At 45.0% G+C, this 71,734-nt stretch overlaps 2 protein-coding genes and 1 non-coding gene across 3 annotated transcripts; all 3 read right to left on the bottom strand.

Annotated features, from left to right (window-relative positions):
- Nucleotides 1–15,609: 15,609 nt before the first annotated feature.
- SLC25A5 (solute carrier family 25 member 5) lies at nucleotides 15,610–18,357 on the bottom strand. The gene is made up of 4 exons (XM_052662895.1): nucleotides 18,195–18,357; nucleotides 16,729–17,215; nucleotides 16,410–16,550; nucleotides 15,610–16,012 (listed from the first exon to the last, which is right to left on the bottom strand). The coding sequence occupies exons 1-4, from the start codon at nucleotides 18,303–18,305 to the stop codon at nucleotides 15,855–15,857; spliced, it is 897 nt and encodes a 298-aa protein (XP_052518855.1). The 5' UTR covers nucleotides 18,306–18,357; the 3' UTR covers nucleotides 15,610–15,854.
- Nucleotides 18,358–28,432: 10,075 nt separating this feature from the next.
- Nucleotides 28,433–70,928, bottom strand: SLC25A43 (solute carrier family 25 member 43). Its single transcript, XM_052663290.1, has 5 exons — nucleotides 70,654–70,928; nucleotides 63,261–63,502; nucleotides 58,081–58,253; nucleotides 30,829–30,963; nucleotides 28,433–29,997 (listed from the first exon to the last, which is right to left on the bottom strand). Exons 1-5 carry the CDS (start codon nucleotides 70,926–70,928, stop codon nucleotides 29,797–29,799), a joined length of 1,026 nt encoding a protein of 341 aa, XP_052519250.1. The 3' UTR covers nucleotides 28,433–29,796.
- TRNAE-UUC (transfer RNA glutamic acid (anticodon UUC)) lies at nucleotides 44,130–44,202 on the bottom strand. The gene has a single exon. It is a non-coding gene; the product is annotated as a tRNA-Glu (tRNA).
- Nucleotides 70,929–71,734: the final 806 nt, after the last annotated feature.

The raw sequence follows: 71,734 nt of genomic DNA, 5'->3' as shown, positions 1-71,734 counted from the left end.
TACCCAAGGGTTATATGGGTGCATACCATTTGGGTAGACAGGAAATGAGCCCAGCTCAGCTGGCCCTGAATCAGGGCCTGAAAAAAGATCTCTTTATAAGATCAGAATGAAAGTCTTTAGACCAGGCCCCAGGGACTAAAAAATGCCAAGAGCATCTTTCCAGTTTATTGGCCCTTGCTTGGGGTGGGGAGGGTTCTGCCTGGGGATGAGTATTTTGTAGCTGATAGCTGAAGCTTTTGTGGGAGAGAAGCCAACTTCTAGGTCCCATTGGGTCATCACCTTGGAATTGTAGATGCACATTTAGGATTCAGAACAAAGAAACTTTCTGACTTCCTTATTCTGTATTCTCCGTTTAGTCCTACAGTGGGTATTCCTGCAGACAGACAGTCCCTGGGACTCTTCTCCTTCTTAGCTTGCTGTCCTGGTGGTTAATTCTGTGTAGATTAGGCTGAGGGACAGCTAGTGAAACATTGTTTCTGGATGTGTCTGTTAGAGTGTCTCTGGAAGAGATTAGCATTTGAATCAGTTGTAGAAGTAAAGAAGGCAACCCTCCCCAGTGTAGGCGGGCACTATCCAATCTGTTGAAGGTATCCCACTCTCCCCACCGAAAGGACAAAAGGCAGGAAAAAAAGTCAAATTTGCTCCTTTTGATTCGTCCATCTTCTACTGGGCTCAGACACTGATGCTCCTGGTTCTTGGGCTTTTAGACTTGGACCTAGACTTATGCCATTGGCCACCTGGCTCTCAGGTCTTAAGACTCGAACTGAGTTACATCGCCAGTATGCAAATGGAAGGTCTTGGGACTTCTTGGCCTCCATAATCACATGAAGGTGAAAAAGTGTTAGTTGCTCAGTCGTGTCTAACTCTTCGTGACCTCATGGACTGTAGCCCGCCAGGCTTCTCTCTGTATGGAATTCTCCAGGCAAGAATACTGGAGTGGGTAGCCATTCTTTCCTCCAGGGGATCTTCCCGACCCAGGGATTGAACCTGGGTCTCCTGCATTGCAGGCAGATTCTTTACCATCTGAGTCACCAGGGATCACATGAGCCAATGTCTATTATAATACACACATTCTGATTCTCTGGAGAACCCAGACTAATAGACTTACTCTCATGGATTTGCATTCATCTTCTAACATGCTGAGGCTGGACACCAAGGGACTTTTCTAGCAATAGTCACTGGAGACACTCTTTCCTTCATATCTCTTCCCTGACTTCTTCCTGCTGAGGGAAGGACTCAATTGCCTCCCTGTCTGGCCCGAGGGCCCTGCTGGACGGACCCCAGGGCAGCTGCCCTGTCCTTGATAGCACAGACACAGTGGGCCGATCTGAGACCTCGCCCACCAAGTCTGAGGACGTTCACTCTTTCCCTCCCCACGCTGCTCTCACCACTCCTGCCTCTTCACCTTCAATGACTCAGGGTAAAACCTACCTCCTATGCACCTGCCATGCGTCTTCCAAGTTTCTTCTGTATTCAATATGTAGCCCATTGCTTTATGATTACTATTAACAATAACAAGGTCTTCAGGGGATTTCCCTAGTGGTCCAGTGGTTAAGCATCCATACTTCTACTGCAGGGGACATGGGTTTGATCCCTGGTCAAATAAGATTTCACATGCTGCATGATGCAGTCAAAAAAACCAACCAGACAAAAACAAAAGAAAACAACACAAAAATCCCAAGGACTTCAGCTAACATTCATTGAGAGCTGTTGTTAGACTTTCTTTCATTTACACATTATCTCATTGAAATCCCACAGCCACACTATAAGACAGGTGCAATAACAATTACTCTCCCCATTTTCCAGATGAGGAAACTAAGACTCAGGGAAATTAAATGTCTTGTCCTAGGACGTAGAGCTAATAAGTGGTAGAGCTGGATCTGAACCTAGGTCTCTCTGATCCCAGAGGCATTCTTTAAAGTAATGTGAGTTTACCTGTTCTCTTCCATTAGATTCAGTTCATTAAGGGAGTCTTTTGTTTCTCTGGGATTTTTCCTCCAAACACCCAGTCCTGGGCTCTGCTTGGAGTGGGCTGCCTGATTGATCTCAGTTTGCAGGAGCTCTGCTCTCACCATCACACCCTGCTGGGCATCAGCCTCTGCTTCTATTCAGCTCAGAGAGGGAGATGCAAACAGCAAGGCAGCCAGGAGCTAGAAGCAGGAGGCAGTGTCAAGTGTGAGCAATGACCAATGACCCCCCTGAAGTCAGGCAATGGCTCTGTGGCTTCCTGCTGCTCACCTCGTGACCACATCACACTTGCACACCTCTGGCAGTGCAGCTAATGAAGCAGGGAAAATAAATGACACCAACATCCTGTTCGTGCTTGTGCTTGTTTGGACAGCTGGGGTATCTATGCGGGAAGATCACCTTTTAATATCACTTACATTTCAACGGCAACCAGACTCTGCCAGACATCATCTGCCCCCTTGTGGACTGTGCTTCTCTGATACTTGGGGAGAAGAGGACAGGAAAATAGATGCAGTCTCTAAAATTCCTGGGAAAATACCATTGTCTGAAAATCTTGCAGGGTCTGAGAACTGGTGATTTTCATTGACCAGGGACAACAGAAGCCCTTGTGAGCTTTCTGGGTTCTTCTACTCTGACTGGGGCTCCCGACAGCACCTGGCTCCTCACACTTTGCAGTTAAACCCACTTAGCAGGTCTCTGCATCTTTTTGAGCTCATACCTGTCTCCCGTTTTAGTCTGCAGCCAGCTCTCAGCAGTCTTCTTTCAAAAATAATAAGTCCCCTTCCTGCTCCTTTTCCCATCATCCCTTTCCTTTCGTCTCCACTGCCCCCGCCCTAGCTTGTCCTAATCCCCTGCCAGTTAGAGCAGCCTCCACGCCTGCACCTCCTCCCCTCCTGCCCTGCAACCCTCGCCTCACCCCACTTTGCATAGGAGGTTCACGCTGTCAACAGGGTTCAAGTTCAAAATCCCCAACCTTCCCCTTAGCCGAAATTACTGACTGATGGCCTATTGTATACAAGCTCAGTTCAGTCGCTCAGTCATGTCCGACTCTTTGCAACCCCATGAATCGCAGCATGCCAGGCCTCCCTGTCCATCACCAACTCCCGGAGTTCACTCAGACTCATGTCCATCGAGTCCGTGATGCCATCCAGCCATCTCATCCTCTGTTGTCCCCTTCTCCTCCTGCCCCCAATCAGCATCAGAGTCTTTTCCAATGAGTCAATACTTCACATGAGGTGGCCAAAGTACTAGAGTTTCAGCTTTAGCATCATTCCTTTCAAAGAAATCCCAGGGCTGATCTCCTTCAGAATGGACTGGTTGGATCTCCTTGCAGTCCAAGGGACTCTCAAGAGTCTTCTCCAACACCACAGTTCAAACGCATCAGTTCTTAAAGTGCTCCTCAGAAATCTGTTCCAGCCTCAGGGCTGGGATCACAATGGCTACCAACAGTTTCTGAGGGTTGCCACAGGCAATTTATACACATTCTATCCTTGAATCTCCAGGATTATTATCAGAATGGAAAATGAGTCTCACAGATGTTAGACAAGTCTGTGTTCCTCTAATCTCCATCTGACTTGTGAGGTGTGGGAAGCTTTGGTCTCAACTTGGCCCAATTTATTCATCTCCCTCCCTTTCTCCCCTCCCTTCCACCCCTCCTTCTTTCCTCCCTCCCTTCCCTCCACACTTATCAAGATCTTACTACCCTATGTGCCAAGGACTGTGCTAGTCACTGGGGAGACAATAGTGAGGAAAAAACTACCCCCTGGCACTTGCAGTTTGCAACCATTCAATCCTTCCTGCCTCACCCCTCTACTCAGGCCATTCCTCTGTCTAGATGGTCTTTCTTCCTTGTATTTCTTTACCAAAATCCAATCCAATCCTCAAAGCTGATCTCGAGTCTGAGTCTCGTGCCTGCCGGAGAGCCTTGCCTGACCATCCACCCATAGTGATTGCTGGTGTCATTCAACACTTACCATCTGAACAAGTCACTTGACACATGCAAGACCTTCTTGTATCCTTAACTTCCACATTTATGCATGGATCTTGTAACCCTGACTTTGTTGCAGGGAGCAAGCCAATTCTGACTGCATGTTGAAACTGTTTCTTTGACTTGCTTTTCATTGCTAATCACACAGAATGGTTAGCCTCAGAGAATCCTCCCCCTCTGCCTAACTGTTAAACTAAAGTGCCTTTGTTCAGAACCCTGTGTACCTGGCAGGAAGGAAGAAATTAACACATCCCCTGCCTGAAGCTTGCCATTCTAGGAGATGTTTGCAAAATTAATGGCCTTTTTACTGTGCTTCCTCCCCTACCCTCATCTCTGATCTATCAAATAACCTGGCATCCAGACCCCAATAAGACGGTTATTTTGAGGCGCTAGCCTGCCATCTTCTCAGTCTGCTGGCTCCCCGATTAAAGTATCTTCCTTGCCTCAACACCTCATCTCTTGGATTCATTGGCCTGTTGTGCGGCGGGTTGAGTGAGCTTAGAGTCTATAACAACTTGACTGTTCGTCTCATAATGGGAAACATTTTCACTCCTCAAGAAGCATTTATCCGAGCACCTACTATGTATTTTTAGCAGTGCAGAAAGTGATAAACCTTTGTGGAGCCTCTTTGAATTAACAAAAAGTTTTCATAAATAATTTATCATTTGATTGTCACAAAATGCTACCACTTCCATTTTGTTTTTTGACTTAGAAATGGTAATTTAGATTACTTAATAAATATATTCTCCTCATGAAAGTGGAAATACTATAGGTCTGGCTACCATACTCGTTGACCTCCCCTATGCCTTCCCATTCCAGGTTCTCTTAGAGATACAGATGAAGACACCAAGGCTCAGAGAAGTGACCAAGGTCACAGAGCGAGTGTGTGGCGATTTTCTGACTCTAAATCTCTTGTTTCCGTTTTTCCACGCTGCATCCCATGAAGAAAAGGACCCTGGTTACATATCTGTCTCCCAGGTGCTGTGCACAGGGCTCTTCACTGAAGCTGGGACTCAGCGGATATTTCCATTATCAGTGGGCTTTCCCACACACCGGTTTCCTCTGCACAAGGCACTCACTGCCTCTGGAGGAGGGCTATACCGGCCCCACCCGGTTAGTGAAGGCTAAGGTGTCAATTGAGGACACACAGGCATCCTGCTAGGCGCCCTTTCTGCCACCTCCGTGCTCTGACATCGAGGACCCCGACACTCCCCTGGGGAGTCATTACAGTGGGACTTCATGGAGGTGAGTCAAGTGTTCTCTGGGCACTCGCTCTGTGGCTACCAGTGTGCCAGGGGCCATGTGTGGTGGTGAGGAGGGCTGATATTTCAACCCTTATGATATTGTTGTGGAGCCAAGACTTCCCAGTACCCCAGACACACTTAGCGAGCCAGCCGGCACATATCCGAGTTCTAAATTATGCAAGCGTGGATGATGCTTTAGGGGATCAGGGGAGGAAGGGTATGGCCACAGTGGTCAGAGCAGGATACTTGGAGGAAGTGGGCTGGCCCAAGCTGGGTGGAGAGCAGCTGGCGTGGAGGGCGCCGCAACCCCCCGGAGCCCCACCACCACCACCCAGGCAGCAGTGCCGGGTAGAGCAGAGACGTAGCGCGCCCTCTGCAGGCAGCTGCGAGGAGGCTACTGAGCCCGGAGAGGCGAGTTCGCCATTGGTTGCGGCGGCAGCGGCTGCGCGGCGGGTCTCCCACCCTGTATCTGTCAGCCAGCCTTGCATTTTCAGCAGCTTTCAGTCGCCATCAGGCCCACGGCAGCCTCGTTTTCCCCTCAGGGCGTGCCCAGCCCTCCTCTCTCTTAGTTGCCTGCAGTCGCCTCCGTGGCAGGAGGGGACATCTCCCTCTGCTACTCCCTCCACTCCCCATCCGCCGCAAAGACTACTGTTGCCAACACGCCCCACTACAGTGTTTCCCTTGAAAAATCCGGCACCTAAACGGACGAGGCTGGTGGTCTCCAGAGAACCCCGTGGTCATTTCACATCTAAGCACAAATTCTGTGCCCAGCTCAGTTCCAGGAGCCTCGCAAGTACTAACTCATTTAATCTGCACAATAGTGCTGTTCTTGACCCTAGTTTACCGCTGACCAAGCTAAGGCACTGAGAACTTAGTACCTTGTCCACTTCCTGGCCTCACACCTGGAAAGAGGCAGAGCCCTCCTGTAACCACACCAAGGTGTCTCCTGACGCTGCAGACATCGGGTCCTTCCCCCCCCAGGTGGATGGTTCCCTACACACCGCTCTCCTTCCTCAGGTCTCCCTGGTCATTTTCCAGGAACCACAGCATCTCCTGGCTCTCACTTATGTGGGGGGCGGGGGGTGGGGTGGGGCGGAGCTCTGCTTTCAGGGTTTTTAGCTGCAGGTGCTATTTATAAACATATATGGCTTGCCTCAGTTATCCTCATCTGGAAAATGGTAATCACAGCACCTGCATCAAAAAGCAGCTGAAAGGATTAAATAAGAGAACCCATACACCACTGGAAGAGTGTCTGGCCCACAATGAAAAGTTCAAGAAATGACAATGGGTGAGCAATAAGAGACCGAATCCCTGGGGGCTTCCCACCCACTTTCAAAACAGGGAGCAAACCCACTTGCCTTCAGAGTAGATCAGAGGGTCACCTTCACTCTAGGGTTCTCTTCGGCTTTCTGTGGCCAGGGCTGTCTTGGAAGCAAGGAACATCAGGCCCAGGCACAGGAGTATGTCTGGTCTAATCAGCCCTAATATATCACGTGGGTGTGCAGTCGGTACAGCTCTGATGGCAGCGTCCTCAGGTGCCCCAGTAACATGCCTATTCCTCTCCCCTTGGAGTGGCCTGAGTCATGTTGTGTGGCAGTCAGTGTTCAGCACTGTCACCATCACAACCAGATATCCATCAAGTATTTACTTGATGGAAGGATCTGTGTTTGGGGTTCATGATCGAATAGGCAGTATATATTCCCAGGAAGCTAGGGGCACTTGCTGTGGAGTCATATCTATTTTTCACATAGATTTGGGGACGGGGGGTTTCTAAAGCCCTGGCTCTAGCATGGACCACATAGCAGCAATACAGAAACACGGTGATTCCCCAACCCCCTGCTGTATCCAGAGCCTCCCTCTAAGCCCAGGAGCTGGGCAAACAATAGATGCCAGTCAAGAAGGCCCAGTGCAACATATTACTGCAGAGTTGTTCCCAGGGTGCAAGAGGCTGGATCCAGTCAAAATTTACTCCTGCAGATCAATAGGCAAGGAGCTAAGTTCGCACGTTCATTCATTTCTCCCTCCAATGGACATTTACCACACAAAGTTTTCTGCTCCATGTTAGGAATGTAAAGAGGAACAAGACACAGCCCCTAATGGGGCCAGACACTTAGCCATTATACAATGACACAAACATTAGAGTTCATTCACTTAATTATTTCTTGAGTACCTACTATGTGCCAGGCACTGTTCCAGGCACTGGGGATACAACCATGAATTGAGCATAAATACTTTAGCAGTTCAGAGGAAAGGGCAGCAAGCACTGACTAGTGGAGTCTGGGAAGACTTGTGGAAAAAGAGGTGATCTCAGCTGGATCTTGAAGGACTGTGCCTTGGCAGAGAGGTAAGGAATGGCAGCTTGTTGCGGGGGGGGGGGGGGTGGCGAGTAACTGGACAAAACTGCTCTCCATTTCAGTAAACAAAGAATGTCGCTGCCATCAAGCCATCAGCCACTGCAGTTGCCACCCTCCCACCTTGGTGTGCCCTGAGGGGGAATTCAGAATGGCTAAAAAGAAGGTACCAACCCTAGATGCATATCTGAGGAATAATTTCAATGAGCCCAGATTCTTGCATCTTCTATACACACGAAAGTGCTACAATCATTAACTTGAGATGTCTGGTTTTTTGTAATTAGCAGTAATCTTCTGATGTTTGACTATATATTTTTTTCCCAGCAAAAACTCCATTATATCCTGGCTCCTCCTTTGCCTTTCTGGAACATTTCCTAGGAGCTAGCTATCTGAGAGGCCATCTCCTCGAGTATGGTCCTCAAAAAGGCCCCTGAATAAAACATACCTCACACCTTTTAGGTTGTGGTTTTACTGCAGTCATAGTACAACAAAGCTTAGAAATACGAGCATGAACACTTGGTGAGGGAATGGCAAGTGGTTTGGTTTGGGACTTTGGAGCATGCACGGATGCAGCAGAACAAAAGGCACAAGTTACTGTCTCTCCATAGATGGTTCGTTCAGCTAAAAGAGACCAGCGCCCTGGTGTCAACATTTTTCTGAGACCTGCCCCCAACCCTTGGCAAGAGGTGAGGGGGCGTCAAACCCCACCTGGTCATGTGGTTGTGTTAGTTGGGTTGAGCCTTACCCAATAGTCCAATAACATAATAGCCCCCGCTGCAGGCAAGTAACCTTAGTAGGGGTCTCAGCATTCCTTGCTAAGAGCCTTCTTTTAAAAGGAGGGTCTGTCCTGAAAAAGTTAAGGAAATTTGAATAAATCAAATGTAGCTTTAGGTTAAAGTAATTATTCTTGAACAATAATTCTTAAATTGGCTGGAATAGTAAATAACTCATATTCTAAAATTGAACTCTGTAAACAGTGCTTTGGTTATTACAATTTCTATTTAATATTTGTCAGGTGGTTGTGTGTGGTTGAAACTAGTCAGTTTTCATATTTTAATATATCATGACTCAAAATAAATAGTTGGACAGGCTCACCTTAAAGTTCTCTTTGAAAGTCAAGGACAGCTCAGAGTGCGTTACCTCACCTCTTAAAGCCTCAGTTTCATCAGCTGTAAAATGGAGCTTATAATAATACCTACCTCTCAGGACTATTGAGAGAACAGGAGAGTTAATCCAGGCAAAGTGAATAGCACAACATTGGCATATAGGAGGTCAAAATAATTAGCTATGATCGTGATTCTGTAGTTTAGATAAATCATAGTATTTGGTTGTATTGATTGTTTAATCAGCAGAAGCAGGCTTAACAATCCAATCTGTCTAGCTCTAGAAATTCTGAAAAGAGATTTGGTAGAAGATTTAATAAATGATGTTGCAGCTGATACTGTTAAAACACACACACAAACACATATGTGTGTGTATAACTGAATCACTTTACTGTACATCTGAAACTAATACAACATGGTAAATCAGCTATATTTCAACAAAAAAAATTTTTTAATGAGGACTTTCCTGGTTATCCAGTGGTTAAGAATCCATCTACCAATGCAGGGAACACAGGTTTGATCTGTGGTTGGGGAAGATCCTACATGCTGTGGGGCAACAAAGCCTGTGTGCCCCAACTACTGAAACCAGTGCACCCTAGAACCTGTGCTCCACAACGAGAAAAGCCACCGCAATGAGAAGCCTGCGCACTGCAACCAGAGAGTAGCCCCGGCATGCCGCAACTAGAGAAAGTCCATGCACAGCAATGGAGATCCAGCCAAAAACAAATAAATAAATGAAAATGACATTGTAACCCAAACAAGAAAAGTTGATCTCCAATTCTCCTGGTAGACAGACTGAGGGACTAATCCATGATGAGCTCTGATGTGACCTAAGAGAGACAGGGAAGCATGGAGCTGAAGTGGGATTACAATTTCCGTGGCCAAACTCCCAGCTTTCTATCCTAACTGGCAAGCAGCATGCTTTTACCCAGAAGTCCAAGCCCCCAGCCTCCGACCTTCACTTCTAGGGTCAGCCCACTACAAGGCTCAGTTTTTATAATAAAGGGACTCTTAACTCCCGAACTGAATTGCAAAAGTGAAAGGAGATTTTTTGCTTCCAAAAGTCTCAGTGTTGCCTCTCCCCAGCAGCTTCTTTCCCTAGGGAGTCACATCACAGACTTGGGTAATCAGGCAGGGACCTCGTGGATTCCTTGAAATACTGTAAGAACAAAGGGAACCCTGATGATCACATAGCTCTCCTGGGCCAGCAGGGCAGTAGGGGTCTGGGTGTGAGGCAGGATGGATTTTTTTTGGCCTCTGCTCCCTTGAATAACCAGAATTGTAAAATAAGTGCTCTAACTTAAGAGTTCAGGATTACCACCATCACCACACATTCCTATTTAGTGCATTCCAAGTGTTTTTTTTTTTTTCTTTCTTTGCAACCTTTTCTTTCTTTGTGTGAGAGAGAGATTCACTTTCTATGGGACATGTGGCATTTTCGCGACTGTTTTAGAAATCTGTAGGTCAGGGATAAGTCCATTACATCAGTATCCCATGGATGAAACAAAACTCATTTAAGGCATTCCAATAAAACAGTAACAGTCATTGTTGTTTAGTTGCTAAGTCATGTCCGACTGTTTGTGTCCCCATGGACTGTAGCCCACCAGGCTCCTCTGTCCATGGGATTTCTCAGGGAAGAATACTGGAGTGAGTTGCCATTTCCTTCTCCAGGGGATCTACCCAGAGATCAAACCCATGTCTTCTGCATTGGCAGGCAGATTCTTTACCACTGAGCTACCAGGGAAGCCCAGTAACAGTCAGCAAAATTGTGTAAAGCAGGTGTCCACATTGTTCTAAGCACTTTACACGTATTAACCCTGTTAATTTTCATGAGGTAGTGTTGTTATCTGTGTATGATAGATGGGGAAACTGAGGCAGAAAGCAGTTAGGTACAAATTGGAGAGTTGTCAAGTGAGAAAGTTTGGTCTTTGAAAATGAGACCTCAGCAGAAACTAACACAACATGGTAAAGCAACAATGTGTGTTGTGTGTGTATCAGTTGCTTAGTCGTGTCTGACTCTTTGCGACCCCATGGAGTGTAGCTCTCCAGGCTCCTCTGTCCATGGAATTCTCCAGGCAAGAATACTGGGGTGGGTTGCCATTTCCTTCTCCAGGGGATCTTCCCCACCCAGGGATCGAACCTGGGTCTCCCACATTGAAGGCAGATTTTTTATCATCTGAGCCACCGAGGAAGCCCTCAAAGCAACTATACTTGAATTTTAAAAAAAAGAAAATGAGACCTCCAGTCCAGAAGAGTCTTATGAGCAAGTCCTGGGCGAGAAGATGGGGAACAGTGAGGAGACCAGGTGACAAGGAAGTCCCAGACCTGGGTAATGCCTCTGCCTTCATGTACAGGGTTGCCTCCAAATTCCTTCATCTATTCCAGCTCCACCAGCACGTGTAGATGCAGGTTTTGTGGGGATATCAATTTATATAATTATATTATTTGGGTGCCCCCTTTTAAAAAACACAAACATATCTTTTGAACATTTTACAAAACCCAATGATAAAATGAATACATCGCTGTGGCACCTCTCAGGGCTGGGAAGGGGCCCATGCAATGGGTGGCTTCAAGGCTGAAGCATCGTTAGGTTCTTGGCACGTCTCTCTCCATCAGGAGAGAGTACATTTGCTTCTCACCCAGCAGGGCATTGGAAACTCATTTAGACAGAAGCATTTCCCTTTGCACTCCCAAACACGAAGCCCTAGGAAGCTGATCTGTCAATAGCGGTCTAGCAAAGACTTTGCCCTGGTTATGTCTTTATGGCCACAACCATCTCCATTGTGGGAGTGAAAACATTAGAGACGGTGAAACGTGTCTTGTGATTAGATCCCAGAAGTTCCCTTAAATCTCAACAGTGCTAAATTTCCTCCCCTCATTACAAAAGTCACCCAAGGAAATGAAATCCCAGGATGGGCACCTCTCTTAAACTGACAGTTATGAATTAATACTTTTAGCCTGTAACTCAGTTGTGTCTCTGAAGAGGGTATAGTGAAAATACTGCCCAATCTGTCACTTGAACGTTGTTTATATTTGTTGCCGGGATACCAAAGGCTCTTTTAAGCCTTTGGCTAAGAAGAACACCATGCATCTGAACTTGTTCACCTGCATTTAAACCGAATAAATGACTGAAATGATGGGAAAGCTCCTCCAAAAATTTTGAGTGGAACACAAGGTACTTTTTTTGTGTCCAGAAATTGTAGCATCCAGTATTTGTTGTTCAAATAAATCGCCACTCGCATACCAAAGTGCATATTACAGATAATAAGATGAGGCTTTGAAAAGACGGATATTAACTATTTTGAGGTAAATCAAACCTCCTTTGACCCAAACTCCAAGCTGTAATTTTGTTGCTCAGCTTCTTGGTCTTGAAATTAATGTAAATCTTTACATTTGCAATTTTACTTGCCAACACCAACCCACCCACACAGTCTGCAAATGACTGTTCTGAGTCAGAAACTATTCAACTTACGACTGTGTTAGATAGTTTAAAATGTTCTCGGGGAGGATTAAATCACCTAATCCCAGTCCTTTCACTGATTCTGCTTTATGTAAAAATGATGGAGCCAGAGAACATCTCAACTGGAAGGAACTTTAAAGGAGAAATTAAGGTTCTGATGTGAAAAGTGACTTGCCCCCAGGTCACTCAGCAACCAAAGCTAAAGCCGCAAAGGAAAATACTGGCTTCCTTTTAAGGTTTTAATAAAGGATCACATTTAGAAATCCTTGCTCAGAATCCAGAAACTACCCGTTCCCCACCCTCCTGCCTCCGACAGCATCTGTAAGTCCTGGTCCCCAGAGTCCGACACTGGTCTAAAAGAATCATGCCATTTTGAATCCAAGCCGTCAGAATAGGATTCAGATAAAAAAACAAATCAGCTACTCTCACAACAATATGCATTACAAAATTTTTTGTCTGAATAGACAAGAAGCTGTTCATAATGGTTACTTTTGAAGACAAGAGTTAGGGATGGGACAGAGGAAACGCTTACTGTTCATTTTACATCTTTACTGTTCAACTTTGAGGACCATGTACAGATACTGTGTTAAAAACTGCCAAAACAAATTAGAAATACTATGCTTACAAACCTCCTAGGAAAAAGGAAACGTACCGCAGGAACACAGACCCTTGAAAATCTAGCATCCGGCACGGCAGTACTTAAAAAATTTTTTGTACCTTAGTATCTGTAATGGTAGAGGAGGTTGAAAGGGTTCCCCCTGGGGTCTGAGGGCAGTGCCAGAACTCTTTCTACAGCTTTAAAATACATTCAAATTGTTCAATAGACTCGCTAACATATCCACATCTCTTTTAATACAAAATAATGGCTTAAATGACTTACCGTCCACGACAACTGCCCCTGTGGGAAGACACCCCTGGTTTCTTTATCCGGCGGTAGCGGTCGGAGCACCCGGAGCACTGCCGCTGGTGACTGAGCCGAGTGGCCCCTGGAATGGAGAGCGAGGCTGTGTGCAAGCTGACCTGTATACTGGCTCTCTCACCTGGAATCGGGCTTCACAGATTCTGTTAGGCTTTGAATAGTAACAAAACAATGGCATAAATTAGGGGGTTGCTAAGATTGTGTACTATCAATGTTCACATGAGCATAATGGACATAATGAATTCTATAGCACTATCCTGCACAGCTTGGAGAGATTAAAACCACTTTGTCTTTAAATTAAATTTCAAAAATCATTGAACAAAAATAGAAAGAGGGGGGAAAAAAAACACACCTCATCTATGTCAGCCACCCAATTGTAGGAAGCACCACTTCTTTCTTTCTGATCATTAACGCTTGGTCCTAGGTTTATTTTAATAGCTGCCAGCTCAGTGAGCCCACATCTATTGTAATAACCATAAAGGAGGCTTGGGTTCTCTTGTATTATGGTTTGCAGCCCTAAGTGAAGAGCCTCTTATCCCCTTTCAGGATCAAATTCTCTGAAAAAAGACCCGATCTGAAGTTTATTTTATATAAATCCTACACAAAATAGTATATCTAAGCTGTTGCAGAGAAAAGAGAAGTGAGTTTGAGTTCATTCTTAAGTAGTTCTCTGCTTAGGCAGATCTTCATTCCACAAAATGGATGTCTAATTATGAAAAACTCACATCAGAGAGCTTACTAGATGCCGGGCACTACATTGATTGCTTTACATGCTTTATGTTATTTAACTCTCACTCCCAAGACTCCAAGGAAATAAGGCTAGCACTGTTATATCCCCATTTTACAGATGAAGAAACTGAGACCCAGGATAAGTGACTTGCCCAAGGCCATACAGTTAAGTAAGCAGCAGAGCTGGGATTCAAATCCAGGTACTTCTGATTTTGGAGCCCCTGAAACCTTAACTGTCTCTTAATAATTATCATAGTTACCACTTACAACGTTATGTATGTTCTATGGTAGATGCGGTGGTATTCACTCAGTCATGTACAACTCTTTGTGACCCCTTGGACTGTAGCCCGCCCGGCTCCTCTGTCCATGGAATTCTCCAAGCAAGAATATTGGACTGGGTTGCCATTTCCTTCTCCAGGGAATCTTCCTGACCCAGGGAGCGAAATGGAATCTCCTTTAATCCTTGAAACAACTCTCAAAGGCAGGCATTAGTAGTATCCTCATTTTATAGATGAGGAAAACTGAGACTTGAAATTAACTTCCCCAACAGCACAGTTGTGGCAGAATCCAGGCTTGATACCAGTAGTCTTGTGGGTTTTTTTTTTAGCAACTTTACGAAGATATTTTTTATTGTCAGTATCACTGAAGGTAAGTGATAAATCCACTATATAAAAACAGTGTATATTTAAGGTATATAACTTGGTATGTGTACATTGTATTGACTCAGGTGCTTGGCCAGGTGGCACATAACAAAAAACACTAGGATCCTGTGGGCAATAACGCCTGCCATGCAGACCCTATCTATGAGTGGCAGATAAACATGCTAGTGTGTCGCATTCCTCAGGAACTTTCACCTGTGCAAGTGGATTACCTATCATTTTCTACTTTGAATGTTGTGGTTTGCCAGCCATGGTGCTTCCTACAAACCTCATGTTTTAGGTAAAATCCCTGTATTTCTGAGGCTACAAGAGCTGCAGAAATTGCAAACACACTCTCATGTGGATCCCAAGGAAGGACTTTTCCAAAAGAAACACACATCCTCCATTAACTGGGCTGATTAAAATGCCAGCCAAAATGTAGATGCGGTTTCCTTTTTGTAGTGAGATTTGGGTTCTTGGCAGCTCTCTCCATAATCTTTAACAGTATTGCCATCTCAGCACTGCCTAACTATGCCAGTTCTAATCCTCTGCTTTGAACAGGATTAGATTGACTTGAGACAGGTGAAGATGGAGGGAAGGCAATTGGACAAAAATTGCTGTTACCACCTTATGGGCTTCCCTGGTGGCTGACAGTAAAGAATCCACCTGCAATATAGGCCTGGGTTTGATCCCTGGGTCAGGAAAATCCCCTGAAGGAAATGGCAATCCACTCCAGTACTATTGCCTGGAAAATCCCATGGACAGAGGAGCCTGGCAGGCTACAGTCTATGGGGTCGCAAAGAGTTGGACATGACTGAGCGACTTCACTTTCACAACACTTTTGTTTAACTGAGATGAAACTCATGGAGGAATGAATTTCATCATGAAATGAGATGAAATTCAAGTGTAAAATTCAGCTAGTATTTCATTAATAAGCACAAGATAGGAAAGGTGGTTCCAGAGTGCTTTTCAGAGAAAGCTCATTAGCTGTCACTGTCCACAGGCAATGGACCAACAGTTTTCGGTTGCTCTGGGTCTGGAATGTCGATGGGTCACACAGCCAAGGTATTCTTTGCTAAGTGGATGGCTGAAGATTGGTTTTAGAAGAAAGCTCATCACCTCAGGATATACTGCAGCATTTATTCAAACATAGCCCTTACCAAATTATCTAATGTACTTTTAAATGAAAGTAAACCACAAACAAAACTATTCCAGGTATTTTTATTTCTTCAAATTTGTTATTTGCCAGGAGTGACTGAAATAAAAAACTGGGTCCCATCGTCATCATGGAAATGGCTTTAAGAGAAAACTGGTCAGGTGAATATTATTGCTTCCCATTTTCAACCAGTAAATAGTTGCCATAGATAAATAGACAGCTAACAGTCTGTCAGGAATGCTCAAGATATGTTATATAATACAACATGCCTAGTCACAGGAGAAAAACTAGGAAATAACTTAGGTGAACTTCTTGATTTCATCATACAGGACAAGCACAAAAGCCCCGCCCATGCCTCTGAGAACATTGGACCACGCGCCTTTGAAAAAGGCTTTGGCTCCTTCATCACGAGCAATCTTCCTCCAGCAGTCAAGCGTGCCTGTGTACATGATATCAGCTGCAAAGGACAAAGACAAAGGGTTGGTGACCCGAGGCTGAGGTGAAAAGTCCTTAAGTTTAACCAGACTAACCCAGAGCCCCACCTCTAAGAGCTATTGTCAGTTTTTAAAAATCCAACATTTACACATTAGTGTGGCCAATACTGCAATCTTAATATGGTGACTAAAGGACAACGGGGAGGTGCAGACAACCTGCTGGCCTTAACCTCTAACACCAGGCAAGCCCCCTTGGGCATAGGCACCCAAAGGGCCCGCTGAAAGGAGACTGTGCAGTGGACGCAGACCAATCAACCCCACCTGGGATCTCAACAGACTGCCATTTTCAAAGGCAGGCATGGCTGGTCTGTGCCCATGTGCCATGCCCACATCTGTATTTTTTGCTCCAGTGGAACTTACTTCCTTTGCGCCCTGACTGCATCATCATGCGGCGACGCACAGTGTCGAACGGATAGGAAGTCAACCCAGCAACCGCCGTGACTGACTGTGCGATCATCCAGCTGATGAAGATATGAGTGTTCTTGGGATCTGGAAGCATTCCTGAGAATAGAAGAGAGACACTTTTACCAGTAAGCAGAGTCTTCCTGACTTGTTTTCCATGCCCCCCACCCCCAACATCTCTGTACACAAAGGGCTGTACGGGGTGACACTGGCTGCCTTCAGATAACCCTTTAAAAGTTCTCACATGGACAGTTCTGAAGCCCACGGGCAAACTTACCCTTTGCAGTGTCATATATACCGAAGTAGGCAGCTCGGTAGATGATAATACCCTGCACAGACACGTTAAAGCCTTGGTACAGGCCTCTAATCCCGTCAGATTTGTAGATCTTAACCAGGCAGTCACCGAGGCCTCTGAATTCCCTTTCAGCTCCAGCTTTGCCCACGTCGGCTGCTAGACGGGTACGGGCAAAGTCGAGAGGGTACACGAAACACAGGGACGTGGCCCCGGCGGCACCACCTGATGCCAGATTTCCTGCAAAGTAGCGCCAAAACTGGGTCCTCTTGTCCACACCACCCAGGAAGATCTGCTTGTATTTATCTTTGAAGGCAAAGTTGAGAGCCTGGGTGGGGAAGTATCTGATCACATTGGCCAGGTTACCACGCCAGAAGGACAGGACTCCCTGCTCCTTGGGGATACGAACCACGCAGTCTATGATGCCCTTGTACTGCTTATCTGCAGTGATTTGCTTGCTGGCATGCTGCACCTGACAGACAAGGAGGCCAACAGAAAGAGTGATAATCACAAGAAGGGAAGAGAATATAGCATCTCAACGGACACCCTTAAAGGTTAGCTGGCTCCCAACTGCCCCAAGTCTGGCCTTCTAGATCCCACAGGTGGGACCCTCCTAACCTTCTGCCGCTGTCACAGCTAGAAGCATTAAGCCTCCACCCCTCTGGGTGAGGAGGTGCCACCCTCAAGCGGAGCTGTGACCTTTAGACCTGGGAGAAAGGTCATTATCTCAGACCCTGGTTCAGAGACATTAGGGCGCGTCCCACGTCAGGCGCGGTCACCCTGGTGACCGTGGTCTTCGCCTAAGGTCCCTGGGAACAGCTTCCCTCCCGCTCGGGTCCCCCTCTCTTGGAGGTGACCTGAGGGCCACCACCCGTCAGCCTGTGCGGGCGCGCCCTCTAGAGCCGGAGTAGCAGAGCGCGCCGCCAGGCCGCGGGAACGCGCCAGCGGCCGCGCGGGGGCAGACGCACAAGGGACACGCGCTTCCCGGCGCCGGCTTCCGGCCCGGCCGGTCTGAGCGCGGCTGCCGGCTGCGAGGCCGCTCCACCGACCGCGTGGCCTCCCCCAGGCTGTTATCTCCTTGCCACGACCCTGAGGTCCTCGGTACGGGCAGGTGTCCCTCTTTTCAGCGTCTTCGCCCTTGACACAAGGCCCGGGAGCCAGTCACTCCTGGGCTGCCCCATCCGAGTTCGCTGCCTCTGGGATGCCCAGGCCCTGGTCTTCCTCCGCCCACCCTCCGCCCCCGACCCTTTCCGAGATCCTGAAGTTCAGATCACTAAAACACCTCTCTCAAGTCTGCCTTTTTTGGTCCTACCCCGCGGCCACCCCTGCTCCCACGCTGCCACTTCCCTGGGCAGATCTCGAGGGCTGGTTCCCCCCAGGCCCCGGACCACCGCTTCCCGCGCGGCCCCTCCCCCCACTTCCTGGTCAGGCTCTCGGATTCCGAGACATACCTGCAGCAGCAGCTTCACCCGCTCGATGGGCGCGACCGCGGTCTTGGAGATGGCCGCCGCCACTCCACCTGCCAGGAAGTCCTTGGCGAAGGACACGGCGGCATCTGTCATCTTGGAAGGAAAGAGTAAGCGGACGACTGAAAGATCGACGAGGAACCGGCTTGGACTCCGGGGCTCTGGGGCGGAGCGAAGCAAATGGCTGATTTATATAGGGGGAGCCGGCGCCCGGGCGGCCGGCGTCGGGGGCGGGCCCTGAGCCCCGGCGCGCAGGGCGGCGGGGCCGCTGAGTGGCTGAGCGCGCGGAGGGAGGAGCCGTGGTGTGTGGCAGGGACCGCCCTCCGCGCTGTCCGGGCTCGGCCGCAGCACCTGACCCGGCCCGAGGAGGCGGCAGCCCCAGAGTACCTGACCCGGACGCGGGACCCCAGGGGAGGCTCCGGGGCGCAGAGGGGGAGAGGTCACGGTGTGCTTGGACCAGGGTGAGGCGCGGTATTTAAGGGGACCCTAAAGAACCAACAAAAAACGTACCCCCCTCGCTACCCAAATTTGGTTGTCAAGAGAAATAATATTGAATGCAATATTTTAAAAATTCATATAGATAAACTGTGGCGCGCTGGTCGGTCGCCTGTTTTTGTAAATCAAGTTTACTTGGAGCCCCAGGGCTAGGGTGATGGTGAGGCAAGTGAGGCAGGGCCCTGCCAGTGCAAGAAGGGAGCCTGTCTTTATTCAGAAATTTGAAATGTTCATCAAGGATTTTTGCATTCCTTTGGATTTTTAAAATGGTGCATTAAAAAGAATCATTCATTTTGATTCCTGAGTTGTTTGGTGTCCGCTAACATTTGGCGCCCGGGCAAGTACCTCACTCTCCTCACTCTAAGTCTGGCCCTGGCCTGGAACTTCGCCGGTGTTCTGTTCAGTTCAGTTCAGTCACTCAGTCGTGCCTGACTCTTTGTGACCCCATGAACCGCAGCATGCCAGGCCTCCCTGTCCATCACCAACTCCTGGAGTCCACCCAAACCCATGTCCATCGAGTCGGTGATGCCATCCAACCATCTCATCCTCTATCGTCCCCTTCTCCTCCTGCCCTCGATCTTTCCCAGCATCAGGGTCTTTTCCAATGAGTCAGCTCTTCGCATGAGGTGGCCAAAGTATTGGAGTTTCAGCTTCAACATCAGTCCTTCCAGTGAACACCCAGGACTGATCTCCTTTAGGATGGGCTGGTTGGATCTCCTTGCAATCCAAGGGACTCTCAAGAGTCTTCTCCAACACTACAGTTCAAAAGCATCAATTCTTCAGCACTCAGCTTTCTTTATAGTCCAACTCTCACATCCAAACATGACCACTGGAAAAACCACAGCCTTGACTAGACAGACCTTTGTTGGCAAAGTGATGTCTCTGCTTTTTAATATGCTTTCTAGTTTGGTCATAACTTTCCTTCCAAGGAGTAAGTGTCTTTTAATTTCATGGCTGCAATCACCATCTGCAGTGATTTTGGAGCCCAGAAAAGTAAAGTCAGCCACTGTTTCCACTGTTTCCCCATCTATTTGCCATGAAGTGATGGGACCGCTGGTGAAGCCAGAGGAAACTGGAGGAGCAGCAGAGCTGGGACACTGTCTGCATGCCCCAGACCCTGGTTTGCAAATGCAGTTTATCAAAGATCTTGCAGGGAATTGGCAGAGGAGCATTCAAAAGGACTGGGCTAGAGGGTTGGGAAATTATTTGAGCCAGAAGCCAAAGCATAGAGGGTATATCGTTAAGGTTAAGAGGTTGTGTGAACTGGATTGGTATTTGGGTCTCTGGGCCCAGGTAAAGCACTCTTGCATTGAGTGGATTGCTAATCTCCAGAAAAGTTTAGAGGAATCAACAGAACTAGATTGACACACCCATTGTTGTCAAGAGACAAGGGCTTGTTGACTCCCTTAATCTCTGCACTGGGAAAATGTTTGCCACACATGTCCTTAAAAACCTACTTGTTAGCTTAAATGCCCTTCCTCAGATTCAGAAAAGAAGCTGAAGGTGTCCTCACAAATCCTATGTCTAAGTCATCACAGCCATGTTTACAAAAATAACTGTTGAAAATACTCACTGTAGCTGAGCCCTAGGTACCCAGCACACTGAAAACATAGATGGCATGCCACTCAATTTCTTGCCCTCTCCCGCCTTCTCCAGATCTGCCTGTTAAAGGACCCAACTCTAAGATTCCTCTGGGTATGTCAGGTTCTTTCTCTAAGTATACTTTGCAATTCATTAGTCTTTCCATGAACCCGAGCAATCCAAAGTGATGAGCACACACAGCACATGTTCAGAGAAGAGCAATTTTCACTCCAGCTTTGTTGATCCTGGGGGCTATCTTTGACCAGTGTTCTGGAGAGGCCACTTGTTTCTCATTAGTTGATTATAATAGAAATGCAGCTGGATACAGAAATGACCTTGCTGTGCAGTTTCAATGATAGAGTGTGTTCTCTGAAAGTGATAGCCAATCCTCTACCTCTACTGGTGAGAGAGTGAACAGTGAAAACAAAACATCAACAGCATTTTGTTTACAGGGAGGTGGTTTTTGAATGCATTTCACTATACAATTCAAAACCTTTCTAGTCTGAACTCTTGACATTCTGATGAATGCATTTTTATTCAAATATTAATTACTCTGACCTAGCTCACTATCACCTATGTACCCTTTTCTTTTTTAACTTTTCCTTGGCCACATCTGCTACTTCCATTGAGCATGATATGCCTGCCATATTCAACTCCAAAACTCTTTTATTGTTTCAAGGATCTCCACATTTACTGTTCTGTTATATTTCGCTCTCCACAAAAAGATGATCAAATAATTACATAAAATTTGCCCCTTCTCAGTCTTTGGGTTGGAGAAGGCAATGGCACCCCACTCCAGTACTCTTGCCTGGAAAATCCCATGGGCGGAGGAGCCTGGTGGGCTGCCATTTATGGGGTCGCACAGAGTCGGACACAACTGAAGTGACTTAGCAGCAGCAGAAGCAGCAGCAGTCTTTCGGTGCTTAAGTGTAGTTTTACTGAAGGTGAAATACATTTAAGAGTGACTCCATGCCATGACTTGGTATTTTGCTGAATTCACTGTGAGCTGGAGCTCTCCTGGCTGCCTATGACCAGGTATACTTAAAGGAGTTGGATGTTCTCAAAAGTGTCAAGGTCATGAAAGAAAAAGAGACTGAGGAACTGTCACAGATTAAAGGAGACTAAGGAGAAAGACAGGTTAATACAATGTGTGATCCTGGATTGGATCCTGGACCAGAAAAAGGACATGGTGGTACTATTGGTGAGATTTGGACATATAATCTGTAGATTAGTTAATAATATTCTACCAATACTATTTTTAGTTACAGTGGTTATATAAGATGTTACCATTTGAAGAAGCTGAGTGCAGGATACATGGAAAGTCTTTATACTGGTTTTTTTTTGTGTGTGTGGGCAACATTTTTATTTCTGAAAGTTAAAAAAATTAAAAAGTCAAAAAAAAAGAGGAAAAAGAAAAGAAACCAGGAGCAAGAGTCCAGGCAAACAGGGACTAATGTCAATGATAATGATGATGATGTTGATAATGATATAGACTAGTCAATTCATTAAAAAGAAATGCCTTCATTGAAACATAGTGGGAGCTCTTAGTAACTACTATGTTTCTGGAAGTTGTGTAGAATACACATACAATTAAGGAAGAGAAAACAGAGCTAAGGCAGTGCCTACTGTCTCAGAAAAAACAAGGAAGAAGGTCAGAAATGATACTTAATGCCTCAGTTATCTATGTACTCACACACCCACTGTATGAGTAATAAAGTGAATGTAAAATGTTAATACAAGCAAGAAAATACAATTTTATAGGTATTGTTCAAACTTGGTAGAATGGGACTTCTGACTGGCATCAGTAAAAAGAAGGGTAAAGCTGGTTCAGAGAGATACCATATGGGAGAGCAGAGTAGTGATATATCAAGAAAGTATAGCCAGTAATTCATTGGTAGGAGGGTGAAAAGCATTCCATGAAAATAAAAGGGACAAATGAAAGTGAATGTCATTGTGAAAGCATACAAGAGACTGCCCATATAGATAAAAGCTATGAATATTACTTCATGAAGTCATCATCTTGGGGAGAAATGTTGATCAGAGACAAAAACCATCTGAGTATCTGCTACAAGTTTCATTATTCTGATAGCAACACACTGATAAATACTTGACTCTCTTGCTGATAATTATAGTTCTCAGAAAACTGAAGAAGCAATGAGGTAGATTGCTAAACTAGGCTTACTCCTGACCATAAGTAAGGAAGATCTCATAGTAAAGTGAAAGCGACAAGAATCTTAGGGAAACAGACCAAGACTGACTGATCTGGATCTGTTAAACAAAGGAATGCTGGGCATAGTTAGATAGGTTAACTAACCTGTGTATGTGTGTGTGTGTGAGTGTGAGAGAGAGAGAGAGAGAATGTGTGTGTGTGTGTGTGTGTGTTTTAAAAGTCAAAAGGATGAAAAAAAAGATAAATATGATCTCTTGTTCAAACTCCAATAGAAAGATAGCTCAGGAGAGTGAAAGATTCCAAAGATAAAATTCAGATCCATACAATTTGCAAAAATTCCAATGAGAAATTTAAAAAGGAGAGATATCTAGTAATTAAGCTGTCTTTCCAGATTCTTCTCTGATGAGCTCAAATTTTTAAAGTACATATATAGATGACAGAATGAAGGCTAGACTTCCAAGGACAAAGACTAAAGAGTATCACAGATCTCTAGGAACTGAGTCAGAAGGGCTAAAGTCCAGAATAAACCGAGGCTTATAAAATGGGAAGGACCACAATAAAGGTTTCTAATGTTCTGTTTAGTGCAGGACATTTAAGGATAAGGAGCTAGAGCATGTGTGAAAAAGAACTGAGGGTCTTAGTTGACTGTAAGTTGGCAATGCCAAAAGATGCTAATGAGTCTTGAGATGGGTCAAGATGATGGTCCTAAACAGATCAGGGGACTTTCAGTCCCATTTGGGCCTCTGCTGTTGGCCCATAGAGCTTTGTGCTCACTTCTGGATGCCATTTTAAGAGGACATTAACAAATTGGGACATGTTTAAAAAAGACAGTTAGGAAAGTAAAGTGCCTTCAAATCATGTCATATGAGAAATGGCTGAATGAATAAGAGAGATTTAACTGGGAAAGGGCTTTGGGTGAAGGAGGGCCATCATGACTCTCTTCCTAATTGAAGGACTGTCTGTCAGATGGAAGAGAATTAGACATCCTGTGTAGAATCAATGGCAGCTGGTAGAAGTATCATGAAGGCAGACTTCAACTGAACAAGAAACGACTTTCTAAAACATCAGCTACTTGGGAATTCCCTGGCAGTCCAGTGGTTAGGACTCAGAAGTCTGACTGCCAAGGCTCCAGTTTCAATCCCTGGTCGGGGATATCCTGCAAAGCCTGAGGCCGAAACAAACAAACAAACACAAAAAACCAAACCACCAAGTTCTCATTTGCTGGCCAGTCTTCCTGTCTTTAATGTCTCATTTCTGTTTCAGCTTCTTGAACAATCTTGTTCACGTCCAGTTTTCATCATATCACCTGTGTTGCTCAAGAAACCAGTGACTTTCTTCTGCTTAGTGGATCAATCCTGAACTCTGCAGCGTAGCATTTGAAGCCCCTCCACCTCACCCAAGGGCTTTGTTTTTGGCCCTTTTGAGCAGACTTAGAAAGTGTTTGATATATTCCAGCCCTGGATAACTGCTTCAGATAAAACAAAATATCAGTCTTATTGAGGTATAATCATATGCAATGAAACATATATTTAAAACTTTTAACATACATAAACACCTATGAAATTATCACTGCAGGTAAGATGGTGAACCTGTCCATCACCACAGTTTTTCTAGAACCCTATTGTAATCCCTCCCCAAGCAACCACTAATCTTTCTATCACTATAGATCAGTGTGCATTTCCTAGAATTTCCTATGAATGGAATCATATAGTATGATACCATTCTTTTGGGGATGGGGGCATCTGACTTCTCTCATTTTTTATATATATATACCCTGAGATTCACCCATGTGTTTTGTGTGTTTGTCAATAGTCAATTCCTTTATATTGCTAAGTAGCTTCATTGTATGGCTATATAACATTTTGTTTAGCCATTCATCAGTTGATAGACATTTGGGTCATTTCCACTTTTTGCCTATTATGAATGATACTTCTATAAACATTCCTGTACAAGTTTTTGTGTGGACATATGTTTTCGTTTCTCTGGGGTAGATACCTAGGATTGGAATTTCTAGGTCATATGGTTAACTCCATGTTAAACCAGTTGAGGAATTTCCAGACTGTTTTCAAAATGATTGTACCAATAGCAGAGTATAAGAGTTCCAGCTCCTCCACATCTTGAGGCCTTTCCTTCGCTAACATCTCAATGTCATTTCTTGTTGCTTCCCTCTCCCCCAGAGCTTCCCAGGTGGTGCTAGTGGTAAATAACTTGCCTGCCAATGCAAGAGACTTAAGAGTCATGGGTTCGGTCCCTGGGTCAGGAAGATCCCCTGGAGGAGGGCATGGCAACCCACTCTAGTATTCTTGCCTGGAAAATCCTATAGATAGAGGAGCCTGGTGGGCTATCATCCATGGGGTCGCAAAAAGTGGGACACGACTGGAGTGACTTAGCACACACACCTCCTCCCCCAGGAGTTTCTTTCCATCTCCTCCTTTGGTTGTCTCATTCAGTCTCTTGGCTTTACATGCCATCTATCTGCTGACCACACCCACATTTCTACTTCCAGCCACCACTCCCTCCTGAGCTCCAGACTTGTCCTGTTTGGCCAGGACAGCCCAGGTATGCTTTGTATCCTGACATAATTATCAATAATGTTCTGGTATATTAGTTTTCTATTGCTGCTGTAACAAAGTACTGCAAAGTCAGTGGCTTAAGCAACACAAATTTATTATCTTAACAGTTACAGAGATCAGAAGTCTCATAGAGGTCTTACTTGGCTTAAATCAAGGTATCTGGCAAGATTGCAATGCTTTCTGAAGGCTCTGGGGGAAAGTCCATTTCCTGGCTTATTCAGGTTGTTGGCTGAATTCAATTCCTTGTGGTTGTAGGATGGAAATCCCCGTTTCCTGGCTCTTGGGCATCTTTGTATTCAAAGTCAGCCAAGTCCTTCTTGTTCCCCATTTCTTCTGCCTCATTTTGCAACCTCCAATCTCTCTTCCACCTTCCTCTTCCACTTTACCTGGCCCTACCCAGATGCTAAGTGCTAAGTTGCTTCAGTCATGTTTGACTTTTTGTGACCCCATGGACTGTAGCCCACCAGGCTCCTCTGTCCATGGGATTTTCCAGGCAAGAATACTGGAGTGGGTTGCCATTTCCTTCTCCAGGGGATCATGCGGGTTTTTTTTTTTTTTTTTTTTTTTAACCAGTAGCGCCACCTGGGAAGCCCCGATAAACGATGATAATTTTTCCATCTGAATATCCTTATCCTTAATCATGTAAGTCCCTTTTGCTGTGTAAGGTAAATATTTACAGGTTCTTAGGTATTAGGGTGTGGACACCCTTGATGGGGGGTTCATTATTCTGTCTACCACAACTGATTTGGACAATTACATGAACAGCCTATGGTCCAGCCAACTGCCTACTTGACTTCTCTACTCGGATGTCTCATGGGCATTTCAAATTTAACATGTCCAAAACAGAACTTTTAATTCCTTCTCCACCAAAACTTGGGCCCCCACCAGTCTTCCCCACCTTAGCAAATGGCAACATTATCTACCTTTTTAATAAGTCAAAAGTGAAAAACCTAGGTGTCATCCTTGATTTCTTTCTTTTATTCCCTACATTCAATTGCTCAGCACATCCTGCTGATCCCAAACTGAAAAATCTATCTTGAACCTATTCACTCCTCTCATCCTTATGGCCACCTTTCTAGTCCAAGCCATCGCTTAAATATTTTAAAAAATTTTTAATTTTTTGGCTATGTCACTTGCAGGATCTTAGTTCCTAGACCAGGGATTGAACCTGGGCCCATGGCAGTGAAAGCACCAAGTCTTAACTACTGGACTTCCAGGGAATTCCCCATAAGTCGTCATTTCTTACTTGGACTTTGTAGTAGCCTCTCAACTGGTTTTCCTACTCACAGCCTTGCTTCCTTCCCATCTGTTATCCACATAGCAACCAGAGGGATATTTCAAAAATGAAAATCAGATTATATAGCATCTCTGCATAAAAGCTTTCAATGACTCCCTGCTGCACTTGGAATTAAACTTGTTTTACTCATTTATTTTAGAATTAAACATTTTACTATGGCCCAAGTGGCCACATATGACCTGGACCTCTGTCCAACCACATCTCATCTGTTCTCACTCACCACACTGGCTGTGCTCACTTTTTTGTCGTTCATCCAGCCTTTCCCACTACCAGTACCACTGTTGCACCTTCCGTTCTGCCTGCCAAGAATGCTCTTCTCCCTAGTTCCTTACGTGGTTGACTCATTTTTATTTTTCAGGTCTCACTTCAAATATCACCTCTCATAGTGGCTTTCTCTGGGTGCTTGATCAAAAATACTTCCCTTACCTCCCATGTAATTCTCTAATAAAGCACCCTGTTTATCCCCCTCATAACATTACAATCCATACCTCACTTGTTGATTAGTTTTTTGACTGCCCCCCTCACTAGAACATGGGCAAGGACCTGAGCTGCCTGGTGTACCATGATGCCCAGAGTGCAAGCTGTCATTGAATGAATGCATGAAGCCAGTCTTCACACTCTTTTGCAGATACCTTTTGCTTCCTTCCACCTCTGTGATACCACATACGCTACCTTCAGCCTGCAACATATTCTCCCCTCAACCAACTATTATCCTTTTACTTCCTTCAAAATGTAATGTAAGACTCATTCCTTCCCAGGACTTCCCTGGTGGTCTAGTGGCTAAGACTCTGAGCTCCCAATGCAGGGGGCTCAGGTTTGATCCCTGGTCAGGGAACTAGATCCCACATGCTGCAACTAAGCGTTTGCATGCAGCAACTAAAGATGCCATATGCTGCAACAAAGATCAAAGATCCCACGTACCACAACTAAGACCTGGAGTAGCCAAATAAATAATAACTATTGCAGGAGACTTGGGTTAGATCCCTGGGTCAGGAAGATCCCCTGGAGAAGGAAATGGCAACCCACTCCAGTATTCTTGCCTGGGAAATCACATGGACACAGGAGCCTGGCAGGCTACAGTCCATGGGGTCGCAGAGTCAGACACAACTGAGTGACTAAACCACCACCACCATGTTAAAAAAGACTTCTTTTTTTCAATTATACTTTAAATCACTGATTCACTAAGTGAATCAATTATGGAGCCCCTTGGTAATCTTGTTAATGGTTGCTGCTATATTATCATGCCCTTGCTTGTATTTGCTTTGTAATTATAGTCATTTCATACGTATAGGTATGTTTTGTTCCTGAAGACTAGAAGTTACTCCTGGCTCAGTATTGCATTACATATCTTTATAATCCTCCCAAAGTACTTAGCCCAGTTTGGTGGTGCCCATTGCAAACCATAAAGCAGAAAAGCAGAACACTTCCTTCATACCTCTGGGAAAATATAAGAAGTTGGAAATTTGTTTTAGGAACAGTACTAGAGTTTTAAAAATATTTTTTTTACAGCTTTCAGAATTTTTAAAAAAGTTGTTCACCTCAAGGAAAATCAAGAGTAACTAACATGAACTATTCACTCTGGGTTAAGAATCTGTTAAACTTACCTGTCACCTCTAAACTCACCTGATGCAAAGAACTGATTTCTTGGAAAAGACCTTGATGCTGGGAAAGATTGAAGGCAGAAGAAGGGGATGATGGAGGATGAGATAGTTGGATGGCATCACTGACTCGATGGATATGAGTTTGAGCAAGCTCTGGGAGTTGGTGATGGACAGGGAAGCCTGGAGTGCTGCAGTCCATGGGGTTGCAATTGACTGAGTCAGACACGACTGAGTGACTGAACTGAACTGAAACAGTAACTGATTGGGCTACAGATGAGATTTTCTTGTGTGCATTAACTTCTCTCTTCCATAAAACACAGTCTGCCCCAGTGGCTGAAAAAATGAGTTATTTTGATATATTCCAATAGGACAAGTTTCTGAGAGCTTAAAGATTTTGGCAATAGTTTTCTAACTCAAATTAGTAATAAATGACCAACACATCATTTTTCTTTGGAAAATAAATTTAATAGGGAAAAATACTTCCAACATACTGAAAGTCTCTTTCTGTTTGTGTATAAATTAACAACTTAATACTAGATATTGCTTTTTAATGCATAGATAGGCTATTCAAAAGGTACAATTACATAAACTTGACATAGAATCCCCAAGGTGGAATAAACCCAAAATTTGATTTAAAAAAAATCTAGTAGACATGATTAGCCCAAAGTGCTTTTTTAGTTACATTGTGGGTCTGTGTGCGTGTCAGATGTTCTATTTGATCCTCTCTAGGCAACTGGGAGATGCTGTGAGAATAAGTTGACTAAATAATTTATTTTCTGGGTAGGCTTGCAAAGCAAGTTAAAAAGGCAGAGAATTCAGGCCATTTGGACTATACATGACTAACTGAAAGAAGGTCTTCTGGGACATAACAAAGCAGTCATGCTATAAACTACCTTCTAGAAACACAAGAAGGCTTCAAATTTAAATAAAGAAGGCTGGATCTACTATGATGGTGGTAACTTTTAAATGTTAAATGTTTTTCATTTAGTTTCTGGTAAGGCATAATTTACATCATGGTGTGTGCACTCCAAAGTCAGCCAGGACTGTGAGTTCTAGAATGACTGGATCGGGAAGTCTCAAGTGAATCTGGGTGAAACTAGGCTGCCATGGGTTAGTGTAAGCTGTGAGCCTGTCGTGGAGCTCCAGCATGCTGTCCGCCCAGTCACTTCAACAGCACGTTGCTCTGAGAGGTCATGGCCAGGCCCTTTGGTGTTGTGTACATTGCCTATTTGATGCTTTTGAACCATTTGATGCTTTTGAACTGTGGTGCTGGAGAAGACTCTTGAGAGTACCTTGGACTGCAAGGAGATCAAACCAGTCAATCCTAAAGAGAATGAATCCTGAATATTCATTGGAAGGACGATGTTGAAGCTGAAGCTCCAATACTTTGGCCACCTGGTTTGAAGAACTGAGTCATTGGGAAAGACCCTGATGCTGGGAAAGATTGAAGGCAAGAGGAGAAGGGGACGACAGAGGATGAGATGGTTGGATGGCATCACCGACTTGATGGACATGAGTTTGAGCAAGCTCTGGGAGTTGGTAATGGACAGGGAAGCCTGGCGTGTTGCAGTCCATGGGGTCGCAGAGTTGGACATGACTGAGTGACTGAACTGACTGACTGACATTGCCTATTTATATCCACAGTGTAAACTGTACATTTTATTACTGCTAGGTTTTGTTATAAAATCACGGTGGTGCAGGTGTTCACAGGGCCATTACTCTGGAGCTCAGGTGTGGCTGAATCTTCTCATTTCCAAGAGCAGCAGACAGGAGCACCCTCTTGTTACTCCATGCGTGCACAGTTCTGAGGCTACATTCCTCTCTGATTGCAACACGCCTTCAATCAATGCACCTCTAGTTCCATTCAGTTTTAAAGAGTTGGTTTTTTAGACTTTAGTTGTCCAGTTTTGAAGAACTTATTTAATTCCCGTAACTCCTGGGGCTTCAAACTCTGATCCACCCCTGGGGTCAATTTATAGCTCAGAGGAGACATGATGTAACCATTTTGGTAAAGACAGATTCTCTTGCAGAACTCAAAGGTGCCAAACATAACTGCAAAATATGGAACTATCTGTAGAGAAAGAAAATGAAAATCATGTGAAAATCTTAAAACATCAATGCATCTGCAATCAACTTGGATCAGGGTAAACTGAGATAAAGGCTGTGGACAATACAACATGGTCATTCTTTTTGGAATCAGGGAAGATGGAAAAATGCAAGCCGGCCCAATGTTGGTTGGGGAGAGGAGTGGCAGAGCCACTGAAGGGCCTGCCCTGGGGAAGCCTAGGTGTGGGTTGATATGGATGTAGACAATCTTAACACTGCCTGTCAACATACACTTGCCTTTTTTTGGCCATGCCATGCATGGTTTGTGGGATCTTAGTTCCCTGACCAAGGATTGAACTCAGTAGTGAAAATGCTCAGTCCTAACCACTGGACAGCTGGGCAATTCCTAACATAATCTTGTCTTGATTGGAATCACTTCTGTGCCAACTAGTGCAAGGTTAGTCCACAGTTCTTAACCTTTTTTTTTTTTAAAGTCATGAAGTTCTTTTGGAAAATGATATAAGTTATGGATCCTTTCCCCAGAGAGATGTACATATGCCCAAATGGACACACTTTTTCATACAATTTTAGGATAGGGGGTTACAGTCCTTTTAGGAGTCTATGAACCTCCCTTTTGGGAACCTTGACACTAAATGCTTAGCTCCTCTGGGATGGGGTATCAGATGTCCCAACACTGCACAGGGTCCCCACTCTTCAGGGCCGACAGCCAGCCTGCACTCATAGGCTCTGTGCTAGAGGAGGTGTTTGCAGGCAAACTGCAGAGGGAGTGGGAAAGGTGTAGAACAGGGTGGCAGTGGCCGAGGCGGACAAGCGGGAGACTGACCATTCCTCTCACCTTCAGTAGGTTGGCTGCCAATCCATTCCAGAGCCCTAGGACCCCTTGGGCTTTCACTATCTGCCGGAAGCAGTCCACTGCTCCTGAGAAATGGACATCCACCCCTCCACCATGGGGAAGGTAGGGGCTCTGAGCCTGGTAGGAAAGAGAAGATGGGATGAGGTGATTTAGTCACCAGGAAATAATGGTTTTGTCAAGCAGCCAAGGTCTCAAGATTCAATGTCCTGGCCAAGATGATGATGAAGAATGGCCGCCACAGGACTCTATCTTTCCTGTAGGCTTAGAATGAGTATTAGTGGGCAGGAAAGCCATGACACCCTATTCACATATTTGGGGCTATTGTTCTTGGAAGGAAGCAGCTATTCTGGACAGACTCCACTTCACACTTGCCACTGCCTCTCAATCTATACCCTCTGGACATGACAGACACCTCTCAGGCCTTTAATCTTTTTTTTTTTCATTTTCATTTGTCTTCTTTATTAGCTATAAGGATTTAACACATACTATACTCATAAACAGCTGCAAGCTGCCAAGGATACTGTTTTACATTAAACGGGTTGTAACAGAGACTTTAATCTTTTTTAAGTGCCTTCTGTTTCCTTGTCTTAAATGATCCCTCCTCTGTGAAGCCCTCAAGTGGGGGCTGCTCATTTCCCCACCTCACAGATGTCCCAAAATGGGCAGCAGAGGGAAGGGCATTCTTCCAGCTCCCGCTTTCTGTTCTCAGACCCTGGCCACTCTCATGTCAAAAGCTCTCAGCTGGGGCTGGTGGCACTAAACCACACTCGTTGCTGTTTTCAGTTACTGGCCTCCTGGCCACTCTTCTACACTCACTGAGGCCTGTGACACCTAGTAGCTCCCCCTCTTCCACACTCACCACCATCATAGGGAACTTTAGCATCTATAGTCATCCCATCTTATACCTTATTTCTAGACATAGGCATCAGTGATCCTCACCTTGACACCCCTTTGACCACCCACTTCTTTGGTTACCCGATGGATTTCGTCACCACTCCCAGTACCATTCTGGCTGACCACCAAAATGCCCCATCTCTGAAAGTAATTTTTTGTCCTTTAACAAACTAATTTTTGTGATCAAATGAAAGAACTTTTCAATATACAATCTACAGGCAGAATTGACACCACTCATCCAGTGTGTCAATGCTCAAACTACCGCACAGTTGCACTCATCTCACACGCTAGTAAAGTAATGCTCAAAATTCTCCAAGCCAGGCTTCAGCAAAATGTGAACTGTGAACTCCCTGATGTTCAAGCTGGTTTTAGAAAAGGCAGAGGAACCAGAGATCAAATTGCCAACATCCGCTGGATCATGGAAAAAGCAAGAGAGTTCCAGAAAAACATCTATTTCTGCTTTATTGACTATGCCAAAGCCTTTGACTGTGTGGATCACAATAAACTGGAAAATTCTGAAAGAGATGGGAATACCAGACCCCCTGACTTGCCTTTTGAGAAACCTGTATGCAGGTCAGGAAGCAACAGTTAGAACTGGACATGGAACAACAGACTGGTCCCAAATAGGAAAAGGAGTACATCCAGGCTGTATATTGTCACCCTGCTTATTTAACTTCTATGCAGAGTACATCATGAGAAACGCTGGGCTGGAGGAAGCACAAGCTGGAATTAAGATTGCCGGGAGAAATACCAATAACCTCAGATATGCAGATGACACCACCCTTATGGCAGAAGGTGAAGAGGAACTAAAAAGCCTCTTGATGAAAGTGAAAGAGGAGAGTGAAAAAGTTGGCTTAAAGCTCAACATTCAGAAAACGAAGATCATGGCATCCGGTCCCATCACTTCATGGGAAATAGATGGGGAAACAGTGGAAACAGGGTCAGACTTTAGTTTTTTGGGCTCCAAAATCACTGCAGATGGTGACTGCAGCCATGAAATTAAAAGACGCTTACTCCTTGGAGGAAAAGCTATAACCAACCTAGATAGCATATTCAAAAGCAGAGACATTACTTTGCCCACAAAGGTCCGTCTCGTCAAGGCTATGGTTTTTCCAGTGGTCATGTATGGATGTGAGAGTTGGACTGTGAAGAAAGCTGAGTGCCGAAGAATTGATGCTTTTGGACTGTGGTGTTGGAGAAGACTCTTGAGAGTCCCTTGGACTGCAAGGAGATCCAACCAGTCCATTCTGAAGGAGATCAGCCCTGGGATTTCTTTGGAAGGAATGATGCTAAAGCTGAAACTCCAATACTTTGGCCACCTCATGCGAAGAGTTGACTCATTGGAAAGGACTCTGATGCTTGGAGGGATTGGGGGCAGGAGGAGAAGGAGACGACAGAGGATGAGATGGCTGGATGGCATCACTGATTTGATGGATGTGAGTCTGAGTGAACTCCGGGAGTTGGTGATGGACAGGGAGGCCTGGTGTGCTGCGATTCATGGGGTCGCAAAGAGTCAGACACGACTGAGCGACTGAACTGAACTGAACTGATCCAGTGTGAGAGGGACAGCCCCTTATAGTTGGCTTTCAGAAATGCTGACACATTTACATCAAGCAATGCACCTACTTTGGTTCATTTCTGAGATGTCTAGTTGAGGTCAATATAGCATTTTATTATGATGGAATCAAGCTTTTCCATGTGGGAGAAGCAATAGAGTATATGAGTCAGAGAAACATAAACCCTGGAGTCAAACAGGTTGGGTTCTAGTCCATCACTGCTCCACTTACTGGTTATGTGACCCTGGGTAACTCATCTAATCTTTTCGAGCCTCGGTTTCCTTATTTAGAAAACAGGGATAGTATGTGCTGTGAGAATGAATGAGACGTGCATGCAAAGTACTGGTGTCAGGCACATGGCAAGGATCAATAAATATGAGCTGAAAGTCAAAGTGTTAGTTGCTCAGTCGTGTCGGACTCTCTCCAACCGTATGGACTGTAGCCCGCTGGGCTCCTCTGTCCATGGAATTCTCCAGGCAAAAATACTGGAGTGTGTTGCCATTTCCTTTTCCAGGGGATCTTCCCAACCCAGGGATTGAACATGTGTCTCATGCACTGCAGGCAGATTATTTACCATCTGAACCACTGGGGAAGTCCTGCTGTGACTATTCTGTAGAAAGTATTCTAAATATCAGTCAAACCCCTAACCTGACATATGAGTCCTCTGTCTCCACTTCAGAACTGCTTGGACCAGTGTCCTCATCCATCCAGCTCCCCCGCTCCCTGATGCCTGTTAACCATAATAATTCGGATCACTAACTGATCTAATCACATGCCCTCTCCCTTGTCTCCCATGCCATTAGTTCCCTGTTGGCTTCATGGTCCTCCTTTTCTTGTCTTCCCAGCCCTTCTTTTTGTTCCTCATCTTAAAATCCTTGCCCTTTGTCCTTCAGCTGATCTCCATCCCCCTTCCCCACCAACCTCTTCTCTGCACCAAGCTGCTGAACACGAATCCACAAAGGGACAGGTTGGCGCCACTGAAGCTTTGAGGTCTCTAGCCTCTGCTGGACCATCATACTGCAGGGCGAGCTCTGGAAGCATCATTTCCCATTCCTCCCAGGGGCTCTTCCCAACCTCACCAAACACAATGCCCTGCACACCACACTGTGTCCTCCGTCCCAGACGGAGTTTGTGTTGTGCCGCACAGTTTGTGCGGAGAACAGATCATTTTTCCTTCCCACTGGTGCCCTGGATCTCACACCTTTGAATTCCTCTTGGCCACCTTTCCCAAGAGACCTGATTTCCTCCCTTAGTAAATGAATAAACTCAAGTCCCTCCCATATGAAAAGATGACTCCTTCCTCCAATCTTTGTCTTTTAGACTCTGCCCAATCTTGTGTTCCCCAAGTAACATACAGTAAAATTACCTTGTTTGGGTGTAGTTAGTTACATGAATATAGACACATGTATAGATGGGCTTCCCTGGTGGCTCAGTGATAAAGAATCCGCGTGTCAGTGCAGGAGACGCAGGTTCAATCCCTGAGTCAGATCCCCTGGAGGAGGAAATGGCAACCCACTTGAGTATGCTTGCCTGGTAAATTCCATGGAGAGATGAGCCTGGCAGGCTACAGTCCATGGGGTTGCAAGAGTCAGATACGACTGAGGACTGAGGATACATGCATGCACATGTATAGATCTGTGTGACCACCCCTGTAATCAGGACATAGAACTGCTCCACTAGCCCCCAGAATTTTCCTGCTCCTTTATAATCACAGTCACCCCCACCCTAACCCAGGGCAACCACTGATCTGTTCTGTTCCTATAGTTTTGCTCCCTGAGACTGTCATAAAAATGGAAACATAGAGCTTGTAACTGTTTTGAGATGGGCTTCTTTCACTCAGCATTATGCCTTTGAGAGTCATCCATGTTGTGTTCATCAATAGTTTTTTTGTTTTTTTTACTGCTGAGTCAGATTCCATTGTGCGGACGTATCATAATTTGCTTATCCATCTAGCTGTGGATGGATATGTCTCTCCCTTTCCATCTGCACTTCTTGAAATAGCTGTCTACTCTGGCTGACTCCACTTCCTCTCTTCCCACCTCCCCACTCTACCCACTCAGTTTAGCACCTGTCTCCATTACCCTGCTGAACTGATCGTGGCTAGGCCTATCTCCTTTCCTTGCTCTTTCATAGTTGGTATAATTACTTATTTTCTTTATTGGTTGCTCCTACCCTCAACTAGAATTTCAGCTCTGTAGGAAAGGGATTTCTGTTCTCCTTCAAGGCAAAGAGTGAACTTTGGGGTTAGGCCTTCCCCTTGAGGTATAATAGCAACCAAGCACAGACAAGAGTATGAGAAAAGGAATGTGAAATGAACAAGCTGAGTCTCCAGCCTAGTTACAGGAACCAAAAAATGGTCAGGGGTCTTTGGTGAATGTCTTTAAAGTGTTCATCTTAGCACTGTTCTGACATGTCCTCTTTTCCCTCCTATCCCATTGAGAAAGAACTGCCATCAAAGAGATATTAAGCCTCCTTTCCCTTAGAATCAGCCTGATTGCAAGGTTTGAAGCACCTCCTGCTACTGAAAGATTGAAATATTAAAAAGAGGAGATTGTGCTCATGCAGGAAATTAACTGCCTTATTCTGTTATGAGATAATATTATTGATTTATCTTCTGCTGGTTTCCAGTAAAATAGCAAAAAGCCCCCAGTTATGAGTCAAGGTAATTTGCAACCTGAGATCCCCTGCTGTTGCTGCTGCTAAGTCACTTCAGTCGTGTCCGACTCTGTGTGACCCCATAGATGGCAGCCCACCAGGCTCCCCCGTCCCTGGAATTCTCCAGGCAAGAACACTGGAGTGGGTTGCCATTTCCTTTTCCAATGCATGAAAGTGAAAAGTGAAAGTGAAGTCGCTCAGTCGTGTCCGACTCTGCTACCCCATGGACTGCAGCCTTCCAGGCTCCTCCGTCCATGGGATTTTCCAGGCAAGAGTTCTGGAGTGGGGTGCCATTGCCTTCTCCGCTGGGGTCCCCTACCACCACTAAAACAAAAAACACTAACCAAGTTACATGAATTATATAACAGGTTCAGCTATAGTCAATTTGTGATGAATCAGGGGCCATCTATGGTCAATCTTGGGACCCTAACAATCTTTCAGATGTCTTTCCTTCACTCCACCTTCAGTGTTCACATGGACCATTGCAGCAGCATCCTTAGTGGTCTCTTTGGGACAGGAAAAGTTTGAGACTTCTTGCCTTCTGTCTCTATAGAGCAGCCAGAGTGATTAAAAAAAAATCAAATCTTTTTACTCACCGGCTTAAAATATTTTAATGACTTTATTAAAGCCACTGAGAATAAATATAAAATTTTCACTGCTGTCTGTAAGCTGTAGTGGTAATATTGTAGTAAATATTTAACAACTGGTTTTGTGGGTGGAAGAAGCCCTGGGTTGTAGCATTTCTTCATTTCAATGTTGTAAATACTCCTACCATGGCAGATTGCAGGCTACCAACTGTGAGGTCAACCAGCACCCAAATTTGCTGCAATTTAATAATCAGCTCTCTTGAGCTGGTAGGAGCTGGCTGAACCCATGACGTGAAGGCTCAGGCCCTGCGTGACCTGCCCCAGTAGGTATTTTCAGTTTTCATCTTGCGCCACTACTTCAACTGCACTGGCCTTCTTCCTGTTCTCCTCTGGTCCCCTCTCTCCTTTGAGCCAGAGGATCATGTAACCAACTGTCTACTTGACATCTCTCCACTTAAAAGTCTAATAAAAACCACAAACTGTATATGTGTTTTGACCTCTTTGCTCAGGCCCCAAATTGGAGTTACCCTTACGTTCTCTTCACCCCTCGTGTATACCACTCAAAACTCATCAGATACTGTCATTGCTTTGCTTCGAAACCTTCACCAATCACCAATTTTCCAAAGGAAGACTTCCAGAAGGAGTGTTTTCCAAAGAAAACTTAATAGAATTCAAAACTCTCTACAGTTTGGCCCCCACCTATCTTCCCAGCATCATTTCCCAATGTCACCCCATGATGGGTTAGTTTCATGTGTCAGCTTGGCTAGGCCATGGTCAGTACCCAGATATTTGGTTAAATACCAGTTGGGATATTACTGTAAAGGTATTTTGTAGATGTGATTAACATTTAAGTCACTAGACTTTGTTAATTTGATAAATTAGGAGTTTGCAATTAATATATACACACTACTGTATATAAAATAAACAACAAGACCTACTGCATAGCCCAGAGAACTATACTCAATATTTTGTAATAACCTATAATAAAAAGGAATCTGAAAAAGAATATAAATATATATGTACATATATATATATATATAACTGAATCACTTTGCTGTACACCTGAAACTAACACAACATTGTAAACCAATTATACTTCAATTTAAAAAAATCACTAGGCTTTTGAGTAAAGCAAATTACCCTTCATAATGTGGGTAGTTCAGTTCAGTTCAGTTCAGTCACTCAGTTGTGTCTGACTCTTTGCGACCCTATGAATCGCAGCACACCAGGCCTCCCTGTCCATCACCAACTCCTGGAGTTCACTCAGACTCATGTCCGTCAAGTCACTGATGCCATCCAGCCATCTCATCCTCTGTCGTCCCGTTTTCCTCCTGCCCCCAATCCCTCCCAGCATCAAAGTCTTTTCCAATGAGTCAGCTCTTCGCATGAGGTGGCCAAAGTACTGGAGTTTCAGCTTTAGCATCATTCCTTCCAAAGAACACCCAGGACTGATCTCCTTCAGAAGGGACTGGTTGGATCTCCTTGCAGTCCAAGGGACTCTCAAGAGTCTTCTCCAACATCACAGTTCAAAAGCATCAATTCTTCGGCACTCAGCTTTCTTCACAGTCCAACTCTCACATCCATACATGACTACTGGAAAAACCATAGCCTTGACTATATGGACCTTTGTTGGCAAAGTAATGTCTCTGCTTTTGAATATGCTATCTAGGTTGGTCATAACTTTTCTTCCAAGGAGTAAGCGTCTTTTAATTTCATGGCTGCAATCACCATCTGCAGTGATTTTGGAGCCTCAAAAACTAAAGTCTGACCCTGTTTCCACTGTTTCCCCATCTATTTCCCATGAAGTGATGGAACCAGATGCCATGGTCTTAGTTTGTGGGTAAGTGAAGTGAAGTGAATTCGCTCAGTTGTGTCTGACTCTTTGCGACCCCATGGACTGTAGCCTACCAGGCTCCTCTGTCCGTGGGATTTTCCAGGCAATAGTACTAGAGTGGATTGCCATTTCCTTCTCCAGGGGATCTTCCCGACCCAGTGACTGAACCCGTGTCTCCCACATTGTAAACAGACGCTTAACCGTCTAAGCCACCAGGGAAGATAGTTTGTGGGTAGGCCTCATCTAATTAGTTGAAGGCCTTTAGAGGGAAAAAGACTGACCGAGGTGCCCTGAGAAACGGAATTCTGCCTGCAGTCCACCGTTGGACTTGAACTGAAACATGTCCAGTCTTTCCTTTTCCTGTTTTGTGCTCCCTGAGGTACTGGTTAGACCTCTGCCATGGGCCAGGCTACCTGGTATAAGTTATCTGGATGCAATCTCTGGGCTGGCAGCCAGCAAGCTCATGGGAGCAGACACTAGGCAGTCCTCACTGTCTCAGCTCTTCAGGGTTTAATAACCTTCATTGCACATACCAGGCACTCGTCAAATGTCAAACAAAATTCCCCTCAATATCAGTGTCACTAGTAGCTTTCCCCAATACAACTGTTTACCTGTGACCAGGCTCAAATAAGCCACATGTATGGCCAGGAAATAAAATAATGGCCAATATTTACAGAGTTATAGGTGTCAGGCATTACACTGAGCACTTTACATGGACTAGTTCATTTAATCCTCACAGAAGCCTCATGAAATAGGCAGTATTATCTTACTAGCCCAGTTTTATGGATGGCAAAATAGAGCCTGAGAAAAGAGAAATTTTCAAAATCACAGACTGCTTGAAAAAAGCATCAACTTGAATCTGGGTCAGATTGAAGCTCTACCCCACTAAGCTACACTATTTCCAGTTAGATTACTACCTCAGCCCTCTGCAAACCTGTTACCACATATCAACCTCGAATGTGGGTGCCACAGCACACAATGAATGAATGCTTTATGCTAGGACTGGAGCTCATGGCAGTGGTGTTGAGTCATGTCTGGCTCTTTGTGACCCCATGGACTGCAGTGTGCCAGGCTTCACTCTCTCCTGGAGTTTGCTCAAAGTCATGAGTTTGCCCATGGTGTGGTATGAATAAATGCCTCTACAAGGATCACAGTAAACAGATACCCAGAAAATGGATAACCAACAAGGTCCTATTGTATAGTATATGGAACTCTGTTCAATATTATGTGACAGCCTTGATGGGAGAGGAGTCTGGGAGAGATTGGATACATGTACATGGCTGAGTCTCTTTGCTGTGCACCTGAAACTATCACAATATCATTAATCAGCTGTACTCCAATACAAAATAAAAACTTTATTTAATTTAAAAAAAACAAATAGACACCCAGATTGCAAAGGCAAAATCATATTGCTGCTTGCCCCCTGGACTCAATGTCTGTGTGTCCCCAAAATTCATATGTTGGATCCCTCATCCCTACTGTGATGGTATTTGGAGGTGGCAGGTGATTAGGTTATGAGGGTGGAGCCCTCATCAATGGGATTAGTGCTCTTATAAGGAGACACACAAGAGAAATAATGTCTCTCACTCCACCATGGGAGAAGACAGCAAGAAACTGGCTATTTGCAAACCAGGAGTGGCTTCTCACCAGATACCAAACCTGCTGGCACCTTGATCTTGGACTTTCCAGTCTCTAGAACTGTGAGACGTAAGTGCTTGTCAATTCACCTAATCTATAGTATTTCTGTTATAGCAGCTTGGATTAAGATATCCCCAAAGAAAGAAAGAACAGTCTGGCTATATAGCCATGCTTCTCAACCTTTAGCTACATATTAGACTAAACATGGAAGCTTTTCAAAATCATCAATGATTGGAATCACCCCTGGAGACTGTGATTTAACTGACTTGGGGTGAGGTCTGGACATCAGCATTTTTGGCAAGCTCCCCACATGAGTCTGATAGGCAGACAGTTTGTTTCACTGGCGTGGGCCCTTCATAGCACACAGCAGCTAAGGCTAAGACCTGAGCCCACCCTCCAGCTGCTGACAGTGAGAGTGCCTGGGCAGTGAGAACACATGGGCACTGAGGCCAGACTGCTTAGATTGAGACATCAGTTTGCCACTCACTAACCCTGGGACTTTGAGCAAATGCCTTGGCCTACCTGAGCCTCAATTTCCTCATCTGTAAAATGGGATAATAATAATAATGCCTATCTTACAGGATTGTTGTCAAGATTAAATGAAATACATGTAAAGTGCTTAGAACAGCATTTGACAAATAGTAACCACCATTATCATTACTATAGAGTATTTCAGCTTGGAGAAGAGGGAATTCCCTGGCAGTCCAGTGGTTATGAGTCTGTGCTTTCACTTCCAAGAGCTCAGGTTCGGTCCCTGGTTGGGGAACTAAGATACCACAAGTTGTGCAGCATGGCCAAAACAGAAAACCCCCCAAACCTAAAAAACTTCCCCAAATACCCAAACAACAACAGCAACAACAACAACAACAAAACCCCAAAACCTCCCAAAGCTTGGAGAAGAGAGAAGTATACTGAAGACTAAACCAACCCCGGAGCCTAGAATGCTAGACTTCCATTTGCATAAACTGTATCTTACTAGTAAAGAGACACAAAGCATATCAGATTACTAACCACAAGGCCCTGTACTTAAATCCTCCCTCCATACACACCCAGGCGACTATCCTGTGGTGTCAGTTCAGATCTGCCAGAATGGACATGCAGTGTTCTACAGCAGACACCACTTGAGAAAGCTGAGTCCTACATCTGGCTCTGCCACCATTTGCCTCACCCTGACCAAGTCCTTGAATTCCTTGAACCTTCCTTTCTTCACATGTCAGAAGGCTGAAACTAAATGACCTTGAAGGCTCTTTCTTGTTCCTCTAATCCACGCTGCTGGTCCTACTCCACACTCCTTCCTGCCCCTAGGACTTCAAATCTGTGCTTCCCTTTGCCTAGCTAAGTCTTTCTCACCAATGAGACGAAACATTACTTCTGCAGGGAAGTCTTCCCAGATCTCCAGCCTAAGTCAGGAGCCCAGTAAACACTTTTGGGCACCCCGTACTTCTCTTTCATGGCATGTGATACAGTTTGTAATGATCTAGTGTATAGTGCTTCCCTGGTGGCTCAGACGGTAAAGAATCTGCCTGCAATGTGGGAGACCTGGGTCCGATCCCTGAGTTAGGAAGATCCCTTGGAGAAGGAAATGGCAACCCATTCCAGTATTCTTGCTTGGAGAATCCAACAGACAGAGGAGAGCTACAGTTCATGGGGTTGCAAAGAGTTAGACATGACTGAGCAACTAACATTTTCACTTTCAGTATATAATTATTTCATGTCTCCCCACCCCCCATACCGCACAGGCTAAATACCATGAGGGCAGTGACTATGTCTATCTTGTTTATGGTTTTGTTCCCAAAGGCTACCAATATGCTCAGCACCCAGAATGTGCTTAATACATATTGAAGGAAAGAAGGATCGGATTTGCAGTCAATGGAAATGATAGGTAAACACTTCAAAGCAATGTGCTTGACTGTTTCTGTGATAAACTCCCCAGAGGTCTTCTACCAGAGGCAACGTTTTAGGTTTTTTGTTCTTTCCATGAGTACTGAAATAATTAAATAATACTTGTGAAGATGTAAACTCATATTTCCTTGATTAGCGCAATCTTAATTTTAGGAACCTATCCTGTAGATACATTTGCCCATGTGGGAAATGATGTATGTTACAAGCATTTTTGTTGCGGCATTGTTGATAAGAGCAACAAACTGGAAATGATCTGAATGTCTATCAAAAAGATAGTATGTCATACTATGGAACACTACGTCACCATTTAAAAGTATGTGGCAGTTAAACCTCGACTGATAAGGTGCCATCTCCAAGATACATTTTAGGTGGAAAAAAAAAAAAAACAGTGTAGAAGAGATATATGCATGCTGCTGATTTTCTAAAAACAAAAAGAATATAAATATGCATATTTATGTATATCTTTGGATAGACCATCTTTGGAATGACTAGGTAAAAAACTGGAAACAATAGGGTTTTCTCTGTAGAGAACTGGAGGGGTCAAGGGACAAAGGTTGGGGAAGACTAACTTTTTAATGGACATTATTTGTACCTCTTGGATTTTGTTTCAAATGCGAATGTTCCCTAGGCAAAAGGTAGAATGTTAATTGTAAAAGAGCATTAATCAAGACAATAAGAAGACAAACCACAGGCTAGGAGAAAATATCAGCAAAAGTCATATCTGATAAGGGACCATAGGGAGAACTCTTAAAACTCAACGATAAGAAACAACCAAATTACCACTACACATCAACTAGAATAGCCACAATCCAGAACACTGAGGGCAACAGATATTGGTGAGGATGTGGGGACAACAGGAACTCTCATTCATTACTGGTGGGCACGCACAATGGTACAGTCACTCTGGAAGACAGGTCGGTGGTTTCTTACAACACTAAATATACTCATACCATAGGAGCCAGCAATTGTGCTGATTAGATATTGGTATTTACCTAAAGGAGGTTAAAAATTTATGTCCTCACAAAAACCTGCACATAGTTGTTTAAAGCAGCTTTATTCTTCATTTCCAAAGCTTAGAAGCAACAACATGTCCTTCAGTGTGTGAATGGATAAATGAACCAGTATCAGACAATGAAATATTACTAAATTGAGAAAGGTATGAGTTATCAAGCCACGAAGAGACAGAGGATACTTAAGACGTCATTATACATTTGCACAAATCCATAGAATGGACAACACTGAGAGTGAGCCCTAAGGTAAACTTTGGACTTTGGGTGGTTATGTTGTGTCACGGTAGGTTCATCAGTTGTAACAAGTGTACCACTCTGGTGGAGGATGTTGATACTGGGGGAGGCTGTGCATGTGTGGAAGCAGAGGGTCTATAGGAAATCTCTGTATCTTCCTCTCCATTTTGCTGTAAACCTAAAACTGCTCTAAAAAACCCAAAGTCTTCATTTAAAAAAAGAGTACTGAAAAGGAGAGACCAAAGAAAGAATCCACAAAAAAGAAGAAAAGAGTCTGCTAGTTGGAGCCAACAGGAGCTCATAACCTTTCACTTGTTATTTGGAAACAACTTCTAACTTCTGCAGTAATATAGGGCACAACCTGAAGACCACACCATCCAGTTTCCAAGCCGTTTGAGAATGTATATTCGTGGAAGGTAGTTGGGCTAAGAGGCTTCTGTCTGTTGGCAAATCCCGAGGAGTCAAACAAGCTAAAAAAACCAGTGGTATTAAAGTAAAAGGGCTCTTATGTCTTGTGAGCCACATGGCTCAAGTTTCTCTTGGCAGTGCTAGGTCCCCCCAAATTGTCCTCATACAGCTGAGAAACACCCTGGCTCCTTGGGTGGGGGGGGGGGGGATGTCCATGCAAGCGGGAATAGGCAGCTGCTCCCAGCTTGGCAGGCCTACAAGCCATCCCCCATAATGACCTACTCGGAAAGCCTGCAATAACATGGGGGCAGCGAGGAAATGGACAGCAGGCTAGCATTTTTCTTGGGAAGAGAAGAGAAATAGTTTCCATGTACCAGCTGGGGGTGGAGGTGGGGAAATCAAAAGTGCAGCTGGACCAGACTCGAGAAAGCAATTGAGATGCAGGCACGGGAGCAGCCGAGGGTGGCCGTGGGAGTGTGTGCAGGGCAGAGCCAACTTTTAGAGTTACCTTCTAAAATTTTGTGTTTATTTTTTTGGCCACACCCCACAGCTTGCAAAATCTTAATTTCCTGACCAGGGATTGAACCTGGGCCCTTGGCAGTGAAAGCACCAAGTCCTAACCACTGGACCATCAGGGGTGTCCCTAGTGTCATCTTGACAGGGAGTGAGACTGCGTAGGAAGCTTGTGGGAAAAGATTTGGCACATGCCAGTTTTCAGCAGGCTGGGAATACACAGGCATATGCAGTAGCTGCACCCAGTGGCCTCTGGGTAAACACCTGTTAAATTAACCCAACAAATGAATGATCCACTCCACTACCACCCCTTCTCACCATTATCTATAGAGATGGAAGATCTTTTGAGGTCTTGTGATGTTAGCTCATTTGGGTGTTTACAGTGATCATAGAAAACACATAAACACACCTGGCCTGGCTTTTGTAGCTTTAATCAGGCCTTCGATGCCTGAGTAGATTCTGAAGAGATGCTTCAAGAATAAAAATAGTACCTTAGCTTTACTGAGTATTTATCATGTGTCTGGCTCTGTGTCTGCATTAACCCCATTCAGTCTTCTCCACAGGAATATGAACCAGGCACTAGGCTTCTCCCCGTGTTTTACAGAGGAGGAAAGATGAGGTTCAGAGACGTGACGTGGTTTACCCAAGTTCACACAAAGAGTAAGGGGCAGGGCTGGCATCTAAAGCCCACACTCTGGACCACAGAGCTAGTCTGCCAATGAAAGCTTTAAGATAAACACAGCTATCAAAAGCAAATGAGCAGGGGCACTTTTACTCATTGGTAAAGAATCTGTCTACCAATGCAGAGACACAGGTTTGATCCAGGAGGATCCCACATGCCGCGGGGCAACTAAGCCTGTGCGCCTCCAACTATTGAGTCTGTGCTCTAGAGCCTGTGAGCTGCAACTAAAGAAAAAAAGCCTATGCAACAATGAAGACCCTGCACAGCCAAAAACAAGTAAATAAATTATTAAAAACCACCACCCACCTCCCCTAATAAATAAACAGGGACTTCCCTGGTGTTCCAATGGTTAAGACTCCAAGCTCCCTATACAGGAGGCACGGTTTCAATCCCTGGTCGGGGAACTAAGATCCCATATGCCACATGGCGTGGCCAAAAACAAACAAACGACAAAAAAAAGAGACCAACAAATCTCCAAAACAAATGAATAACATCTATGTGAGGGAAAGGAGGTAAAAACTGGTGCTGCATTTCTAAAGCTGGCTTGATGCCAGCAGAGGGATTCACAAACCCCAGTGTGCATCTCCCCCTGACAGCAGGGCCTACAGATGAGTGCTCACAGCTGTGGGCCTTTCCTGGGACTCCCCTCCCTTCCCCTGTCTCTCTTCACCCCAACCCTGGAGGCAGGGGGAAGGGGAGCTCCCGTTTTAGCTGCTGTTATTGTCCAGCTGGAACTCAAAGAAGTCTGCTTAGCAGAGGCTGGCCATTTTGATTCCCAGACTTTATCTCTTGGAAGGAATAAGACAGTGCAAGTCAGGAGGAAAGGGCAGAGCGATTTTACAATGAGTGGAATTAGGAAGGCTCCTCCCTGTGGCCCTGGGCCCACCCCCCACCCCTCTGCCCCGCCCCGTGCCTGCCCTCTAGGGAATAGTCTTGTTTCCATGATCAACAACTGCCATCCCTAAAGTATTTAGGGCACTCTACACCTTTGGAAAAAACAAAGGGGAGACTTCTTTCTTTACACCTTAATGATAATACTCAAACAAAGCCACCTGGCCTGAAGGATGTCCAGACCTCTACCTGGATATGAAAAATGTCCTTTTTTTCCCCTCAGAATGCCAAGGCAGTGCTACTGACCGAGGCAGAAGCTGTCAGTTCCCAAAGGGCCCAGCCCCCAAAGCAAAATGATGGCAAGGAGTTAAAGATGCAGTGAACTCAAGGTAATGCTCCCATCCTCTCCCATGACCCCGAGAGTTGAGAACCCAGCAGTGTTTGTATTTCTGGACCAGTGGGTGAGTTGGCTGTGCTGGGGGAACAGAACTCTAGTCCTCCTGAGACTAGATGCCATGTTAACCAAGAAATGCTGAACTAGGCAGAACACCTGAAACTCATGTAGTGCTTCCTGGCAGGTGTGATGACAATAATCTACACTTTCTCACGCTGGGGCTTTGCACCTGCTCTGCCATGGGCTCGGCGAGCTGTTGGGGCTTTCTTCCCGGTCTGAGCGGCATGGCCAGTCTGAGGCGGCCAAAGGTCCACGGCTGCTGAATGTTCTCTGCTCCTCATTTCAATCTGCAGGCTTCAAGCTTTCCGTTGTCAGGCTGCCAGCGACCAAAGAAAGCCAGGGCGCCCAACAGCCTGGTTTTCTAAAGATTTTTTTTTCCCTTTCCAAATGAGTTAACCATTCCTTGGCCAAAGCCACTCTCATGCCCATTTTTGAGCTTGCGTGCTGTTTTTCTTTTTTTTTCAACTGAGGCCCAGCGTTCCCAAATCTCAAAATTAGGTTTCATTCTCTGTCATCCTGAACTGAAAAAAAAAAAAAATAAATAAATAAAACCCTAACTGATTACCTAGCATCTAGGAACAAGCCCCAGAGAAGGCAATGGCAACTCACTCCAGTGTTCTTGCCTGGAGAATCCCAGGGACGCAGAGCCTAGTGGGCTGTCGTCTATGGGGTCGCACAGAGTCGGACACGACTGAAGTGACTTAGCAGCAGCAGCAGGAACAAGCCCCTGGAGCCCTGGTGGATAAAGCATGGGCCTGAAGGAGAGACCTGATTTCCTAGCCCCTGAGCCACTTGGTAGCTAAGTGAATGCTGGGCAGGTAACTTACCCTCTCTGTGCCTCATGCCTCATTTCCTCACCTAGAAACTAGGGATACTAACTATACTTACTTAATAGGGTGGATGAAGAGGATGGGATGATACACGGCCTGGTCCACATTACATGATGAATAAATGTAGTTATTATCACATTATTGTCATTTCTTATTTACTTCCCTGTGGTTTTCTCCTCCAGACATATTTTGTCCCCATCCTTATGCCAGATCTAGATCTGCTCCTTCATATCACATTTACTGAAATCAACATGCAAGTACAAACACTATGATGCTGATTCATCAAGCACAAAGTGGTGGGAGGCTGTTGTGAAGAGGGGGTGTCCATCAAGACTGTTTTTCTCTGTCCTTTTAGCATATTTACTTATCTTGAAATGGTAACAGGTGTTGGAGCTGAGATACACAGAACAGGAGAGGTAAGGCCGGGGGTAGGAGATAGTGTGTTATCAGAGCAAGGATTGTAGGCAGTTTGAGGCAGGGGACAAAGCCGAGGTTTCCCTAGGTCAGTAGGGAGGAAAAGGCAGGCTGTTCTTACCTTCAGCACAGGGCAGGGATGAGCACACAGGCTTGGGGCTCACTCAGTGGCAGCTAAGGTTCAATTCTGTACTCACAAGGCAGTGGGAATTCAGAAGCCAGCCCTGAACTTTATTCACTTTAAAACAAGTATCAAGTGCCTGAAATATGAGGTTATGTGCTGTGGGGACAAACAGATGTGTAAGACACACGTCCCACAGGCAAGGAGCTGTCTGGAAGGAATCATGAACACAGAAGATTATGACACAAGGAAGCATGTGACATGGGCCTGCAAGCTATAGAGAGGGAGCTATGGGCGTTCAGAACCGGGAACCTCTTTCCTCTTGAGAAGGTGAGAGAAGGTTTCAGGAGGGAAGGGTGGAGGCGTGCAGCAATGGTGGAGAGATGGTAGGAGGTAGGGCACGTGGAGAAATGCTATGGAAACTAAACCAGCTGGACCAGAGTGTACACACAGGCTAAGTGTATTATTTAAAAGGGGTTGAAAAGTGAAAATGAAAGGGTTAGTTGCTCGGTTGTGTCTGACTCTTTGCGACCTTGTGGATGGTAGCCCATCAGGTTTCTCTGTCCATGCAATTCTCCAGGCAAGAACACTGCAGTGGGTTGCCATTTTCTTATCCAGGGGATCTTCCCCACCCAGCAATTGAACCCAGGTCTCCTGCATTGGCAGGCAGATTCTTTACCATCTGAGCTACCAGGGAAGCCCTAAGAATGCTGGAGTGGGCAGCCATTTCCTTCTCCAGGAGATTTTGCCAGCCCAGGGATTGAACCTGGGTCTCCCCTATCACAAGCAGATTTTTTTTTTTACTATCTGAGCCACCAGGGAAGCACTTAAAAGGGGCTGTTTAACCACAAAGCTTCTGGAACAAAATATGCCCTTGGGGGTGGGGGTAGTAACAGTGAAGACAGCATCTATAGTTATTGACAGAGTGCACTTTTAGTTAACTTGGATTCTCCTACCCCCAAACGCCCTCTGAAGTGGTTTGGAACACCCTCATTTGTGGTTTTACAGAGGCAAAACACAAGATGGATGTCTTGATCCATCACAATAGGACCACTGTTTGAGGGGTAGGAAAAGTGAACTCATTTATCAAATGAGATCAACATATATGTGCTGTTGTAAGTCAAAAGAGCGCTTCCCAGGTGACTCAGCAGTAAAGAATCCGCCTGCCAAAGCAGGAGATGCAGATTTGATCCCTGGGTTGGGAATATCACCTGGAGTAGGAAATGGCAACCCATTCTAGTATTCTTGCCTGGAAAATCCCAAGGACAGAAGAACCTGGTGGGCTACAGCCCATAGGGTCACAAAAGAGTTGGACATGAATTAGCTAAACAACAACTTGATAAGAGCCAGCCACCACGAGGCACATCTCAGGTGAGATGGAGGTGGATGCTCCAGGCAGAGGTGATTAGGAATGTGAAATACACTTATTCTTCAGGGGGATGGAGGAGAGGGGCTAAGGAGATAATTTTGATTGAACTGGAGGCTGGAACAGGCAGAGGTTAAAAAAAAAGTCCTGTTTTGTTTAGCTCAGGCAAAATCTGACAACTTGTATTTGGCAGCGTTGAAAGATTGGGGGATCTCACAGGAAAGTCTGGATTTTAGGCTCCCTTGAAAAAGGGGTCCACATTTCTAAAAGGCATCTACCCTTTGGAGAAGGGGAACTCACTGCAGCCTCCCCTGGCCACTTTGTTTCATGCTGAGATTCGTATTTAGATGCTGATCACATTTTGTAAGCACAGTGCAGTTAGCTCTCCAGAACGCTTCTGAAAGCCAGGATGGCTCAGAGTGCATTTGCAAGCTTATTCTTTTGGAGGTGAGTGTTACTTATATTATCCGGGTTTCCCTACTTTCTCTTTTTTCCATTACTTCCAAGTTCCTGCCAGCATCTGATTGTGCAACTCCTGATAGAGGGGGCCTCGGTGCAACGAGGGTGGCAAAGTTGGTAAGGGCAGCCTGCCGGGCCAAGGGGCCCAGCCTTTATTCTCTCAGGGCAATGAAGGACACGACACAGGCAGACCTTAAGAAAATCCAGAAGCCCATAGGCTGGGCTGGAGGAGGCAGAAATGAATATTGACCCTGGTGATGCAAGTTACTCAGTTACTGAGTGTGTGGACTTGGGCGGGCTATGGAACCTCTTAGTGTCTCACTTTTCTCCTCTGTAGAATGGGCTTGACAAGAACAGCACCAATCTGGCAGCTCTGTTGCCAGGATTAAAATGAGATAATGAGCATACAGCATGTAGCACAGCGCCTGGTTGGTACATCAGTGCCCAATGCTTATGATCATTTTCAGAATGAATCCTGAGATCAATTGCAGTAGTCGACATATGAGCTGATAAGGTCCTAGAGGAGGGAAGGGACAGTGACAAAGACCAACATGGGAGTGTTAGGAATGAAGACCCAACTGGGTTCAAGGCTGACTGGGGGAGGGGGAAGAGAGACAACTTCCGGGTCTGCAGCCTGGGTAAGAGGGGAATGACCGCACTGAAATGGACAACCCTGGGAAGACAGTGTCAGGGGAGGGAGAGGTCAGTTTGATACATACTTCAAGGTGACCCTGGAGAGGTGGCAGCCAAACAGCAATGTCCAGCAAGCGATGAGAAGTGCGGGAGCAGGGCTGGGGAAATATGGCTCAGGGCAGAGGATGTGGGTTATGAACATAGGAACCCAGAGAGGGGAGAGGCACCCTGGAGGGAATGGATGAAGCTCTGGGCTCAGTTCAGCATCTCGGTTTGAACAGCTGGGGACTCTCTTGACCCAGAGACTGTGCATATTCTGCTCAGTCAGCTGTGCCACTTGGATACCACCTTTGTCCTTCATCTTATGTGCTTTTAGTTCAAATGCTGACCGGGCCTAATCCTGCTTGCCTTGTGAGCCCTGATGAGGTCAAAGTCCCCTGTGTAAAAAGTGACAGGCTAACACTTGGTTTTATGTTTGATGAAACAGAGACACCTAATATGGACTGCAGGGAGAGGGGGAGGTCAGGCAGAATTGTGGGGGACCCAGCTTGTGGCTGGCGCCTTCCTCCTGATCCTCTCAGAAGGCCCACCGTGTTCCAAAGCTCCACCTTCTCAGCTGCTCCCTAGATTTTCCGTGCAGCTTCTCTCTCTTTTTTTCCACATGAACTGTTCAGAGAACCATTTGCTCAGGACTCCCTGGTCCTCATGGAGGCAAATCAATCTCCATCTACTTGTTTCCCTTCTACTTGTTCTCTCAATACACTAAGTGCTGCCAGCCTCTTCAGTCCCAAGCTCTGGGTTAGGTGTGGGACAGGCAAAGGTGGCAAGGCTGGGTGTACCTGGAAGAGCTTGAGTTGAAATGTGCTGGAGTGTGGCCAAGGGCATTTCAGGCACGGTGGTCTTGGGGGCCACGAGGGCATACGAGGTGGGGGGCACCTCATCGTATGTGTGCACAGGGCTGACTCACCCCCTTCCCACCAGCAGCGATCCCATCAGAACATGCACATGCATAATTTTATTTACCTCTCCAGTCTCTAGCATGCCAGCCAGGAGCCAGGGTAAGAGAAAGAAAAAGGAATAAAATGAGTGTAAGCACGGTGAAGGAAGGGCTCAGCTGGTTAAACAAGACTTCTGATTACTGTCATTAGTGCTCAAAAGAGTTCCAACCCGAAGTGGCATTAAATGGACAGATTGTGTGTGTATGTGTGTGTCTGGATAAAGCATATATATTAGAAGAACGAGACCTTCAGACAAAGTGGCCAGTCAGCGTGGGGGTGAGGAAATTTCCTATCCAGCTGGTTATCTAATGCACACCTGATGTTGATTTGCTTCCTGATGGACAAGTGTAAGGAGGAAAGCCAATGGAATGGAAATGTTACCATTAAGTGTGCTCAGGTCAGAGAAGCCTGGCTGCCCTGCAAAGCTCTCTCCTTATACATTCAGCTGGCAAACCTTGCCTGCTCCCCAGGGGGAGGTGGAGGGAGACTTAGGAACACTCTCTCTTCTTGGAGAAGTTGGATTGAGTACTTTGCAGGAACAAACAACCACAATAGAATTTAGTGCTAGCCTGTTGTTTCTAGGTTCCTTATCCTTCAAACTGAAGATGTATTTTGAGCTGGGATCAGGAGGTTGTAAACTGGACAATAATCACCAGCTGCAAGGCTTCCATACCCTCAGGTAGTGCTCAGATACGCTCCGTTACTGCAGCGACATCTAATGGCCAGAGAAAGCAATGCATATTTGCATTTAAAAGCAGCCTGCAGCTCTGCCTCAGGTTAATTTTTTTTAAAGTAGGTTGTCATATATGGAATTTAGAAAGATGGTAATGATGACTCTATACACAAGACAGCAAAAGAGACACAGATATAAAGAACAGAATGGATTGTGTGGGAGAATGCGAGGGTGGGATGTTTTGAGAGAATAGCATTGAAAATAATAACATGTATATTACTATATATGAAATAGATCGCCAGTCCAGGTTCAATGCATGAGACAGGGCGCTCAGGGCCGGTGCACTGGGAGGACCCTGAGGGATGGGATTGGGGGGGAGGTGGGAAGGGGGTGCAGGATGGGGGACACATGTAAACCCATGGCTGATTCACGTCAATGTATGGCAGAAACCACTACAATATTGTAAAGTAATTAGCTTCCAATTAAAATAAATAGATTAATTTTAAAAATAATGTAGGTTGGACGGGGTACTATTGTTTATTGTTGTTGTTGGTTAGTCGCTAAGTCATGTCAGACTCTCTTTAAATTCCATGGACTGTAGCCCACCAGGCTCCCCTGTCCATGGGATTTCCCAGGCAAGAATACTAGAGTGGGTTATCACTTCCTTCTCCGGGGGATCTTCCAGATCCAGGAATTGAATCCCTGTCTCCTGCACTGCAGGCAGTCAGGGAAGCCCCATTATTGCTTATTAACTGCTGTAAAATAACATTTTGACTGCAACCCTAAGAATTCACTTCCTGAATCTTTGGATGACATTTATGTTGTCATCCATAACTGGATGTTAATCATATTTTATGAAAACCAAGTAATTGCCTCTTTGAATTTTTTTCTTACAACCATCATGACTTTGCACTATTTTAAAGCTTCTTGTTGGAGCTCTGTGTATGCATTATGAAGAAGGTTTCTATTGAAGGGAAAAGATGATCAAATTTTCCTCCAAATACCCAGTTCTGGGCTTCCCTGGTGGCTCATGGTAAAGAATCCACCTGACAATACAGGACATGACGGTTCAATCCCTGGGTTGGGAAGATCCCCGGAGAAGGAAATGGCAAACCACTTCTTGCCTGGAAAATCCCATGGACAGAGGAGCCTGGCGGGCCACAGTACATGGGGTCGCAAAGAGTCAGACATGACTTAGGGACTAAATGACAACAACCCATTTCCTCTATATAGTAAATTGTTGTGGTAAATATATATTCTAGAGTAGAATGGTGGTGGTGGCTGGATTTCCCCATAAGAGGTCACTGTTCTAGCTCTTGGGTAAAGAAAGGAATGCTAAAAGTTTACAGAGAAAATTGAAACCTCTATTCATTGAATTTCATCTGAAACCCTTTGCGATACTGTGATTTATAATAAATATATACTTGATCTTCATCCCCATTTCTGGCACAGAGCTCCTATAATATTAACTTGACATTTCCTACGTGATGAGAGCAATAAAGGTGCCTTGGTATTCATAACAAACCCCTTTCAGTCACACCTGAGTTTAATACAGTGACTTTTGGAAAGTGTCGAAATGGATGGAGTCCGGTTGCCAGTAATCCAGTGAATAAACTAGTTTCCTGAGTTCTGTGAGCCACTCTAGCAAGTTAATCGGATTCAAGGCTGTGTGAACCTCTAATTTATACTTCAGAAGCTCGGGTGACAACCTAGACTTGAGATCGGCATCTGAAGTAGGGGGCAGTCTGGTGGGACTGAGCCCTTAACCCAAGGAATCTGATGCTGTCTCTGAGAGTGTCTGAACTGAGTGGAATTGTAGGACTCCCATGTGCCACTGGAGACTTGCTTGGTATGCGGGGAAAAAACCCACACACTGAAGTTGGTCCTAGAATCTAACCCCTTTCCACTGACCGCCCCAAACCCTGGGCTTCCCAGGTGGTACTAGTGGTAAAGAATCTGCATGGCAATGCAGGAGACACGAGAGACGTGGGTTCAATCCCTGGGTCAGGAAGATTTCCTGGAGAAGGGAATGGCACCCTACTCTAGTATTCTTGCCTGGATAATTCCATGGACAGAGGAGCCTGGAGGGCTACAGTCCATGGGGTCTCAAAGAATCAGACACAACTGAGTGACTGAGCACACACATCCTAACCTCTAGGTCCTGGGTTTGGGAAGGCTTGCTCTAGGGAGGAAGTGAGGTCATGAAACCTTGAACTCTGCATAAGGAACACTAAATTGTAAGAGGTTCCAGAAGGTGCTGGGTAGATGCCTCTGGCTTTACTATTTCAAAAAGTGATCCTCAAAGCATGGAAGCCAGTGATATAAGCAGCCTTAGTCTCATCCATCTTTTGATGGCCAACCAGCGAAAGCCCATTTTCACTCCTTACAGGAAAAGAAATTCTGAGGGCCAGGATATTAAAAAATGAATAAAAAGCTTGTAGTATATCATACTTCTTTCCCACTCAACTTCACTCTGGATTTTTTAAAGGAGCTATCTTTTTTAGAAAGACCATACTTTGGCCACCTGATGTGAAGAACGGACTCATTGGAAAAGACCCCGATGCTGGGAAAGATTGAGGGCAGGAGGAGAAGGGAACAGAGGATGAGATGTTGGATGGCATCACTGACTCAAGGACATGAGTTTGAGCAGGAGTTGGTGATGGACAGGGAAGCCTGGTGTGCTGCTGTTCATGGGGTTGCAAAGAGTCAGACACAACTGAGAGACTGAACTGAATAATTATCATATGAAGAAATCAACTTTTCTAAGAATTGACCATATGAAGTTGCCCTTTGGGTATGTCAAAAAGGCTGTTGGCAGTGTCATATGGTTCAGTGTTAAAAAAAGAAGACTGAAACTAAAGGGGAGATATACTGTATTCCTCAATAAAGACAGAATATTTTATGTAAATTATTCCAAGTATATAAGTTTAACATAAGTCCAGTCATAATCACAAGGCAGTACTAAAGTTCATCAGAAACAACAAATGACTGAGAATAATCAAGGGAAGATTGAAGAGTGTTGAGGGGGTAGATGCCTTGCCAGACATAAAAGGCTCTTATAAAGCTTTAGGAATTGCAATAGTGTGGCACCGGCACGAGGACAGGCCGACAAACCTACAGTTCAGGACACACAGCCCTGAGACAGACCCTATGACATATATACATCTGCTGCTGCTGCTAAGTCACTTCAGTCGTGTCCGACTCTGTGCGACTCCAGAGACAGAAGCCCACCAGGCTCCTCTGTCCCTGGGATTCTCCAGGCAAGAACACTGGAGTGGGTTGCCATTTCCTTCTCCAGTGCATTAAAGTGAAAGTGAAGTCGCTCAGTGTGTCTGACTCTAGCGACATCATGGACTGTAGCTTACGAGGCTCCTCCGTCCATGGGATTTCCCAGGCAAGAGTACTGGAGTGGGGTGCCATTGGATGGGCCGAAAGTCATAGAACAAAGTAGTGGGAAAAGAGATTATTTCACACAGGTAAATTCTAAACACATTAAAGTGATAAGTGTAACAATTACAATAAAATATTTAAAGAAATATATCAGTGAATAGTCGTATGATTGTGGGATGGGGTAGGTCTTTTACACAGAAGAGCAAAGTTAAAAACCCCAGAATAGTAACATGTATATATAATTGCATAAAAATTGTAAAATATGTACAATAACAGCATAAATAGCATTAGAAGCCAAATGTCAAATGGATGCAGTAAACGACAAAGGGTTAATATCTTTAAGATATAAAGACTTCTTCCCAATTAGTGAAAAGAAAAAAAGCTAAATAGTCTAGAAAAATAGGCAATGGGTACAGACAGAAAGTTTACAAAGAAATACTAATGACAAATTTATATATGAAAAACATGCAATTTGCTTGTAATCAGTGAAATTCAAATTAAAGCAACATGGCAACATTTTTCAGCTATTAGGTTCACAAGGATCCAGAAAGTGAAACCACCCTACTCACTGCTGTTGCAGGTGTCACCTAACAGCCTTTCTGGGGTGCAAACTTCATTAAGACCTTAGACTTATTTTTATTTTGTGGCCTGTATTTCTAGGAATACAGCTAAACAGTGTCATTATAGATGTGAAAAAAATACAAGGGCTTTCACTGCAGTATTATTGTACTGAAGAATTAGAAACAGCCTAAACATTTAAACATGGAGAAATTGTTATGTATGGTACAATGGAAGCAGAGATTGAAATTATACTGCCACAAACCAAGGAACACTTAGGGCTACCAGAGGCTGAGAGAGACAAGGAAGATTCCTCTCCTAGAGCCTTCGAAAGGGGTATGGCCCTGCCAACATCTTGGTAGTAAACTTCTAGGCTCCAAAACTTTGAGAGAATAAATCTATTTTTTTTTAAGTTATGGCACACCCAAAAGAAGTTGTGCTACATATATACACAATGGAATATTATATTACTCAGTCATAAAAAGGAAAAGGAATGAATTTGAGTCAGTGGTAGTGAGATGGATGAACCAAGAGCCTGTCCTACAGAGTGAAGTAAGTCAAAAAGGGAAAAACAAATCTTGTATATTAAAGCATATATATGGAATCTAGAAAGATGACACTGATGAACCCAACTGCAGGGAAGGAATGAAGATACAGATGTAGAGAGCAGACTTGTGGACGCAGCAGGGGAAGGAGAGGGCGGGACGAATTGAGAAAGTGGCACTGCCATATATACACTATCATGTGGAAGACAGCCAGCTAGTGGGAAGCTGCTGTGTAACACAGGGAGCCCAGCCTGGCGCTCTGTGACAACTTAAAAGGTGCAGGACGTGGGGGAGGCTCACGACGGAGGGGATATATATATACACAAATATATATATATTTATGATTCATTCACGATGTTGTACAGCAGAAACTAACACAACATTGTAAAGCAATTATCCTCTAGTTAAAAAAATATTAAAATGGAAAATAATTATGGCATATCCAAATGGTAGAATATTATGTGATAATTAGAAAAGATGTTCTTAATACTTGATGGCCTGAGGCAATATCCATTCAATAATAAGTGATAAAAGCAGATAATTTTTCATTTATTATACAATTTTTACATACAGTAGGAATGCAATTTTATGAAAAAATAACTTTCCATATACATATATATTTATGCATACACATTTGCATATACATATGAACGCACAGAAGTAAAACTCAATCACATAACGCATAACTATTGGGCTTATAGGTAATTCTTTTCTTTGTCATGCTTTTCTGTATTTCCCAAGTTTTCTATAATCTATGTGCATTCCTTTTTTTTTTTTTTTTTTACTGTGGTAAAACACACATAACAGAAAACTTGACCATTTTAACCATTTTGAAGTGTATGTATTATTCTTAAAATGAGGGATAACAGTTTTTATCAATAAACATACATTAGGCAGGCTCTCAGCTTGCATCGACATGACAATTACAATAATGTGACAATTTCAAAAATTTGTTTGGACAAAGGACAGGAAAGGAACACAATCCAGAGAGATGAAAAGTTTGATGGGCTAGAGGAGCAGAATTGGGTGTAACTGTGATGTATGTTGTCCTGAAGGCAGCTTTTCTTTATAGGTTGAGATAAATACTTGCAGGCTTTTTGGTGCTGAGAAAGTGAGGCCTGGCTCAGCCAAAAAAGGCACATGGGAAAGCCGGGGGCCACTGAGACAATAGGGGGAGAAGTTACAGACATGAGGAAAAACAAACTCAGCTGGGGCTGATCATTTCAAATTGGATTCAACTGGCCCCAAATGAATATCCGAGCAGCTCTTCAGGATACATCAACTGTATAAATCCAGATTTGCCCAGAAAAGTCCAGGAAGGCAGGTAAGCCTTTTGATGTGGAGTCTGAGGGGAGGCTAGCAGAGAAGGAGCATGGTTCAGGGCAGATGCAAAGCCCCATTTGGTGTGAACCTGCCTGTAATCCTCATCCTTACTTGGACCATTCTGAGTTTTCTTCGATCAGAATTGGCTGATTCTAGGCTCAGTTCCTCACTATGAGACCTTGGCTATCAGGCTTTTGCCTCTGTGGTCTGTAGAGAAACTGAGTTTTCCTAGGTCACAATTAGGAAAATGCAGGGCCAAGCCCACTAACACACTGACTCATTTCAAATGCAGTTACTTCCTCAGCAGGGGAATCAGGGACTACTGGCCCCTTGTTAGTGATGGTTCCTGGCTTAGTTTGGTTCTTTCCAGGCTGTTTCACTGAAGGACGGACAGGCTGTTAAGGCCAGAGTGACCTGTCCTCACTGTGGAAGCCACCTTGATGTGACAGGCAGTGCAGCTATAAAGTGAGGGAAGAAAAGTGGACCTCACTTGTAGGTCCACTTCTCTGTAGACCTAAGAGAGCAGAGGGTGGGAATGGGGAGGTGGCGTGGGCCCATGCCCATTGCCCTGAAGTTACAGCAGAAATGCTGCTAGTGGGGCTTTGCAGAAGGTTTGTTTGAGCAGTCATGAGCATTTTGGATCCTGGTCTCGCTCAGGTTCTGTGTTCTTTGCTGTTTTTACCCACCCACAAACAAGGCAAGGTCTGCCCAAACACAACTCCTCACCTGCATCTTCCTCTTCACCGTGTCAAAGGGGAAGGAGAGGGTCTGGGTCACTGCGGCAGCCAGGCAGACATTGGCAAAGTTCTGGAGGAGAGAGAACCGATCCCGGGGTCCATTCCAGATTTTCTCCAGGTTCATGTAAACTAGAAGGGAGCCAGCAGAAAAAGGGAGAGCACCTGAAAAACAAGGCCAGGGAGGCTGTGATGCCTCAGGAGACACTGGATTGAGAACATAAATGCCAGTAGGGAACCCTGGGGAAAGCAACAGGACCAGCTCTGCGCTTGTGAAAAATCACTCCAACAGAAGCAGCAGGCACTTTCTTGGGTAATGGTAACGTGGTATATTTTGATCGGGTTTGTGTCATTGATCACAATGCATCAAATGATTCCCTGCAGGTTTGTGTATTCTATGTCCATTTCACTTTTAAAAGAATCATAAACAAATATAGAACTCTAGTTAATAATATGCATGCTGAAAGGCTGAGGGGTGAAGTGTATCGATGTTTGCAATTTACATGAAAATCATCAAAAAATACATGACTGATGAATGGCTAGAGGGATGGACAGATAAATGATAAACCAAAACATTCATTGAAGGACCTGGTATATGCTGGGTATATGGGTATTTCCAATTCTTTTTTAAAAAATTTATTTATGTATAGTTGATTTATAATGTGTTAGCTTCAGCACAGTAAAGTGATGTACAGCAGTGATTCAGTTATGTAGTCTTTTTCATATTTATTTCTGTTATCGTTTATTACAGGATATTGAATAGAGTTTCCTGTGCTATACAGTGGGACCTTGTTTATCCCGGGTATTTCCAATTCTCTTAACATTTTGGGGTGTTTGAAATAAAAAAAAAATAGAGTGTCGGGGGAAAAAAATCACTCCTAAATAAAAAGTTAGTGGGAGGTACTTAATCAAGCTTTGGAGTTTAGGGGATACTGATCTCCAGCTGAGAAGGTATAACATTCTGTGAAAACTGAAGAGTGAGGTCGTAGTGGTGAGGGAGGGAGGTTACTTGACCTTGCTTCTGGGAATGACGTGGCCATATCAGGGCCCAGTGGGCACCCTGCACTGTGTGGCAGTCTCACCTTTCTTTTTTTTGAAAAAATTTATATTGGAGTAGAGTTGATTTACAATGTTGTGTTAGCTTCTGCCATACAGCAAAGTAAATCAGTTATACATATACATATATTCACTCTTCTTTAGACTCTTTTTCCATATAGGACATTACAGAGTACTGAGGACGGTTCCCTGTGCTATCCAGTAGGTCCTTATTAGTTTTCTTTTTAACTTTTTATTTTGTATTGGGGTATAGCTGATTAACGATGTGGTAATTTCAGGTGATCAGTGAAGGGACTCAACCATACATATACATGTATCCATTCTCCACCAAACTCCCCTCCCACCCAGCAGCCTCACCTTTCTAGGAAAAGATGGTGAGCAAATAGTGCAGTAGTTGGCACTTTGAAGCTTCCAGAAAATTTTGGACCAATCTGAAGTTTACACAGGGACTAAATTTCTCCCTTAAGATGAGATTTAAAAGAGGGCCTAACACTAGTTGGGTTGCTCTTCTTTAGAAAAATGTAGTATTTATTTAACAAAAACAAAAATGACACACCAACACTATATTTTCATTCAGAAAACATCTTTGGAGCTAATGCTATGTGATGGGCCCTTTGCCAGGTGCCAGGAATACAAAGAGGAGTGAGCAGGCTAATTCCTGGAGATGCTCACCGTCTACTGGGAGAGACAGACAGATAACGAGTCATAGTAGTGGGGCTAGGAGGGCTATACAAAGTGCACAAGGATCAGAGGGATCCATTTTGCCTGAGGGAATCAAGAAGGACTTCACAGAAGAGAGAACTTTTCAACTGGGTCTTCAGGAATGAGCAGGAGTTCATCGGACACTGACAGAGCAAGCAGAGGAACAGCATATACGGAGAGTGGTATTTCCAAGAAATGCCAGTATTTCTGGATGGCCAAAACAGGAGTGCAGGTAGAACATGGTAGGAGATGAGGTAGGGACTGGCCGGCAGGGCCAGGTCTGAAGGCGCTAGTATGCCAGAAGGATCTGGGTTTTTCCCTGTAGCTCACAGGAGTCAGCGAAGGCTTTTAAGGAGGGCAGTGGGAAGAGGTTGATGAAATGATTAACTTGCACTTAGAAAGCTCACCACGCCCCTGGCAGCAAGGTACAGGGTGGACCAGGGCAGGAGAGACCCAGGACTGGGGCCAGGTAGGAGCCTCTCCTGTCTGCAGGAAAGATGAGAGTGTGACCTGGGGCAGAGAAGATGCGGATGGAGAAGGGGCAGACTTGAGAGTTTAAAAAGGTGAAATTGACAGCACTTGGGGCTGAAGTGGGCATGGAGTGAGAGGAGGAGTCAAAGTTGAGGAGATTATAGGTTTGTTCTGGCTTAGGCCACTGGGTGAAAGAAAGGCAGTCTTGTTCACAGGGACACAGGAAGGGAGCAGGCATGCAACTAATGAGGACATCAGGTTTAGTCCTGACTGATGTATCAAGGGAACATCAGGTGGGGGTGTCCAACTGCAGGCATTCATACTACCACTGGTAGTCAGTGGCTAAGAGAGATGGCTCTGGGGTTGTATTGCTAGATCTTCTGCTTTCTATCTACGTGGTGTTGGGCAAGTTGCTTAGCTTCCCTAAGCATCTGTTTCACCGGTAAAATGTGGCAAGCATCTATTTCACCGGTAAAATGTGGCTTAAATGAGGAGCTGTGTGCAAAACGTTTAGGACAGTGCCTGGCACATAATAAAGAGCAATAGATGTTAGTCACTGTTATTATAGAGGTGAGATTGGGAGTCATTAGAGTATAACAATGTTTGTTGAGGCCACCCAGGGAGGGAATGAAGAGTGAGAAGAAAACTCAGAAAGGAACCGGGGAATAGCGACAGGTAGAGGGCTGGCAGCATCAGATGAGCCACACAAGAAAGAGCCGAAGAGAGGTGGGAAAAGACATCTAGAGACAGTGGGATCCTGGAAGACAGGTTTCTAGAATAAAGGGTGGTGGATCTCATCAGATACTGCAACAAAGGTCAGATAAAAGGCAAAAGTCTACTGGATTGGCAATTGGGGGTCCTGGTGACTTGTGCAGGTGTAGCCCTGGCAAAGGTTCTGAAGATCACAGAAGCTACAGTTGCTACCCTGGTTGCGCTCATACATGTATGGATGTACTCGGAGACTCCTTCCTGCAGTCATATGGGGAGTGTGTGGGACTGTTTGCCTGTCAATTTGTGCCGAGCCACCTGCAGGCTGTCCTGCTCCCTCCCAGGCCAAAGTTAGGAGTGCGGTGTATGGCTATGGAATAGAACAAAGCTAATCAACTATATATTGAATCCATATGACCTTGATCTCAGATCATTCTGTCATTTTTGAAGCAGAAGCTATTAAGAAGAGGTGGCAAGAATACACAGAATAAGTATACAAAAAAGATCTTTATGACCCAGATAATCACAATGGTGTGATCACTCACCAAGAGCCAGACATCCTGGAATGTGAGGTCAAGTGGGCCTTAGAAAGCATCACTACAAACAAAGCTAGTGGAGGTGATAGAATTCCAGTTGAGCTATTTCAAATCCTAAAAGATAATGCTGTGAAAGTGCTGTACTCAATATGCCAGCAAATTTGGGAAATGCAGCAGTGGCCACAGGACTGGTAAAGGTCAGTTTTCATTCCAATCCCTAAGAAAGGCAATGCCAAAGAATGCTCAAACTACCACACAATTGCACTCATTTCACACGCTAGTAAACTAATGCTCAAAATTCTCCAACCCAGGCTTCAACAGTACATGAACCCTGAACTTCCAGATGTTCAAGCTGGTTTCAGAAAAGGTAGAGGAACCAGAGATCAAATTGCCAACAATTGGATTACAGAAAAAGCAAGTGAGTCCCAGAAAAACATCAATTTCTGCTTTATTGACTATGCCAAAGCCTTTGACTGTGTGGATCACAATAAACTGGAAAATTCTTCAAGAGATGGGAATACCAGACCACCTGACCTGCCTCTTGAGAAATCTGTATGCAGGTCAGGAAGCAACTGTTAGAATTGGACATGGAACAACAGACTGGTTCCAAATAGGAAAAGGAGTACGTCAAGGCTGTATATTGTCACCCTGCTTATTTAACTTATATGCAGAGTACATCATGAGAAACTCTGGGCTGGATGAAGCAGAAGCTGGAATCAAGATTTCCAGGAGAAATATCAATAACCTCAGATATGCAGATGATACCATCCTTTAGATAGAAAGTGAAGAACTAAAGAGCCTCTTGATGAAAGTGAAAGAGGAGAGTAAAAAAGTTGGCTTAAAGCTCAACATCCAGAAAACTAAGATCATGGCATCTGGTCCCATCACTTCGTGGCAAATAGATGGGGAAACAGTGACAGACTTTATTTTTTTGGACTCCAAAATCACTGCAGATGGTGACTGCAGCCATGAAATTAAAAGATACTTGCTCCTTGGAAGAAAATTATGACCAACCTAGACAGCATATTAAACAGCAGAGACATTACTTTGCCGACAAAGGTCCATCTAGTCAAAGCTATGGTTTTTTCCAGTAGTCATGGATGGATGTGAGAGTTGTACTATAAAGAAAGCTGAGCACTGAAGAATTGATGCTTATGAACTGTGGTGTTGGAGAAGACTCTTGAGAGTCCTTTGGACTGCAAGGAGATCCAACCAGTCCATCCTAAAGGAAATCAGTCCTGAATATTCATTGGAAGGACTGATGTTGAAGCTGAAACTCCAATACTTTGGCCATCTGATGTGAAGAACTGACTCACTGGAAAAGACCCTGATGCTGGGAAATATTGAAGGCGGGAGGAGAAGGGAACGACAGAGGATGAGATGGTTGGATGGCATCACTGGCTCAATGGACATGAGTTTGAATAGACTCAGGGAGTTGGTGTTAGACAGGACGGCCTGGCATCCTGCAGTCCGTGGGGTCACAAAGAGTCGAACATGACTGAGTGACTGAACTGAACTGAACGGACCTTGAACTCAGTTAAATGAATTTAATGGGTTACAAGGATATACAATACATTCATATATATCCCTTGAACTCAGTAAAGTAGATTTCACTGGTTACCAACAAAGATATAAAAATCATTTGTATAGATCCAAGAACACAGCCTTTTCTTGGACAAGGTGACAAGTTCCGTCTTACCTAAAACAGTAAGGGAAACCCCTCGATAAAGGGCCAGGAACCCTTCCTGTTGATAAATAGTAGAAAATGCATGGAGGATCCCCCTGTAGGATGGTTCCAGCATGTTCTGCACAATTAACCGGGTTTTGATGAGGTCTGTAGGATATGTCACAATGGTGGAAACCATCCCTGCGAGACTCCCAGCCATGATGGAGCTCCACTGGGAAATATGGCCCAGGTCATCCGTGAACAGCACGACAAACCTGGGAGAAAACAGGGAGAAAGGCCCAAGGGAATCAGCTATGGATTGTTTTGGAGTGTTCAACGCTACTGATTGCAACATTTCCCCACGTTTGGAAATGCTTTATGAAGCAAAAATTACTATACTAATGTATTAAGATAAATGAGTAACACATTCAATTCTACTATATTTATGTAATTCTACTTAGCTCTAAGGAAGAGATATCTAACCTTCTTATTTACGTCTAACCCTAAGTCGATTTACTTCATCTTAAGCATTTTCCCCTTTTATTTGCATAACTGTCAACCCCGGCTTGCCTGTGGGGTGTAAATGAACAGAAGTACTCGATAAATACTGAACTGGAATGTGCTCCTTTGATTCGGTTAAAACTTCAGTGAAATTGCTTGAAACAATGACTTTAAGCATTCCCAGTAATTGAGGTTTTTTGTTTTTGGCTGCCTCAGGTAACAGTAACAAAATATCATTTCTCACCCAGGTGACAGGAAGACAGTCCCACACACTCCCCATCTGACTGCAGGCAGGAGTCTCCAAGTACATCTTGAGTCTTCATATATACAAGAGTTTCTCTAGGATATGCACTGAGAAATGGAATTGCTGGGATGAAAGTAGGCTTTCTTCCAATTTTACTAGATACTGCAAAGTGACCTGCCAATGTACACCTCTCCCAGCAGTGGGTGAGCATTCCTGTTTCCATACTTTCTCACCATCACTTGGTGTTAGACTTTTTCATCTTTGCCAGTCTGTTGGGTGAGAAATGGTATCTTGTTACTATTTTTATTTGTTATTTCTCTGACAGTTGGTGGGGTCATGCATCTTCTCTTACAATTATTAAACCAATATATTTTAAAAACTCAAGGGACTTCCCTGGTGGTCCAGTGGTTAAGATTCTGAGCTTCCAATGCAGGGGGCGCAGGTTCAACCCCTGGCTGGGGACACTTATTATTAACACATTGTTTGTAAGTGACATTGAATAATCTAAAAGTCCACTGGTAGAGGAATGGATAAATTGTGGAAGTCATATAATAATACCATAAATGAATACACTTAGAACTGTGTATTTACATGGATAAATCACAAAAGCATAAAGTTAAGTGAAAAAAGCAAGTTGCAGAATGACCTATAGTGTATGGTAACTATCTACGGTCATTTCTCTGTTTCAGAAACCCCAACAGATACCAACATCTGTGGATGCTCAAGTCCTTCATATAAAACAGTGTATTATTTGCCCTCTAGTATACTTTAAGTCAGGGGCTTCCCCACTGGCTCAAACGGTAAAGACTCTGCCTGCAATGCAGGAGACCTGGGTTTGATCCCTGGTTCAGGAAGATACCCTGGAGAAGGGAATGGCAACCCATTTCAGTATCCTTGACTGGAGAATCCCATGGACAGAGGAGCCTGGCGGGCTATAGTCCACGGGGTCACAAAGGGTTGGACACAACTGAAGCAACATATCAGGTACACACGCATACTTTAAATCATCTCTAGATTACTTATACAGTGTAAATGCTATGTAAAAAGTTGCTGGGGCATGGCAAATTCTAGTTTTGCTTTTTGGAACTTTCTGGAATTTTTTCCCCTGAACACAGTATTTCCAACCTGTGGTTGGTTGAATCAGTGGATACAGAACCTGAAGATACAGAGGGCTGACATTTAAATCAAGAAATACATCTACAAAACCATATCGTAAAGTAATTATGGATAGATATAGACATGTAAAAAAAAGTATAAAACAGACCCCCAAGAAGGTGGAGAGCAGATGGGACTGAAAAAGAGAATGAAGGGGACTTTACCATTATCTGTAATATTTTATTTCTTATACTAGGTCTTCCCTGGTGGCTCAGTTGGTAAAGAGTCTGCCCCTAATGCAGGAGACCCAGGTTCAACCCCTGGGTCGGGAAGATCCCCTGGAGAAGGAAATGGCAACCCACCCCAGTATTCTTGCCTGGAGAATCCCATGGACAGAAGAGCCTGGTGGGCTACAGTCCATCGGGTCACAATTAGCTTAAAAGATACTTCAAGTATCTTTTTTTTTTTCAAGTATCTTTTTTATTTCTTGTATCTTTTAAGCTAATTCTCTTTTATGCTGTCAATTCTGCACCATGGGTATATGAGTGTTTGCTAGACCATTCTTTGTGTTTTGCTGCAGTTTCACAATTTAGTCCCAAATGGTTTTGGGTGGACTTTTCTATTGGCAAATTAGAAAGCCACTCTGTTACAATTCCTCTTTCTGGAAGCAGTACATCCCCAGTCATGAGAGCCTACGTTGGCAGAAATTGTTCTAAGAGGACGTTTACATGGTGCACGTTCCCGGGCCAGGAAGCAAAGGAATTTTATTCATTCTTGGGAAATGTGGAGAAAATAAAAGAGGACTTGGAAACCAGGAAAAATAAGATTTTCTGTGAGAGAGTGGGTAGGGGGTGCAGGAGAGGTATAACAAGGATCTGAATAAAAGGAAGGTGAACAGAGCTAGCTAAAAGTATTTTATCTTTTTTAAAATGAGAGCATCCTGAATACTTTGGCTTCCAAAGCTCCAGCGAAGATGTGTTATTTCCTGCTTTTTCAGTTTGGCAGCAGGCCAGGGCCCACTGGCTGCCAAATAAGTGTTCAGGTGAAACCACTGAGAGAGTCCTAGATTGGCTCCTTTGCTCTCAAGTAAACACTTATCTATTAAAAACATCTCCTTCAAGCTGTAGGAAAGTCTGGACTTCATTTTGTCAGCCTCACTTAATAGCCATTTGAGCGAAACAGCGCGACCTTCTAAAGATATGGGTAAACCAAGCGGGTTCTCCCTAGTGGGCCGTCTGCCTTGGTTTCACTGCCTGCACCCTTCTTGAGTCCTTCCTCCCTCCTCTCTCCCCTGGCCAGTCGAGTGGGAGGGGAACCTTAGCAGAGGGAGGGGAGACAGAGGAAGTGGAAATGCTTGGCTAGAGGGGTGGTCTGCAGCATGCTGGAATAATCTAGAAGAAGGAGGAGTTTGAAGAAATACCATTCATTCTCATTGCCTCCCCCTTATTCGCCATCCCAGGGCACTCGTGCATGCATTCATTCCCCAGTCACTGAATATATACACTGTGTGAGCTTTCAGCATAAGATCATGAGAGTTCAACAGACCTGCCAGAGAGACGTCTGATAGGGGCAGCCCGAGAGAAATTAGGGTCTCTGAATGACTTGATGAACTAGGAAGAACCCTGTCTTCTATAAGTTTGCTTTATAAAGAGGGTTTTGCTGACAAATATACAAAATCGAAAAGAAGAACCAAGGAAAGCCCTTTTTCTCAGACTTACTATACAGAGGTGAAGACTACAGATCGTTCCTCTTACAGAGCCAAAGCAGGGCAACCCTGATAGGCCATCTATGATGTCATCTGAATGCTCACATCTTAAGTGCTTGTCTGATTGGCTGGGGCAGCAGTGTTCCCCTTTCTGCTCTTCCTTGCACTCCCACACATTGCACAGCAGCTTTTCCAGCAAGACTGGATAAGCTGATGCACGGCAGTAACCCCTTCATTTCAGGCACACGGAGATTACACACACCCTTGATGTATGTAGTTAGAACTGCCAACACTTCAACCTAACACAAGTTGGCAGCCCAACACAAGCTCGTGAATTGGTTACACAATAAGGAAATGGTGTTGGTGGTGAACAATTTCAGAGTTTCAGGGACCCAAAACGATGCTTATACAGCTAGACAAACAGTTGTAGCATAAAGTTGGGTGAGGGTCTACATCTGATGGCCACCCATTGTGTTAGATTTTATTTGTTTAGTACAAGGACCTAGCTCCTCGCAGACTCTGAGTGGATTCTTTTCATTGTAAATCCATGTAAGGAGATATGTCATCATCACAACGTTAAGCTGAGCACTGGACTAAGCAGAAGACCCGGTTTCAAGCTCCAGCTCTGCCATTAATTGTGTTTGTGAGCAAGTCACTGAACTACTGCATTTTTTAAAAAATTTTTGTTTATTTTTGTCTGTGCTGGGTCTTTGTTGCTGCATGGGCTTTTCCTGAGTTGCAGCGAGTGGGGGCTACTCTCTAGCTGGGGTGCATGGGCTTCTCATTTCGGTAGCTTCTCACTGCAGAGCATAGGCTCTAGAACTCCCAGGCTCTAGAGCACAGGTTCAATACTTGTGGCATGTGGGACGTTCCTGGACCAGGGATCAAACCTGTGTCTCCTGCATTGGTGGATTCTTTACAACTGAGCCACCAGGGAAGCCCTGAACCACTGCATTTTCTGAAAATTCTGTAGGTTTATGCTTTTTTATTCAAACCCACAATCATAGGCTGTACCATTACCCACAACTAACTGTTCTGCAAATTCAGTATAATGATGGATCCAAGGTATCGTCTTAATGTAGGAAGGCTGGCATCATGATTGATCAACCACTTTGCTGCCTATCACTGAAATATTTCCTTTTAATTTTCAGAAAGAAACTAACCTTTCAGGAGAACATTATTAGCAAACCTAGCCTGAGTAGCTATGTGTTCTTCCTCTCTCACACATCTCCTTTTCTCCATTCCCACTGTCATCAGCCCATTTCAGATGCTCTCAGCCACCACATGGACTAGTGCAACTGGTTCCTAACTGGTCCTGCTGCCCCCAGCCTTCTTCCTCTTTAGATATCCTCTGCAGCTACCAGGTGACAATTCCTGTTGAATTGCTTTAATCACAGCACTCCCCCATCAAAAATCCCCCACAGTTACCCTTGCATTCCAAGTGAAGTCCAAACTCTCTAATTTGCCCCTCCAAGATCTCATTCCAACCTGCTTTTCTGGCTGTATTTTCCATTACAGCCAGAGGCACACCTTATGCTCCAGTCATGCCGCATGCCTTCCCACTGCTGTGCCTTTGCTTATGGCATTACCTACAATATCTTTCTCCCCATCTTTGCCAGAAAACTCCTACTCATTTTCCCAAGACCAAACTTGGATGGTTTTTCTCCGCTGCGACATCTTCACATCTCCTCCCTCATCAGAGGTGTGAATTTCTATAGCACTCTATCCTTGGCAGTCACATGCTATGGGCACGCTAGTTTTATTCTATTGCTCTGGAAGCTCTGGGACACAGGGACCATGCCCCTTTCATCCTTGCATTGTCCCCAGCATCATGCATACAGTGGGCACTTAATGAATGCAGACAGAAAGGCAGTATGAAGTAATAGGGCATGGGTATTAGAGTCGGAAGGCCAGGTGGTGGAGTTCAGCTCTGTCACTGATGAGTGGTGTGGCCAATCTGAGCCCAACAGTGCATCTGTAAAGTGGGCATACTTCCTGTCCTGTGGATGGTACAGGGAAGGAGACAGGTGTTGTAAATATCCAATGATTTACACACACATACATACACACATGAAATGGTAACTAGGTAGAGGTAATGGATGTTAATTAGCTTGATTGTGGCAATCATTTCACAATGTATACATATATCAAAGCATCAACTTGTACACCTTAAACATAGATAATTTTTCATGTCAATGATATCTCAAAATCTTAAAAATCCAATGATATACAGTCATCCCTCTGTATCCATGGGTTCCAGAACTAACTGCAGATTGAAAATATTCAGAAAAAATTCCAGGAAGTTCCAAAAAAAGCAAACCTTGACGTTGCTGCACAGTATCAACAATTTACATAGCATTCACATTATATTTACAACTATTTCCATGGTATTTACATTGTATTGAGTAGTATAACCAACCAAGAGATGATTTAAAGTATCCAGGAGGATTGTGCAGGTTACATGCAAATACTACTCCATTTCATAGAAGAGACTTGAGCAACGGGGGGGATGGGGAGTGGGGGGCAGGTGGAGGTTGTCCTGAAACCAATCCCCTCCCTGATATGGAGGGATGTCTGTATATATTGGAGAGGGTTAGCAGCAAAGCCACAGTACTTAAACCAGCCTTTGAAGTTCTGCTTCCCTCTCCTTGGTACACATTCCAAAGGAGGAGTTCCATACTTTGTGGACAATACAGTAAAGTGGGGAGAAACTGAGTCATTAAAACTCAGAGGAGAAATGTTTACAGGCTGCAGGCCAGATGTTGCTGAGAGCAAGGGGGCTGGGGAGGAAAGAGAGCCTTGACAGAGATTCCCCATCATCTCACTACCCTCCTTTCCCAGAGTTGAGAGAGGCAACGCTATTCCCAGGCATAAGTGAAATAAGCGCTGGCCTCGAGGAATCAGTGATAAGGAAGATTCCACTGGGCTTGTCAGTTGTCGGATGAGACTTCCAGCTCCAGCCTCCCTGAGCCAAAGGCAAAATCCTTTGACTGTCAGTCTGCAAGGCAGACCTACAGTGGTCAAGACTGTGGGTTGTGTTTCTCTAATTCTGAGCCAAGGCCAGGCTTCAGAGTTGGCTGCTGTTCCCAGTGAATGGGGAACCCGCGACCATCCCCCCAACTACAGAAACATCTTTACCTGAAACCCCATCTCTACCACTTCATTCTTTTAGCCTGTGTTTCCAGTTAAAATGCAAATATCTCTGAGTTCTTGAGGAAGCTTCAAGACTTATCAGGCTAATTTACATCTTCAGAAGTTTTTCTAAAAAGCAGCTGTTTTTTGTGGGAGGTGTTAAAAGGAGGCCAGTGAGCAGTGAGGGTGGGGCAGCCTCTGTAGGACCCCAAAGGCCAGCTTCTTGTGGGAGAGGGCAGGGAGCCGAACTCCACGGCCTTTTGGTGACAGTAGATTGGGCCCTCTGTCCCTAGCAAGCACTGTCTTCTGGGGGTTCTGGTCACACAGACCCTCTTCCATACATTATCTTCAGAGGTCTCTCTCCCAAGCCAGCCAGAGCAAAATTTCCAAGTTGGTGGACAGTGGGAAGGGGGTTAGGAGCCATCTATCCGGAGATTTCTTCTCTTCTTCCCCCCAAAATCTCCTTTCACCCTCTTCCGCCTCCTGGCCCGTCCAGCCCCGTCAGCCTCTCTGGGCCACAGCTGCGTCCCCCTCAAACTGCAGAAATCCCCAGAAAAGGTGAAGAAGAAAAGGTGGGGACTGCACTCTGGGGGCCGAAGAGGTCGCCTTCTGGCCCAAGGGGCTCCCATGAGATCCGGAAGGAGGCGGGGCGCACCGCCGGCCCGATCCCCAGCACCCCGGCGGCGGGGGCCGCGGGATACCCGGCGGCGGCCTCCAGGGCCCCGGCCCCGCCCACGCCCGGCTCTTACTTGCGGTAGGCGGCTAGCTGGACGGCGCTGCAGGGGAAGAGGCGCAGGCAGGCCACCGCGTTCCCCTTCCACAGGGCGCGGGGCCCCTCGGCACGCCACACGCGGAGCCCGGCGGCCCACGGCCCCCGGGCGCGGCCGCGCACGACGCCGACCTGGGCCAGTACGGTGGCGAGCTCCAGCGGCGCGGTGAGGCTGAGGCTGAGCGCCCCCGCCAGCCCGGCGCATAGCAGCCGCTGGCTGCCCGTCAGCCGGCCGTCCCGCCGCCAAGTCGCCATCGTGCGTCCGCGGCCCGAGCCCCGGGCGGCCGGCCGATCGCGTGGCTCGGGCCTGGGGCTCCCGGGCTCCGGCGCAGGGGGCGGGCCAGGCTCCGCCCGGCGTAGGGCGGACCCGCGGACCGGACGGGAAGCCGGTCCGCGGCCGGGCCCGAGCGGGCCTGGGGCTGAGGTGGGGTTGAGGAGGCTGGTCCGGGGTTGAGGTTGTGGCCGCGCCGGTTTAGTGTCTGATTTTCGGCCAAGACGTTTGTTTGCAGTTGAGAAACACTCACCGCGTTCTTTCAAGGCCTAGGCCGCCTTATTTGTGTTCTGAATATTCAGCCCCCGCCCCCCCGCCTTATTTATACCCTTTCTCCCTTTCCAAGTTCCACCTTGCCCCCTTCCTTCCCTTGCCTCTGTTCTCATCCCTGCGACCTTTTTTCTGTCCCTAGGGAAAGCTTTACAGATTTCTCAGGGCAGAAGGAAAAAACCTTCTATAACATACACACGACATCCAACACTTGACAAGTATCAGGCTTTTCGTACATTGTCTTATTTAGTTTTCAAAACAGTGCTTAGTAGGTGTGTCCCCATTTATTACTCTCAATTCGAGAGGTCGTAGGTACGGTGCTTAGAGCTTCGACTCCAACCTGCGTTAGCATCTGAGCCCTGCAGTTTACCAGCTGTGTGACCTTGAGGAAGTCACTCAACCTCTCTATGCTTCACTTGCTTCATCTATAGTTTTTTTTTTCCCCCTCTAGGGGTTGTTGTAAGTAGTAAATGAAAAATGATACAGGTAAGTACTACAGATGTGTTAGCTATGATTAGAT

This window comes from Budorcas taxicolor, chromosome X (genome assembly GCF_023091745.1).
Source record: "Budorcas taxicolor isolate Tak-1 chromosome X, Takin1.1, whole genome shotgun sequence".
Taxonomy (NCBI): Eukaryota; Metazoa; Chordata; class Mammalia; order Artiodactyla; family Bovidae; genus Budorcas; species Budorcas taxicolor.
Note: the sequence above shows the minus strand (reverse complement) of the source record. Positions and strands in the feature narration are given on the sequence as shown.

Bases quoted from the DNA above. Each gene is read 5' to 3' on its own strand.
- SLC25A5 (XM_052662895.1), bottom strand. From the start codon at position 18,305: ATGACAGATGCCGCCGTGTCCTTCGCCAAGGACTTCCTGGCAGGTGGA. The intron at 17,216-18,194 runs GTATGTCTCGGA...CTTGTCTGTCAG, and splicing joins GGGTGAAGCTGCTGCTGCAG to GTGCAGCATGCCAGCAAGCA. The intron at 16,551-16,728 runs GTAAGTTTGCCC...TTCTATTCTCAG, and splicing joins TATATATGACACTGCAAAGG to GAATGCTTCCAGATCCCAAG.
- SLC25A43 (XM_052663290.1), bottom strand. From the start codon at position 70,928: ATGGCGACTTGGCGGCGGGACGGCCGGCTGACGGGCAGCCAGCGGCTG. The intron at 58,254-63,260 runs GTAAGACGGAAC...CTTGTTTTTCAG, and splicing joins GGTTTCCCTTACTGTTTTAG to GTGCTCTCCCTTTTTCTGCT. The intron at 29,998-30,828 runs GTGAGAGGAATG...CTTTCTCTACAG, and splicing joins TGGCAGCCAACCTACTGAAG to ATAGTTCCATATTTTGCAGT.